At 46.4% G+C, this 71701-nt stretch overlaps 2 protein-coding genes across 3 annotated transcripts; one reads left to right on the top strand and one right to left on the bottom strand.

Annotated features, from left to right (window-relative positions):
- Positions 1 to 1407: 1407 nt before the first annotated feature.
- On the bottom strand, positions 1408 to 26649 carry C9H22orf23 (chromosome 9 C22orf23 homolog). Of its 2 annotated transcripts, XM_068252081.1 has the most exons (7): positions 26531 to 26647; positions 22135 to 22244; positions 18053 to 18115; positions 10727 to 10909; positions 1883 to 2014; positions 1705 to 1805; positions 1408 to 1589 (listed from the first exon to the last, which is right to left on the bottom strand). In XM_068252081.1, the coding sequence occupies exons 2-7, from the start codon at positions 22235 to 22237 to the stop codon at positions 1491 to 1493; spliced, it is 681 nt and encodes a 226-aa protein (XP_068108182.1). In that variant the 5' UTR covers positions 22238 to 22244; positions 26531 to 26647; the 3' UTR covers positions 1408 to 1490. The 2 variants fall into 2 exon arrangements, with proteins under 2 accessions (XP_068108182.1, XP_068108183.1); XM_068252082.1 differs by lacking the exon at positions 18053 to 18115 and having other exon boundaries at positions 26531 to 26649.
- A 25-nt stretch (positions 26650 to 26674) lies between these two features.
- On the top strand, positions 26675 to 39701 carry POLR2F (RNA polymerase II, I and III subunit F). The gene is made up of 5 exons (XM_068252083.1): positions 26675 to 26782; positions 31565 to 31634; positions 32695 to 32825; positions 35817 to 35888; positions 39515 to 39701. The coding sequence occupies exons 1-5, from the start codon at positions 26763 to 26765 to the stop codon at positions 39603 to 39605; spliced, it is 384 nt and encodes a 127-aa protein (XP_068108184.1). The 5' UTR covers positions 26675 to 26762; the 3' UTR covers positions 39606 to 39701.
- Positions 39702 to 71701: the final 32000 nt, after the last annotated feature.

A 71701-nucleotide genomic window follows, 5' to 3' on the forward strand; every position in this document is an offset into this window, starting at 1 on the left:
AGTAAGGAGGCTTTTTGGTCCATTGTACCCCTTACACACTGCTAGGAGTTCTGGTTCACCATGAGCTTGCTGGGTAATCTGTAACTCTGGATGTTTCAAGTCCTGCCCCATAGAGCCACATGAATCCATACCATGCACTGATGAGGATCAACCAATCCAAAACAGTCTGTATGCATGTCGGATTATTGTGGCTCTGTAAAACTAAGGGTGGCCACACACCATACAGTTTTTTAAAAAAAATCTGTTCAATTTAAGAATTGCAATCAATTTTTCTGACTGATTGTAACATTTCAAAAATATGACCAATGTAATCACACACCTGTGTTCAATTTTTCCCCAATTATGATAAAAATGATTGGAAACTTTGAGAAAATTGGTAGGGTGTGTATATTAATAAATTGACAATTTAACACACACCATACAATCTTTAGAAAGATTGAAGAAAAATATCTGGCATTCCGGATCAATAAAAATCAAAGAAAACGGGAAATCCGATCGGATTTTTCAGTCAAATGGAAAAAAAGCTTTCGATTTTTCGGGAGATCCAATCGTTTTTATCGAATTGCCGTAAAATCGGATCATTTTATTGTATGTTGTGTGGCCACCTTTACAAGCATGCATTTCAGGGGTTCTGGAGGTGTGGCAAGCATACAAGGACAACAAAGGATGATTTGCATATTCAGCAGTGATGCATTATGGGAGACCTCATATGCTCACTCCAACCTGAATTATCGCAAATACCTTCTGTTTTAATAAGGCAAACTTTATTTTTGCATAACATTTGAGTAAGAGGGCTTTTTGGTCCTTTGTAGCCTCTTACACACTGCTAGGAAATCTGGTTCACCATGTGCTTGCTGGGAAGTCTGAAATGCTTGCTTTCAGAATCAGGGCCGGATTTACCATAAGGCACTGTAGGCATGTGCCTACCGGCGCCAGATGATGGAAAGGCAGCTCACTCTGCTCCCCGAGCGCCTCCTCCCTCCTTCCCTATGCAGAGTCCTGAGCAAAGTGTAAATGAGGTTACTCACTCAACTCTTGGCATTTCACTGACAAGTTCTCCGTTTAGTCAGGGGCACCACTGGATAATTAATACTGAAAGTACCTCTGGCTACCTAATGCTAAGGGGCACCTGTAGCTACTTATGATGGGCATGGAAAGTAAGGGAGAAGTGACAGCTGGGGCGGCCAGTTTGGTGGGGGTCTGTAGGTACATGGAGGGTGAAGTCTAGGGTGCCGGGACATCTGTGCCTATAGGCTTCTGTGAGGTAAATCGGGCCTGCATGCATGGAGGGTGAAGTCTAGGGTGCCAGAACATTTGTGCCTATAGGCTTCTGTGAGGTAAATCCGGGTCTGCTCAGAATACAACCATACACACCAACCGATCTGACAAAAATAGAACAAAAACCAAACCATGACAAATAATTTAATATATTTGAGTGACTAAACTCAAAAGGGGGCAGTAAAGTTATTTTTTCCCAGTTGACGTTGGCATCATTGCGGTAAGTCAGCTGATTTTTTTTCAGACATTTGAAGTGCTTCCCTGAGTTCAGCGCTTCTTTTCTTGTCAATGATTTCCATTTCTCTCAGTTTCTGCAAGTGAAACAAAATACATACTGTATATACAAGGAGTTGTTTTTGTTAAATAATTTCCCAAAAAGCTTCAACAACCTCATCCTCCCCATCTATGTTCTCATTCTGAGGTTACCTGTGAAATTTCCGTGTTAATCATGTTCCGATATTGTTTTCCTCGGCCCAAAGCTTCCATCTCCTCCAGGAAATCCCACCTCTCCTGGATTTCCTCCACCACTGGAAGAAGAAGAAAAGAGTCAGCGGTTCGTAACCACAAGCTCAGCAGCTTCTCTCTGCTTCGCCAGAAAACGTACACTCGTCAAATCTGTCCCTCTCCTCAGCTTCTGGCTCCTCCTCTGCTGGTGGGCGTGTCCTCGGGATCTCGGGCAAATCCTTCCCAGTGGCCATGAGGTTCTGGAGACGATTTTTCTCCTTGTTTAAGTCTCCTGTGCGTATAAAAAGTAAAAATGTACACCTTTAGAATTTCAAGCATTTGGTAGAAAAAAAGTAATTCCTATATTTTTCGGACCATAAAACGCACTTTCTCCCCCAAAAGTGTGGAGAAAAAGGTCTTATGGACTGTAGAGGGAGTCCCCGACTTAAGAAGACCCTCCTATATAAACGGCTGCCGAATTATCACAGTTAACTGTCGGGGTTTCCCTGTCTGGTGCTCCCTTGGAGTGCAGAGCAATACGCAGGGAAGAAGCAGTGCATTTCACCTGCTCCGGGTGCCTCTAATGCAATCGCTCATTGGAGAAGTCTCTCATTGTGTGGAGGCATCTGCTGGTTCCCTGTGCATATACTCCACACAGGGCTGGAGGAGGGGGACACGAGGTACAAGCAGGATACAAATCGGCAGAAGATCCACAAGACGCCCTTGCACAATGGATACACCAGGTTTAGTATATGCTGTATTTTTCTGAATATAAGATGCGCACCCCCCCCCCCCCCCCCAAAAAAAAAAAGAAAATGGGGGGGGGGGGGGGAAGTCCCTGCATCTTACTGTATATTCCAAAGACTGAGTCCCTGACTTACTGTACAAACACCTGATGATCCGACCTGCCGCGATGTTGGGTACTTCCTGAATTGTCCCCCTCTCTGCCCTCCCGTGCCCCCCTCTGCTGCCCGTGTGTAGTTAAGTGCAGCGGCAATGTTTCTCACATCATCCAGCAGCAATCGCAGACCTCTCCGGCGCAGCTCCTCTAGTGCTGGCTGCTGCTGATTGCGTCATCAGAAGAAGCCGGAACTAGAGGAGCAGTGCAGGAGAGGAGAGATCTGAGATTGCTGTTGGAGCCAAAGGATGAGGTGAGACACACTGCCGCTGTACCTAACTATACATGGGCAGCGGAGTGGGGCACAAAGGGGGACACACGAGGCCAGAGAGGGGAACAAACGAGGCACATAGGACAGAAAAAGACACAGTGGTGCCAACTAGGGCAGGGAGGAGGACACAATAATTGGGGGGAGAATATCTACAAGACGCCCTGGACCATGGGCGCACCAGGTGTAGTGTCATTATTTTATTCCTTGGCTTCTGCCCTCTAAACCTAGTCGCGTTTTAAAGTCTGGAGCGTCTTATATTCCAAAAAAGGTTCTTTTTAATTGTGTTTTTTTTTGTCCTCTAAACATAGATGCAGCTTATAATAGTTATAATCAAAATACAGTAGGTGTGAAAAAAAGTTAGTAAAAACTGTGCTGTTTTTGCAAAAAGTAAAAAAAAAGGAATATCACTGCTCTTACAATGCAAGCACTGTGTGGCTCACAGTGATCAGGAAGTCATAAGCCAATGAAAACTGCTCCTGACCGATGTATGTAACTACTAGACAGCGGACAGCTCTGGAGCCACAAGCGTTCAAAGTACGCTGCATCAGGCTTAGGCAGCCACAAGTGCGGCTTAGTTTTAACTATCGGCCGTCCCAAGCTGGTTACTTTTATTTACCTCTCAGGAGATATTTTCACACCTCATCAATAAAATAAATCAATTAAAATTAATTTATGCAACCCCCAGTACTACTTACCTGGGGCTTCCTCCAGCCCCTGGCACCCGCTAGGTACCTCGTTGCAGCTCTGCTCTCGGCCGCTGGCTCCCGGTCCCCGACGTTGCAGAGGACGACCTCTAGCTCGTCCTCTACTGCGCCTGCACCGCTGTCAATCACCTCCATGTGTGCAGTACACTCCAGACCACATTGGAGTGATTGACAGCGGGACTCGGGCAGACGCAGTAGAGGATGACTTGGAGGTCGTCCTGCGCACCGTCGGGGAACGGAGGCCAGCGGAGCTGCGGCGAGGGACATAGCGGCTGCCAGGGGCTGGTGGAAGCCCTGGGTAAGTAGTACTGGGGGTAGCATAAATTAATTGATGACTCTTTTAAAGGGGAACTGAAGAGAGGTATATGGAGGCTGCCGTGTTTATTTCCTTTTAAGCAATACCAGTTGCCTTGCAGCCCTGCTGATCCTCTGCCTCTAATACTGTTAGCCATAGCCCCTGAACAAGCATGCAGCAGATCAGGTGTTTCTGACTTTGAAGTCAGATCTGACAAGACTAGCTGCATGCTTGTTTCTGGTGTTATTCAGATACTACTGCAGAGAAATAGACCAGCAGGGCTGCCAGGCAACTGGTATTGATTAAAAGGAAATAAATATGGCAGCCTCCGTATACCTCTTACTTCAGTTCCCCTTTAAGCCACCACCAAGCAAGAAAATTCTAAGTGCCCGTTCACACTGCACGCGTTTCCAGCCGCGTTTTGGAAACGCGTGCAGGAGGCCGACACGCATGACATCAGACAGTGCATAGAGTGCACTGTCTGACGTTCACACTGCATGCGTTCCGGACCTCTGCGGTCCGGGAACGCATGCTGCACGCAGATTTTGTAAAAACGCGTGGCTGTCCCATTCACTTTTCAGTGATGGGATCAGCCACGCAACGCACACAAACGCGGATGGCGTGCGTTCGTACGCGATGCGGTCCGCACGCGTTTCCGCACGCATGGCCATCTGCATTTGTGATCTGAACGGGCCCTTAGGGTAGGAACACACTAGGCAGAATCGCATGAGTTTTCCACATAGCACATAGTGGGAAACGCATATGCGATTCTGCCTAGTGTGTTTCTACCCTCAGAAAAGTTTGAGATTACTTTTTTTGCTTGTTTTATTTCTATTGCAAAGTGCTGAAAAATAACTGCAGTGAAGATGAAAAATAATCTGGTAGTAAAGGTAATTGCATATGAGCCTCTGTCTCACAGGAAATCCAAAATGGACAAATAATAAACCCCAAGAGAGGTCCTGTTTCCCACGGAGAAATACTGGAATGGCATAATAATCCTCTGTCTGAAATATGCACTGAGTTCTTCCAAAGGAAACCACATCCATTATTAAGCCGGTCTATCGTGTAATTTTGCAAGGCGCAGAGTCATGAGTCAGTCTCGGCATTAAGCTGCGTACACACTTTAGACTATAGACTTTGGAAACGGCTACAAAACGACTGATCCTTAGATAATTGTGTGCAGTAATTTTACAAATGATCGTTTAATGACTAAGGACAGACACTAGTGGCGCAAATGCCGATCTGTCTTGCCAGATCTGATTGAAAGATGGTTGTGTAGTTAGAACAGTGTGTATGCATATTGTTAGATAAAATCAGTCGTATATATGGTCATTCATGTAACAGATCGGCATTCCAGTCGGAGATCCCTCCTTAATCTGTTATTCCTAATGATCAGAAGTGTGTACATAGCTTTAGCTGGTTTCACATCAGCAACCAGTGTTTTAATTGTGACCATCGCACCGCAAGGCTAAAAACAGGCTTAGTAGATACCTGCGGTCAGGCCTGGATTTACAGGAGCCTATAGACACAGATGTCCTGGCACCTTAAACTTCACCCTCCATGTACCTATAAACCCCCCACCAAACTACACCACAAGGGTGCTGGCTGTCCCAGCTGTCACTTCTCCATTACTTCCCTTGCCCGTCATAGGTAGCTACAGGTGTCTCTTAGTTAGCATTAGGTAGCCTGAGGTACCCTCAGTACTTAAGGGAACCAGAGAGGATGAAGAAAAGCTATTATACATACCTGGGGCTTCTTTCAGCCCCATACGCCTGGATCGCTCCCACGCCGCCGTCCTCCGCTCCCTGGATCCGCCGCTACTGGGTCCCGTCATTGCCGCGCCCTCCATACAGGTACGCGTGTGGCTGCTTACTGCACAGCCGCATGCGTACGGGTATGGAGGGAGCCCCTGTGATGCGGACAATTGGCCGCGTCCGCCGGAAGTGACGGGCCCGGTACCGGCTGATCCAGGAAGCGGAGGATGGCGGCGTGGGAGCGATCCAGGCTTATGGGGCTGGAAGAAGCCCCAGGTATGTATAAAATCTTTTTCCTATTCTGGTTCCCTTTAACTAGTTAGTGGTACTCTTGGGCCCTGACTGAAGGGAGATCACCTCAGTGGAATGCTGAGAGCAGGGAGAGCAGCCTCTCATGTACACATGGCTCAAGACTCTGCATGGTGAAGGAGGGAGCCGCCTTTCTATCATCAGGTGCCTGTAGGCACATGCCTACATTGCCTTATGGTAAATCCGGCCCTGCCTGCGGTAATCATTCTTCCTGTAATTCTTGACAGCAATTCAAATGTTAAAGTTAGTGGGAACCATATTGTAAAAGAAAAAAGCCAGATACTTACCTATGGGAGGTTCTGGGTCGTATGGATCCTCCCCTCTTCTCTCTCAGTCCCCTCGTTGCGGCGGCAGCTCCTCCGCTGCGGGGGACTTGGGAAGTCTTCTGGAGCCGAGTGCTCCTGAAGACAGGAGGCTCCGTACTGCATGAGTGCGCGAGTGCTCAAGAGAGGGCGCTCGCGCCTGTGCAGTATGGAGCGGCCTGTCTTTAGGAGCACTCAGCTCCCAAAGACTTCTGAAGTCCCCCGCAGCGGCGGAGAGAGCAGCATTTGACCACATTGGTTGAATTCTGCTACCAGGGGAGGAAGGGGAAGGCTCTACAAGAACCAGAGCCTTACATCTCCTTAGTTAAGTATCTGCCTTTTTTAAAATATGGTTCCCATTGACTTTAAGTGATGCTCTCTGGCGCTCACTTCCTGTGGTGGAAATATGCATCGCAAGCAATTGTATTGACAAAACTTGCTAGTGCGCATGCGCACCGCAACGCGAACAAGATTAAAATACCTGCAACAGCAATGACTTACATGACTTCCGGTCAATGCGCATCGCTGCAGATGTTGACCCATAACGTGCTGTTGCGATACTTACAGTGCATCGCAGGTATGAAATGTCCTATAGACTTTCATTGCTTTACCGTTACCCAGCGGTAAACATGGGTAATGCAGCACAATGAAAACACTCTAGTGTGAAAGAGGCCTCAGGGATTACCTACACAATCTGTTGACAGTATTCAAAGTGAGTTGTCCCTACTGCATCGAAATGGTAAAATTGGCCAATCACAATTGGATGTGTGTACGCAGCCTAGGGCTAGTTTTGTGCTTAAAGGGGAACTGAAGAGAGAGGTATATGGAGGCTGTCATGGTTATTTCCTTTTAATCAATACCAGTTGCCTGGCAGCCCTGCTGGTCTATTTCTCTGCAGTAGTATCTGATTAAAACCAGAAACAAGCATGCAGCTAGTCTTGTCAGATCAGACTTATAAGTCTGAACCACTGAAACACCTGGTCTGCTGCATGCTTGTTCAGGGGCTATGGCTAATAGTATTAGAGGCAGAGGATCAGCAGGGCTGCCAGGCAACTGGTATTGTCTAAAAGGAAATAAACATGACAGCCTCCATATACCTCTCTCTTCAGTTCCCCTTTAAGTGAACAAGGAAGTATCCGCAAACCAGACAAAGGTTGAAGGAGAAGCTGGTATTCTTTATTGAAAACTCCACATGACAAGTGCAATAAAACCACAGGATCTGCAATAAAACCACAGGATAATAGATCCTGTGGTTTTATTGCACTTGTCATGTGTAGCAGTGGTGCTCAGCAAGATTTCGGATATCCGAACTACCCAGATAATCGGAACTTTTCCACTATCCAAACTTTGAATAGCAATTTTTAAAATCCGAACAGACTATCCGAGCAATCTCGGATTTCCCATCTGAAATCCGGGCGGATAGTTACTTCAGATATCTTAGCAGAAGCCAAAATCACCTTCAATGGCAAAAATCCGAGAGAGAGAGAGAGAGAGAGAGAGAGAGAGAGAGGGAGGGGGGGGGGGAGAGGGAGAGTAAGAGAGAGGGAGGGAGAGAGGGAGAGGAAGAGAGGGAGAGAGAGGGGGAGAGAGGGGGGGAGAGGGAGAGAGCGAGAGGGGGGGGGGGGAGAGGGAGAGAGAGGGGGGGGGGGAGAGGGAGAGGAAGAGAGAGGGAGGGAGAGAGCGAGAGGGAGAGGAAGAGAGGGAGAGAGAGGGGGAGAGGGAGAGAGAGAGAGGGGGGGGGGGGGGAGAGAGAGAGATACCTCCGAAAGGGTTTTTTTTGCCATTTGAAGAGACGTTTGGAAGCATTTGAAGCCATTCTGATCTGGATATCTGGGTATACGGGTTTTAAAAAGGGGTATCCGAGCACCCCTGATGTGGAGTTTCCAGTAAAGAATACCAGCTTTTCCTTCAACCTTTGTCTGGTTTGCGGATCCTTCCTTGTTCACTTAGGGCTGGTGCACACCGATCGGCTTTTTCAGCGTTTTTGCAGCCGCTTGCGGCTGCGGATACGCTTGGTCAATGTATCTCAATGGGGTGGTGCACACCAGAGTGGGAGGCGTTTTGCAGAAACGCATACTCCCGGGCTGCTGCAGATTTTGGATTGCGGGTGCGTTTCTGCCTCAATGTTAAGTATAGGAAAACCGCAAACCGCTCTGAAAAACGCCTGTTCAGAGCGGTTTTGCCGGCGTTTTTGTTACAGAAGCTGTTCAGTAACAGCTTTACTGTAACAATATATGAAATGTACTATATTGAAATCCGCTGCAGCAATCCGCAAAACGCTAGCAAAACGCCATAGAAAAATAAGAAAAAGCGTTTCAAAATCTGCTAGCATTTTGCGGATCTGCTAGCGGTTTTTGGTGTGCACCAGGCCTTAATGTGGATTGTTGGCCTGACTCACCAGATCCTGCACCGACTGGTATGATTTGAAGGAGGTTGAGAATACATGTACTTTTTTCTGCAAGTTCAGTGCTTAGTGCATTGTTCACAGTACTGCATTGTAACTGATTGCGTTTTTCTAACTGGCTGCATGCAGGCTTTGTGTTAAAGTCTATGGCCAGCAGGGGAGGACTGGCCAGGGGGGAAGGGGGGAGATTTCCCCCCAGGCTGCCTCTCATTTAATGATTTAGGGCTGGTACAGTGTCTGGTGCATTGATGTTTTTGTATAAGGCAATGTCAACCACTAGGCTGGCTGAGGCAAATAAATGCCCAATTACAGAGCAATTAGAGGGTGGGAAAGATGGTAAATATACATAGCATGATACAGAGCAGAGGCTTGCCTGCAGGGTCTGTGGGAACAAATCTATCTGGTCTCTCACCATTGTTAAAATGACTGCATGTGCACAGCTACATAAGGCATCAGGGCCGGGCCGAGGCATAGGCTGGAGAGGCTCCAGCCTCAGGGCGCAGTGTAGGAGGGGGCGCAAAATTCATTCAGCTGTCATTCCTAATTGTGTTTGAAGTAGAAAGAAATAAGAAAAGGGGATAAATGACAGTGACTGCAAGCCAGATAACTAGATATTAAGGTGTTGGGGGGGGCTGGGGGCCCTGTGGCCCTCTTAGTGTAATAGCAATCAGTGTGTGATGGCTGGGGTGGCAGGGATGGAGGGGCGCACTTTGGTGTCTCAGCCTTGGGTGCTGGGGGACCTTGTCCCGGCTCTGTAAGGCATTGTCTAGGTTGAAAAGTATTCGACAATCCCTAGACTCCAGAAGGGCTGCTGGCAGACAGTCCCTAGACTCCAGGACATCTGCTGGCAGACAGTGCCTAGACTCCAAATGGTCTGCTTTCAAGACTTGTGTGAGAGATTGGCAGGGACACGATTGATATTAAAGGCAAGTAGCCTCTGTGTGATTTGCCTGCAATACAGATAAGCTCTCTGATCCATCTCAGGCTATTCTCATCTCTCTCCCACTACTGGAATATAGCACATGGGGCACATGTGTGATGTCATTTGGGCTGGGGCTGCTGTAAAAATGGGCCTCTAATTTGTGTTTTCCCCCCAGGCAAAAAAGGTCCCAGTCCTCCCCTGATGGCCAGTCTACATTGCAGTTCACACACATTATAATGCGTGCATTATGCAACTGACCCCTGTGAGCCCAGCCTTATACTACATGGAAGAGGTAGATGTAGGCTACTTACACACCAGGACGTTGCGTTTAGGGGACGTTATAGGGCACATAACGTGCCCCTAACGCCACGCCTGGTGCTCTCTGGTGTGGACGTCAGAGTGAACCGCGTTGTGCAGCTCACTCTGGCGTCCGTGATGCGTACTCTTGGATGCATGCGGCATCACGTGGCCCCGCCCGGCCAATCGCCGCACAGAGCGGCCGCTCCAGGAAGTAAAGACTGCACGTCACTGAGTGCAGTGAATATTAATTAGCCATGTGCCTGGCCACTCTCCACTCCTCCCCAACACTACTGAGCATGTGCAAGCAGTCTAACGCGGCTTAGCCGCGCATAATGCACAGCATGCAGTACTCTCAACAATGTGCTGCGTTACAATGTAACGCAACGTGGGCACTGTGAACAGCCCATTGATTTTTCATTACTGTGCGGTGGGGCTGCGTTACAGGCTGCACTAACGTGCGCCTATATTGTCTTAATGTGAAAGCAGCCTTACAGTATAGTGGCTGGATTGTGTTCTGGTTAAGGGCTCTGCCTCTGACACAGGCGGGTTCCAATCTCAGCTCTGCCTGTTCAGTAAGCCAGCACCTATTCAGTAAGGAGTTCTTGGCCAAGACTCCCTAACACTACTACTGCCTACTGAGTGCGCTCTAGTGCCTCGCAAGTGCTTTGAGTCCAGCAGGAGAAAAGCGCTATACAAATACTGGAATTATTATAATTAGAACTTGCGCCAAGTGATTGGTCAATTATAATTGGATGTGTGAGGGAGCCTGCCATATTTATTTATTTTTTAAACAATGCAGATTGCCTGGCATAGAATAATATCCTGTGCATAGCTGCAGTACTCACGGGTGGGTCTGGGCTGGAATCTCTCTCTGCTGTAAGCATCCCCCGCGCGGCACTTCTCGGCAGGACGCAGGCTTGGTCTGGCGGTAATGATGGAGGTTTTCTTTGGCTTGGATGCGGAGGCTGGAGGCTTGTGCTGGGTACCGCTAGTGGTGGGATGACAATGGACTGGCAGTGTGTCCCCGCCTACAAAATGCAATAACACCATGATGTGCCAGATAGTTATAATAAACCTCAACTAGTGCGGCTTCCTGTAATCTTCCCTCTTATATGGTGACTGTCCGGGAATGCCGTAAATAAAACCGTTACAAAGCAAACCTCTTGTTATGTGGGTAAAGTGGAGCTGAACTCTTGCACAGGACAGAAGGAAAATATACAGAAATGCACCCTGCATGTATTTACAGAGTTTAGCCTGTCTAACTCCCCCCCCCCCCCCCAATCTGTGGCTAATCACAAGTGTAATTTGATCTCTCAGCTTTGTCAGCTGGCTGACTCAGCAGAGCAGCTAATTTGTAGACACAGGATGTTAACAATATGTCTGCTTCTATGAAAGCAGGAAGTAGACACACTGCAGGTTTATTGCAGGATTTGTATCAGCTGTAACAAAAATTATTTTTTTTCTGTAAAGGTTATTATGCTGTTGCTTATTTATTAGAAGACAATAACCAAGCAGCTCGGCGTGACCCAGAACAACTAGTAAAGTATAGGGGACTAAAAGAGACCTAAAAGCCCTCCTACTACAAAGCAATGCTTAGTGTGATTAGCTTTCTTAAAACAGAAGGTATTTGCAATAATTCAGCCTTAAAGGGGAACTGAAGTAAGAGGTATACGGAGGCTGCCATATTTATTTTCTTTTAATCAATACCAGTTGCCTGGCAGCCCTGCTGGTCTATTTCTCTGCAGTAGTATCTGAATAACACCAGAAACAAGCATGCAGCTAGTCTTGTCAGATCTGACTTTAAAGTCTGAAACACCTGATCTGCTGCATGCTTGTTCAGGGGCTATAGCTAATAGTATTAGAGGCAGAGGATCAGCAGGGCTGCCAGGCAACTGGTATTGCTTAAAAGGAAATAAACATGGCAGCCTTCATATACCTCTCTCTTCAGTTCCCCTTTAACCAGCTGAGCGGTCTGGACGAGCTCAGCTCGTCCAACACCGCCAGCGGCTGCCGCTCAGGCCCTGCTGGGCCGATTTTAACGAAATAAAAAGCAGCACACGCAGCCGGCACTTTGCCAGCCGCGTGTGCTGCCTGATCGCCGCCGCTCTGCGGCGATTCGCCGCGAGCAGCGGCGAAAGAGGGCCCCCCTAGCCGCCTGAGCCCAGCGTAGCCGGAACAAAAAGTTCCGGCCAGCGCTAAGGGCTGGATCGGAGGCGGCTGACGTCAGGACGTCGGCTGACGTCGATGACGTCACTCCGCTCGTCGCTATGGCGACGATATAAGCGAAACAAGGAAGGCCGCTCATTGCGGCCTTCCTTGTTTATTCTGGGCGCCGGAGGCGATCGGAAGATCGCCTCCGGAGCGCCCTCTAGTGGGCTTTCATGCAGCCAACTTTCAGTTGGCTGCATGAAATAGTTTTTTTTTAATTTAAAAAAAACCCTCCCGCAGCCACCCTGGCGATTTAATCAGAACGCCAGGGTGGTTAAGTGAGCATTGGTTACCCACAATGCACCACTACTGAATATGCAAATTCTCTTTATGCACCTGTAGACAGGCTTACATCCAGAACCGCTGGTGTATAGCAAGCCTATAGCTTTACATTTTACACAGCAAAATCAACCCAGCATGCAGACAGCCTGTTTTGGACAGTTGGTCCTCATTAGTGCATGGCAGGGATTGATACGGCTCTACAGTGCTTGGACCAGAACAACACAGTATCCCAGCAGTGATGTGGCTGTGTAAAATATAATGCTACAGGCTTTGTACACACCAGCGGTTCTGTATGCAAGCCTGACTTCAGGGTCATAAAGAGATAAATTGCATATTCAGTAGCGTTGCATAGTGGGGAACCACAGATGTTCACTTAAAGCTGAAATATGGCAAGTACCTTCTGTTTTAACAAGGCAAATCACACTTCTCTATTAGAGCAGAGAGGAAGTTCTGAGTTTAGGTCCGCTTTAAAGTAACATGCCTGTGTGTATAACGCAGCCTGGAGCGCGCACTGTATGCCGGAGGCGGGATTTTATTTGGAGCGGTCGCGGTGAATCGGATTCCGCTGCTTGTGGCCGTGTTTTCAGCCTGGGAGTGGAATATGAGCTAAGCAGCTTTTGGTTTTGGATAGAATGGGGACGGGTTGGAATCTGTCAGTTCCTTCTGCCAGTGACATTACAGGAAACCAGGGAACAGATCCAAGTCAGAGGCATGCAAGAATGAGCCTGACAAGGATGCTGATCATGCCTTACAGCACTAAAGAACAGCTTTGTCTGGCTCACACCGCCCCCTTGTGGGTGAAACCTGCATTTTATGCTGATGGTGACAGATGGGAAGCGACAGAACTCTCAGCAGGCTTTCTCAATCAGGGTTCCTTGAGTACTCTGCAGGGGGTTCCTTGGCGTTTCCCGCCATTGTGGGGGGAAGTATAATAGAGCACGTTATGATAGGAGTATCAGAATAATAATGAGCACATTAATAAATAGCACTAGGATAAGGAGACACTATAATGAGTGGCAGTGTAATAGGGAGTAGTGAAATAAACAGCCACACCTACTTTTAAAGACCACACCTACAGCAAAATACATGCAGGGGTTCCTCGAGATCCAAAAATTACTTGCAGGAGTTCCTTGAGATCCAAAAGTTATTTGCAGGGGTTCCTTCAGGGTAAAAAGGCTGAGAAAGGCTGCTCTACAGGGAATATAGGAGGCAACAAACACCTGAGAGGGAAAGTAACCCTTCTCTGACTGTAAATATCCAAGATCTAAAGCTAAAGAATGAACCCTGGTGTTCAATTTCCCCAGGATTTCTTAGCAAAAAATGGTACAGTTAATTTCAAGTATTTTTTTAAAAAAATTTGTACTTACTTTTTAAAAAAAAAATTGACTACAATACAAAAAAAAAAAAAAAAAGCGTTTTCTGCCAGATGTTGATGGTGCTGTGTGACCCTGGCATCATCAACCCCCATCGCCGGGTTAACATGTCATCGCTGGGGGGGAAGCAAATGGAAGAAGACACTGGGGAAACTATCAGAGGTACATGGCGAGGGATCAGCACACCAATGGCGAGTATAAGCCGACTCAAGTATAAGCCGACTCAAGTATAAGACCCCCCCACCCCATGTCTCCCCCATGTGCATAATGCAGGGTGCACATTGGAAGCTAAGCTTCCAATCAGGGCAGTTTCTAGGCTAAATTGGTCTTAGGGTGAGGGTATATAAAAAACTGCGACTCCCAACCCCAGTATAGGTAGCATGGCATAGTTGCCCCCAGTATAGGTGCTCTCCCCCCTGCAGAGATCCCCCAGCGCTGTGAAGCATGCGTTTACTCACCATGCCTCTCTCCAGCGCAGATTGCACCACCTCCGCCGCACACAGCTCTGGCCTACTGCCCACAGCACCGGGACTTAGCTTGATGACATCATGAAGCTGCGTCCTGGTGCTGTGGACAGTAGACCGGAGCTGTGCATGGCGGAGGTGGTGCATTCGACGCTGGAGAGTGGACCGGTGGGTGAGTAATACTCACACTTGCTGCAAGGCACCAGTGATAGGCAGGAAGGGTGGGAAGAAGGGAGGGAGAAAGGGGAAACCATGCACAAAACTGCACTGCTCCGCCAGCTCCATGTGGGCTTCCCCGGGACTGCTGACTGCAGGTTGGCACACTGTGGGTAGCACAGATCACCACCCACAGTGTGCTGACAGGCGTCCAGCAGTCCCAGGAAAGCCCACATGGAGCTGGCGGAGTTTTACATTATTTTATTTTACATGCATAAAGGGAATAAGAAGGAAAATAATTAAAAAAAAAAAACATTATTTCTCAATTTTCAACAATTATAGTTTTAAAATAAAATGTTTTTTCCTGGAATTGAAAAGTGCAAATGAAAATGACAGCAGGACATACATTACCTGATATCGATGAAAAAACTTGGGAAGAAGACCTAGATGACTTTATTAACCTCCCCAAAGACTGCCTAATCCAAGTAAAGTTCCTGCACAGGACATATTTCACTCCAGAAAGGCTGGAGGAAGCCCCAGGTAAGTATAAATACCCCCATGGTTGTACCTCAGGTTTCCTTTAACCTACTGGGGACTGCCGCAAGTAAATCCTACGCCGCACTTGTGGCTGCCTAACTGATGCGGCGTAGGATTTACGCTGCCTGCCATTTTGGCTCCTGACGCGATCGTGCGCACCCGAGAGGGGAGATTAAGCTGTCATATGACAGCTGACATCTCCCCTCAATGATCAGGAGCCATCGCGATTGGCTCCTGATCGCTATGATCGCCGGACGATCGTAGATCACACTGGCACCGACGGTCTGAGGGGAACAAGAGGACGGGGTCTCACCTTCCTGACATTCCCCTCCTCCACTCTGGCTGGCATCCCCGCTCATCAAGCCGCGACCTGGAACTTAACGGCAGTGTGAGCGAGGATGCCGGCCAGAGAGGAGGGGCTAGAGCTGCTCATCGCTGGAGCGTGGGAGGTGAGTAAAGGCTGCTGACTATACGGGGACACCGGGCTACACAGGGGACATCATGGCTAGCTACCTACACTGGCTGCCTGACCCCCCCAAAAGCGCCCCCCCCCCACATGTAAAATTCCCTGGTCTTTAATGGGGGTTAGGCAGCCAGTCCCCAGAGGGTTAAAGTGTACAGGAGGCGTATATAACTTCCAAAATCACATATTTACCTAAGGAGAGGGAAACCTCTGGATCCTGATGAGGATTCCCATGGTGTCGTGTTGCCGCCCACGGACCCTCCAGCTGATTGGGGCCGCGCTCCTCTTCTGGCATGAGTGTGGCTGTGCTGCACGGAACCACTCATGCATGAGCGGCTCTAGCTTACTGCGCAAGCGCGGCCACGCTCCTGCAGGCTCAGTACTCCCACGCTCATGCATGAAGAGTAGCGGGGCCCCAATCACATTACCAACAGCCCTTGTCATTAATCTTTGGAGGGTCAACGACGCAGCAGCAACAAGGGGACCGCATAACAGCGAGGGAGGCCTCATTAGGATTCAGCGACTTCCCTCTCCTTCGGTAAGCACAGGGCCGTATTTACCATAAGGCAGTGTAGACATGTGCCTACAGGCGCCTGATAATGGAAAGGAGGCTCACTTTCCTTCCCCAAGCGCCTCCCTCCCTCCCTCCTTCCCTATGCAGAGTCCAGATGAGAGTGCAAATGAGAGGTTACTCACCTACCTAATAATTGGAGGCACCTCTAGCTACTTAGTAATAGGTAGCCAGGTGTAACCTCAATATTAAGGGGCACCTGTAGCTACCTATGACGGGCAAGGGAAGTAAGGGAGAAGTGACAGCTGGGACAGCCAGCACGCTTGTGGCGCGGTTTGGTGGAGGTTTGAAGGTTCATGGAGGGCGGAGTCTAAGGTGCCTGGACATCTGTGCCTATAGGCTCCTGAGAGGTAAATCCGGGCCTGGGTAAGCATATGCTTTTTGAAGTTATTTACACCTCCGATACACTTTAAGGACGCCCATTTATTTGATTCTGTTTTCTCCCATCTGCTATGTTGGTCCTGAAGAGCGATAACAAAAAAATGCCAAGTCTGACAGGATATCCTGTATTGTTCATTGTCAGCGTAGGCCAATAAACATAGTCAAAGAGATACCGATCCCCTCAACTTGTAACGTAGGTGTCGGTTGGCACTGAGCCAATCCAGACTGGCAGGAAATGCACCTGACTAGCCTAATTCGAAGCTGCATATAATTTGCTTTAAATCCACATGCCAGCTGGCAGGGCAGTTTCTAGGCTAAAATGCACCCAGGGCAAGGGTGTAAAAATTGCGCCCCCTGCGGAGCCAGGTATAGGTGCCTGCAGTATAGGTCCCCCCAGTATAGGTAGCCAGGCATAGGTGCCCCAGTATAGGTAGCCAGTATAGTTGCCCCCCAATATAGGTTAGATAGGCAGGTGCCCCTGGTATAAGTTAGATAGGTAGGTGCCCCCAGTACAGGTTAGCTAGGTGGGTGCCTCTAATATAGGTAGCCAGAATAGTTGCCCCAAGCATAGGTTAGATAGGTAGGTGCCCCCAGTATAGGTTAGTTAGGTAGGTGCCTCCAATATAGGTAGCCAGTATAGTTGCCACCAGTATAGGCTAGCTAGGTAGGTAGGTGCCCCCAATACAGGTTAGATAAGTAGGTGCCCCCAGTATAGGTTAGATAGGTTGCTGCCCCCCAGTATAGGTTAGATTAGGTAGCTGCCCCCAGTACAGGTTACATTAGGTAGGTGCCCCCCAGTATAGGATAGATAGGTAGCTGCCCCCAGTACAGGTTACATTAGGTAGCTGCCCCCAGTATAGGTTAGATAGGTAGCTGCCCCCCAGTATAGGTTAGATTAGGTAGGTGCTCCCCAGTATAGGTTAGATAGGTAGCTGCCCCCCAGTATAGGTTAGATTAGGTAGCTGCCCCCCAGTATAGGTTAGATTAGGTAGCTGCCCCCCAGTATAGGTTAGATTAGGTAGCTGCCCCCCAGTATAGGTTAGATAGGTAGCTGTCCCCCAGTATAGGTAAGATTAGGTAGGTGCCCCCCCAAGTATAGGTTAGATTGGTAGCTGCCCCCAGTATAGGTTAGATAGGTAGCTGCCCCCCAGTATAGGTTAGATTAGGTAGCTGCCCCCCAGTATAGGTTAGATAGGTAGGTCCCCCCCCTCCCATAATGGAGGGGGGAGCCGCAGCTGCGGGGAGGGCAGTCCAACCTCTCCCTCCCTTCCTCTCCCCGGGCCGCCCTCCGTGCTCCCCCCGCAGATGCAGAGTGATTGCAGCAGGGAAGCGCTGTAAATAGTAACTCACCTCCCCGGTTCCAATCGCTGATCACTCACTTGCCGCCGGTCTCCTGCTCTGCATAGACGCTGATACACACGCTCTATGTCCTGCTAAACAGGAAGCAGCGCGTGTATACCCGGCTATGCAGAGAGGAGACCAGCAGCTAGTGAGTGATCGGCGATTGGAACCACGGAGGGTGGCCCGGGGAGAGGAAGGGAGGGAGAGGTTGGGCTGCCCTCCCCGCGGCTCCCCCTCCATTACAGCGCCCCCCTCCCAATAGCGCTCAGGGCGGCCGCACAGCTGCACGGCCCCTAGAAACGGGCCTGCCAGCTGGAATTATTGGCCTCTTGGTGACCAGCACAGCAGCTGGAGGGAGAAGAATGACGCTGAGGGCTGTAGGTGAATAGACTTACTCTGTAGCCGCTGTGTGATCTGACGCTGCTGGAAGTTGGTCAGCTTGGATTCCTGCATCATCACTGCAAGACAAAAATCTGTTACTACTACACAGTCAGGACTAGCTTCAGGCAAGCATACTCTCTCTCTCTTATGCCGGGCATACACGGCTCAATTTTGCCGCTCGATGCCGCGCCCGATCGTTTTCCGCACTCGATTCCGCAGGCGATTCTCTTCTCTTCTGCTCATTTTTCTTATCTTTTCCCACTGTCCTTTATGCAGCATCGAGCGGCGAAACGATCGGGCGGGAGATCGGACATGCCGGAAATTATCTATCGAGCCATCTAAATGGCTCAGAATCGAGCCGTGTATTCCAAGCCTTAGGACATCCTGGCAACTGACCACCATTTTACCATTTAAACCCAGATTAGCCTTGAAAGAGGAAAAATAAAAATAAAACATAACTTTTAATGAAAGTTCAAAGATAAAAAAGTAGTAGCACTGCTAACACATACTAGTTTGGTGACAAAACAGTGGAAGGTGAAACTAATGAATGGTAGGTAATACAGGTAGTCCTCGGTTAATGAACGAGATAGGGACTGTAGATTCATTCTTAACCTGAATCCGTTCTTAAGTCGGAACGCTGTGCTATCTCTGTCCGCTTTGCCTCCTATGTGCCCCCCCTTTGCCTCTAGTGTCCCCCTCTGTGCCTCTCTGTCTCCCTCTGTGCCTGTTTGTCCCCTTCAGTGCCTTTGTACTCTCTCTGTGCTCGTTTGTTCCCCCTCTGTGCCTCTCCATGTCCCCACCTGTTTGTACCCACTATTCCTTTTGTACCCCTTCTGTGCCTTTGTTTGTACCCCCATGCCCCTGTTTGTACCACATGTGTCTCTGTTTGTACCCCCGTGCCTCTGTACCATGTGTCTCTGTTTGTACCCCTGTGCCTCTGTACCATGTGCCTCTGTACCATGTGCCTCTGTACCATGTGCCTCTGTTTGTACCCCTGTGCCTCTGTACCATGTGCCTCTGTACCATGTGCCTCTGTTTGTACCCCTGTGCCTCTGTACCATGTGCCTCTGTACCATGTGCCTCTGTTTGTACCCCTGTGCCTCTGTACCATGTGCCTCTGTACCATGTGCCTCTGTTTGTACCCCTCTGCCTCTGTACCATGTGCCTCTGTACCATGTGCCTCTGTTTGTACCCCTGTGCCTCTGTACCATGTGCCTCTGTACCATGTGCCTCTGTTTGTACCTCGTGCCTCTGTTTGTACCATCTGAGCCTCCATTTCTACCCACTGTGCCTCCGTTTGTACCCTCTGTGCCTCCATTTCCACCCTCTGTGCCTCCGTTTGTACCCTCTGTGCCTCCATTTCCACCCTCTTTGCCTCTGTTTGTACCCTCTGTGCCTCCATTTCCACCCTCTGTGCCTCCGTTTGTACCCTCTGTGCCTCCGTTTCCACCCTCTGTGCCTCCGTTTGTACCCTCTGTGCCTCCATTTCCACCATCTGTGCCTCAGTTTGTACCCTCTGTGCCTCCATTTCCACCATCTGTGCCTCCGTTTGTACCCTCTGTGCCTCCATTTCCACCCTCTGTGCCTCCGTTTGTACCCTCTGTGCCTCCATTTCCACCCTCTGTGCCTCCGTTTGTACCCTCTGTGCCTCCGTTTCCACCCTCTGTGCCTCCGTTTGTACCCTCTGTGCCTCTGTTTGTACCCTCTGTGCCTCCATTTCCACCATCTGTGCCTCCGTTTGTACCCTCTGTGCCTCCATTTCCACCCTCTGTGCCTCCATTTCTACCCTCTGTGCCTCCATTTCTACCCTCTGTGCCTCCGTTTGTACCCTCTGTGCCTCCATTTCTATCCTCTGTGCCTCCATTTGTACCCTCTGTGCCTCCATTTGTACCCTATGTGCCTCCGTTTGTACCCTCTGTGCCTCCGTTTGTACCCTCTGTGCCTCCGTTTCTACCCTCTGTGCCTCCTTTCTACCCTCTGTGCCTCAGTTTGTACTGTACCCTCTGTGCCTCCATTTCTACCCTCTGTGCCTCCGTTTGTACCCCCCTGTGGATTTTTGTACCCCTGCGCCTTTGTCACCCCCCCCCCCCGCCTCCGTTTTTACCCCTTGTGCTTCTGTACTCTGTTTGCTCCCTGTGCCTAAATTTGTACCCCCCTGTGCCGCTCTCTGCTTTTACCCCCCCATGCCCCACTTTTTCCCCTCGCTCTCTGCCTATGGACTCACCTTCCAGCCCGGGTCCAACGCTGTCTGTCCTCCGCTCTTCGTCTCCTGCTCTCTATAGCTGTGTACAGCACCGCTAGTTGCAGCATTGCACCGCTTCCTGTATGTCATGTGACATACAGGAACCTGTACGTCACATGACATAGAGGAAGCGATGCAATGCTGCATCTAGCGGTGCTGTACACAGAGGACAGACAGCGTTGGACTCGGTTCGGAGGTGAGTCCACACTGCTGTCGGGACATGCGCCAGCACTCGGGGGACGTTTAAAGCAGCTTCTTCAAACTTCCCCGACGCTTAAATGACGCCATCGCGACAGGATCGGACCGTTCGTATCGGCGGGTCGTTCGTATGTCGGGCGTTAGTAAACCATGGACAACCTTTATCCTCAGCTTACATTGCAAGGGATAAATTCACTGTTCTCACTGCACTGATACATACAAAAATACACCCCCCTACATTAACAACCTGACATGTTTCGGTCTCTCTATAAATGGGGACCTTCCAAAGGGGAACAAAAAGTGCTATAAATGTACAAGGTGCTAAGTGCTAAAAACAGTACATTGTAATTTATTTAACAAGTTATAGTAACAAGTAACAGCTTAGACCAACTTGCTATCATTGTTACTTGTGATAAATTAAATTGTACTTCTGAGAGGAACTGACAGTGAGGTAAGTATGTAATATTCATTTGCAAGTACATCATGTGTTTATTTTAAATCGTTTTATTCGGTTCAGGTTCTCTTTGAGGCTAACTAGTTTAGCAACGATAGGAACCAAATGTAAACATTACAAGCAGAACTCAGAGGCTTTTGAGCAGAGCAGATTGTACAAATGATGGTGCTATTATTGAAGAAACGTTACCTACAGATGTACTTGGCTAGTTGGCTGGCATGCTTTAATCCTGACTTGCTATTAAGCTGCTCCTGTGTGGACAGATCACAGACAAATCATTCCAGCTGCCAGCCTGTGTCTGTGGACTCTACAAGCAAGGGGAGGGGGAAGAGGGAAAGAAACACTGTGTGTGTCATTCCTTATCTTAGTAGCTAAGCATTGCTGGAGACTAGACCTTGTATTTTATAGACAGGAAGTTTTGAATCAAGATAATACCATTTATTGGGTAATTTAATAGAAAAAACAGTAAGCTTTCAGCTGGTAAGCATTCTTCAGACTCTATTCCTGTTGACTGACAATGTTATGCTGGGAATAGACGGGTCGACCGGCGGCTCGATTAGCCGACGGATCGACCCCAGCCGCGTCCCCACTCGTCCGCGCATGCGTGCGGATCGATTACCGGATCGAGCGGGCGAGGGTCGAGTGGCTTGATCAGGCCAGCTGAATATTATCAGCTGGCCGGATCAGCTGGTCGATACACGGTACAGAAACGTACCGTGTATCCCCAGCATTAGAAGAATATACAATCAGAAGGCGGTAGAGTGATTTTTTGCAAATATAATGCCTAGTACACACCATACAATTTTCTGTTAGATTATTTTCTGTAAAGTACTGGTAGAGACTGGTCATTATCTCTGGTGCATTGTCTTCTGGTTATCTTCTGCGGCAGGTAAATCTAACAGAAATGTAACAGAAAATTGTATGGTGTGTAGCTTAGTGTCATCCAGATACATTACAAGGGATCTTGCAAGGATTGAGAGGTATTTATGGCAAATAGATATGACCCTTAATGCCTACATAGACTCAGGCTGACATGGAGAGTTTTTTACAGACCCTACCCTGTTCAGCGTAAGCTGCTGGAGCCTGGAAACAGTAAACTGTGTGTTACTTAGCAGGGGGGCACAGTGATTTCCAGGGGGGGGGGGGCGCCCCAGTGCAGAGCCACCACTGATCAGTGGATCATTGTATCTGCGTTGTATCACCTCTCAGCAGATCCTGGGTTTCCTTGCTGTACTGGGCAGGCTTGGGGCAGTTCCAGAAGCCCTCTCCCATCGGTACCTGGACGTTCCCATCTCGCACAGACATAGCGATGCTGTAAATCAGAACAAACACGTAATGAATGAAGAACCTGAAGTGAAATAATCTTACACGATAATTGTATGTGAAGTAGTCATGGAAAATATAACTTTCCTAGAGTCTCATATTCTTGTTTTCAGGCAAAGAGAGAGAATTTCTAATACTGTCAGTCTCGCTGGCTCCTGTTCATTTTCCAGCACTTACAGGAGGGCAGAGGGACCCCACAGAAAGACATTACAGGAGGACAGAAGGACCCCATAGAAGGACATTACAGGAGGACAGAGGGACCCCACAGAAAGACATTACAGGAGGACAGAAGGAGATCCATAGAAGGACATTACTGGAGGACAGAGGGGTCCCCATAGAAGGACATTACAGGAGGACAGAAGAAGATCCATAGAAGGACATTACTGGAGGACAGAGGGACCCCATAGAAGGACATTACAGGAGGACCCCATAGAAGGACATTACTGGAGGACAGAGGGACCCCATAGAAGGACATTACAGGAGGACCCCATAGAAGGACATTACAGGAGGACAGGGGGATCCCATAGAAGGACATTACAGGAGGACAGAGGGACCCCATAGAAGGACATTACAGGAGGACAGAGGGACCCCATAGAAGGAGATTACAGGAGGACAGGGGGATCCCATAGAAGGACATTACAGGAGGACAGAGGGGTCCCCATAGAAGGACATTACAGGAGGACAGAGGGACCCCATAGAAGGACATTACAGGAGGACAGGGGGATCCCATAGAAGACATTACAGGAGGACAGAGGGACCCCATAGAAGGACATTACAGGAGGACAGAGGGACCCCATAGAAGGAGATTACAGGAGGACAGGGGGATCCCATAGAAGGACATTCCAGGAGGACAGAGGGGTCCCCATAGAAGGACATTACAGGAGGACAGAGGGACCCCATAGAAGGACATTACAGGAGGACAGGGGGATCCCATAGAAGGACATTACAGGAGGACAGAGCGACCCCATAGAAGGACATTACAGGAGGAAAGAGGGACCCCATAGAAGGACATTACAGGAGGATAGAGGGACCCCATAGAAGGACATTACTGGAGGACAGAGGGACCCCATAGAAGGAGATTACAGGAGGACAGGGGGATCCCATAGAAGGACATTACAGGAGGACAGAGGGGTCCCCATAGAAGGACATTACAGGAGGACAGAGGGACCCCATAGAAGGACATTACAGGAGGACAGGGGGATCCCATAGAAGGACATTACAGGAGGACAGAGGGACACCAGAGAAGGACATTACAGGAGGAAAGAGGGACCCCATAGAAAGACACTGCAGGAGCACAGAGGAGCCCAATAGAAGGTCATTACAGGAGGCTAGAAGGACATTACAGGAGGACAGAGGGACCCCATAGAAGGACATTACAGGAGGACAGAGGGACCCCATACAAGGAGATTACAGGAGGACAGAGGGACCCCATAGAAGGACATTACTGGAGGACAGAGGGACCCCATAGAAGGAGATTACAGGAGGACAGAGGGACCTCATAGAAGGACATTACAGGAGGACAGAGGGACCCCATAGAAGGACATTACAGGAGGACAGAGGGACCCTATATAAGGAGATTACGGGAGGACAGAGGGACCTCATAGAAGGACATTACAGGAGGACAGAGGGACCTCATAGAAGGACATTACAGGAGGACAGAGGGGTCCCCATAGAAGGACATTACAGGAGGACAGAGGGACCCCATAGAAGGACATTACAGGAGGACAGGGGGATCCCATAGAAGGACATTACAGGAGGACAGAGGGACACCATAGAAGGACATTACAGGAGGAAAGAGGGACCCCATAGAAAGACACTGCAGGAGCACAGAGGAGCCCAATAGAAGGTCATTACAGGAGGCTAGAAGGACATTACAGGAGGACAGAGGGACCCCATAGAAGGACATTACAGGAGGACAGAGGGACCCCATACAAGGAGATTACAGGAGGACAGAGGGACCCCATAGAAGGACATTACTGGAGGACAGAGGGACCCCATAGAAGGAGATTACAGGAGGACAGAGGGACCTCATAGAAGGACATTACAGGAGGACAGAGGGACCCCATAGAAGGACATTACAGGAGGACAGAGGGACCCTATATAAGGAGATTACGGGAGGACAGAGGGACCTCATAGAAGGACATTACAGGAGGACAGAGGGACCTCATAGAAGGACATTACAGGAGGACAGAGGGACCCCATAGAAGGACATTACAGGAGGACAGGGGGATTCCATAGAAGACATTACAGGAGGACAGAGGGACCCCATAGAAGGACATTACAGGAGGACAGAGGGACCCCATAGAAGGAGATTACAGGAGGACAGGGGGATCCCATAGAAGGACATTCCAGGAGGACAGAGGGGTCCCCATAGAAGGACATTACAGGAGGACAGAGGGACCCCATAGAAGGACATTACAGGAGGACAGGGGGATCCCATAGAAGGACATTACAGGAGGACAGAGCGACCCCATAGAAGGACATTACAGGAGGAAAGAGGGACCCCATAGAAGGACATTACAGGAGGATAGAGGGACCCCATAGAAGGACATTACTGGAGGACAGAGGGACCCCATAGAAGGAGATTACAGGAGGACAGGGGGATCCCATAGAAGGACATTACAGGAGGACAGAGGGACCCCATAGAAGGACATTACAGGAGGACAGGGGGATCCCATAGAAGGACATTACAGGAGGACAAAGGGACACCATAGAAGGACATTACAGGAGGAAAGAGGGACCCCATAGAAAGACACTGCAGGAGCACAGAGGAGCCCAATAGAAGGTCATTACAGGAGGCTAGAAGGACATTACAGGAGGACAGAGGGACCCCATAGAAGGACATTACAGGAGGACAGAGGGACCCCATACAAGGAGATTACAGGAGGACAGAGGGACCCCATAGAAGGACATTACTGGAGGACAGAGGGACCCCATAGAAGGAGATTACAGGAGGACAGAGGGACCTCATAAAAGGACATTACAGGAGGACAGAGGGACCCCATAGAAGGACATTACAGGAGGACAGAGGGACCCTATATAAGGAGATTACGGGAGGACAGAGGGACCTCATAGAAGGACATTACAGGAGGACAGAGGGACCTCATAGAAGGACATTACAGGAGGACAGAGGGACCCCATAGAAGGAGATTACAGGAGGACATAGGGACCTCATAGAAGGACATTACAGGAGGACAGAGGGACCCCATAGAAGGACATTACAGGAGGACAGAGGGACCTCATAGAAGGACATTACAGGAGGACAGAGGGACCCCATAGAAGGAGATTACAGGAGGACATAGGGACCTCATAGAAGGACATTACAGGAGGACAGAGGGACCCCATAGAAAGACATTACAGGAGGACAGAGGGACCCCATAGAAGGAGATTACAGGAGGACAGAGGGACCCCATACAAGGAGATTACAGGAGGACAGAGGGACCCCATAGAAGGAGATTACAGGAGGACAGAGGGACCCCATAGAAGGAGATTACAGGAGGACAGAGGGACCCCATAGAAGGACATTACAGGAGGACAGAGGGACCCCATAGGAGGAGATTACAGGAGGATAGAGGGACCCCATAGAAGGACATTACTGGAGGACAGAGGGACCCCATAGAAGGACATTACAGGAGGACAGAGGGACCCTATATAAGGAGATTACGGGAGGACAGAGGGACCTCATGGAAGGACATTACAGGAGGACAGAGGGACCTCATAGAAGGACATTACAGGAGGACAGAGGGACCCCATAGAAGGAGATTACAGGAGGACATAGGGACCTCATAGAAGGACATTACAGGAGGACAGAGGGACCCCATAGAAGGACATTACAGGAGGACAGAGGGACCTCATAGAAGGACATTACAGGAGGACAGAGGGACCCCATAGAAGGAGATTACAGGAGGACATAGGGACCTCATAGAAGGACATTACAGGAGGACAGAGGGACCCCATAGAAAGACATTACAGGAGGACAGAGGGACCCCATAGAAGGAGATTACAGGAGGACAGAGGGACCCCATAGAAGGAGATTACAGGAGGACAGAGGGACCCCATAGAAGGAGATTACAGGAGGACAGAGGGACCCCATAGAAGGAGATTACAGGAGGACAGAGGGACCCCATAGGAGATTACAGGAGGACAGAGGGACCCCATAGAAGGAGATTACAGGAGGACAGAGGGACCTCATAGAAGGACATTATAGGAAGACAGAGGGGTCCCCATAGGACATTACAGGAGGACCCCATAGAAGCAGCGTCGGGGGATCTGTACCTGGGTGACGCGGTAATCTCGTTGCCATGCAGGAGAGCGGAGAGATGTTTTCTGTCTCCATGGCAACAAGTCTAGGAGGGGGCGGGTCTGTATCGCACACCAGGAGGCGGAGACGTGAAAAGCTCTTCAGAGCGGCCGTGGGCGTGGCTTCGCGGAGTCGGGAGGTGACGCGCTTCCTGTTCCGGTGCTCGTGTTGTGCGGCGCGGTGTGGTGAGAAAAGCGGAGCAGCGACATGTCTGACAACGAGGACAAGTAAGTAAGTGCGAGGCCCGCCTCTCCCGTGCCGCCGCCCCTCCATCTCCATGCGGCCGGGGACAGTGCGGGGAGGTGACACGTGTGGCGGCGGGGCGGGGCGGGGCGGGGGGTCAGCCTGTGCCCACCGGACACATTGCTGCGAAAGTGCGAATACCATGTCCTCACATTACCCTCCCCCAACATGTACACATCCCCCTCCCCCACATCTCCTTAGATCACTACCCCCCAACATATTCACATTAATCCTCAACTTATACACCCCCCCCCCCTCATATATACACACGACTGATCCCCCTATACCTACACCATCCACATATACACATACATCCCCTATTTACCCCACGTCCCCACCTATCCCCCATCTGTTACTGCCCCCCCTACATAGTCTTATATTTCCTACACCAGAGGTGCCCACACTTTTTTAGCTCGCAAGCTACTTCAAAATTCGCCGAGGCCGGGCGATCTACCAACATTTCAAATGCACGCCCCCTGTATAGGTAGTTAGGTATAGGTTCCTTCAGTATAGGTTAGCTGGGTATAGGTGCCTTCAGTATAGGTTAGCTAAGTACAGTGTTCTCCCCAGGCTCTTTTAGCCGGGCGCTCCACCCGGCTAGATTTGGTGACCACCCGGCTGTCATCGGCTCACCTCCTCGCCACCTCCTATGCTGTAAGCACAGTTGCCCTGCATTTTCATCTCTCCCCACCCGGCTACTTTTTCATGCCACCGGGCTACTATTTCATGCCACCCGGCTGGAAAAAAATTCTGGGGAGAACACTGAAGTATATGTGCCTTCAGTATAGGTTAGCTAGGTATAGGTGCCTGCAGTATAGGTTAGCTAGGTATATGTGCTTTCAGTATAGGTTAGCTAGGTATAGGTGCCTGCAGTATAGGTTAGCTAGGTATAGGTGCCTGCAGTATAGGTTAGCTACGTATAGGTGCCTTCAGTATAGGTTAGCTAGGTATAGGTGCCTTCAGTATAGGTTAGCTAGGTATAGGTGCCTTCAGTATAGGTTAGCTAGGTATAGGTGCCTTCAGTATAGGTTAGCTAGGTATAGGTTCCTTCAGTATAGGTTAGCTAGGTATAGGTGCCTTCAGTATAGGTTAGCCAGGTATAGGTGCCTTCAGTATAGGTTAGCCAGGTATAGGTGCCTTCAGTATAGGTTAGCTAGGTATAGGTGCCTTCAGTATAGGTTAGCTAGGTATAGGTGCCTTCAGTATAGGTTAGCTAGGTATAGGTGCCTTCAGTATAGGTTAGCTAGGTATAGGTGCCTTCAGTATAGGTTAGCTAGGTATAGGTGCCTTCAGTATAGGTTAGCTAGGTATAGGTGCCTTCAGTATAGGTTAGCTAGGTATAGGTGCCTTCAGTATAGGTTAGCTAGGTATAGGTGCCTTCAGTATAGCTTAGCTAGGTATAGGTGCCTTCAGTATAGCTTAGCTAGGTATAGGTGCCTTCAGTATAGGTTAGCTAGGTATAGGTGCCTTCAGTATAGGTTAGCTAGGTATAGGTGCCTTCAGTATAGGTTAGCTAGGTATATGTGCTTTCAGTATAGGTTAGCTAGGTATATGTGCTTTCAGTATAGGTTAGCTAGGTATATGTGCTTTCAGTATAGGTTAGCTAGGTATATGTGCCTGCAGTATAGGTTAGCTAGGTATATGTGCCTGCAGTATAGGCTAGCTAGGTATATGTGCCTGCAGTATAGGTTAGCTAGGTATATGTGCCTGCAGTATAGGTTAGCTAGGTATATGTGCCTGCAGTATAGGTTAGCTAGGTATATGTGCCTGCAGTATAGGTTAGCTAGGTATATGTGCTTTCAGTATAAGTTAGCTAGGTATATGTGCCTGCAGTATAGGTTAGCTAGGTATATGTGCTTTCAGTATAGGTTAGCTAGGTATATGTGCCTTTAGTATAGGTTAGCTAGGTATATGTGCTTTCAGTATAGGTTAGCTAGGTATAGGTAGTTAGGTATAGGTGCCTTCAGTATACGTAGTTAGGTATAGGTGCCTTCAGTATAGGTAGTTAGGTATAGGTGCCTTCAGTATAGGTTGGCTGTTGGTGTAATGGTTAAGGGCTCTGCCTCTGACACAGGAGACCAGGGTTCGAATCTCGGCTCTGCCTGTTCAGTAAGCCAGCACTAATACAGTAGGAGACCTTTGGCAAGTCTCCCTTACACTGCTACTGCCAATAGAGCGCGCCCTAGTGGCTGCTGCTCTGGCGCTTTGAGTCCGCAAGGAGAAAAGCGCAATCTAAATATTATTTGTCTTTTTGTCTTTGTCTAGGTGCCTTAGGTATAGGTGCCTTCAGTATAGGTAGTTAAGTATAGGTGCCTTCAGTATAGGTTAGCTAAGTATATGTGCCTTCAGTATAGGTTAGCTAGGTATATGTGCCTTCAGTATAGGTAGTTAGGTATATGTGCCTTCAGTATAGGTAGTTAGGTATAGGTGCCTTCAGTATAGGTAGTTAGGTATAGGTGCCTTCAGTATAGGTAGTTAGGTATAGGTGCCTTCAGTATAGGTAGTTAGGTATAGGTGCCTTCAGTATAGGTTACCTAGGTATATCTGCCTTCAGTATAGGCTAGCAAGGTACAAGTGCCTTTAGTTTAAGTAGTTAGGTATAGGTGTCTTCGGTATAGGTTACCTATGTGTATCTGCCTTCAGTATATAGGTAGTAGATCGCTACCTCAATCCGGCAGGTGAGGGTCCAGGAGGCATACATTTAAAATCGCCGCAGGATACAGCCGGTATATGGCTGATCCTGCTTCTGCACAAGTTCGGGCCGTGTTAATTACTATTCCCCCTCCAGGCCGCCATGGATAGTGGGGGAATGATATAATTCAGATTCCAGCGATTGCTGGAGGCCAAATTATTGTGTTTTTTTTAAGCAACTTCAGCTCAGTCTTCTGACGGTGCCGACGATACTCACTGAGCGCTGCAAAGGTGTGATTCCTATTAGTCTATGGTGGTGCCGGTTGCACCCAAATCTAGCTGCGCTGAAAAGCACTGCTCAGTCCTTGAGTACTCTGTAGGGCTTCCCTGGCAGTTTTCCCAATCGTTGGGGGAAGTATGATGGGGAGTACTTTAAAAAGCACTTAAATGGGGGTCAGAATAATAACTAAAAAAAGCACTAGAATAAGGAGTCTATTATAATGAAGAGCACATTAATAGGGGTAGTGACATACACAGCTACACCAGCTTATAAAGACCATGCCTCCTGCAAAATAAATGCAGGGGTTCCTTGAGATCCACAAAATACTTGCGGTGTTAAGCTAGGTACACACGGAGCGATGTTAGCGGGGAATCGAGCGGAAGATAAGCGGGGACGAGCGGGTATCGAATCCGACGCGCGCGGGGGTGCGGAAGAGGCGATCGCTCCGTCTAGATTAGGCTTTACGCCAGGGTAAAGAGGTTGAACAAGGCTGCTCTACACCCTCCAAATACACACATTACTGCATCAGCTACATATCACTGCATATTAATATCTCCTGTGTACCCTATGTGCTTTCATCTCTTCACATACACCCATTACTGAATCAGCTGCATGTCCTGATTGTGTCTATACTATATAATTATGTATTTATATACCAGTGATCACTTCTGAAGCACTTTACAGAGTACATAGTCATGTCACTGACTGTCCTCAGAGGAGCTCACACTCTAATCCCTACCATAGTCATAGTCTAATGTCCTACCATATTATTATGTATTTATATAGCACTGACATCTTCTGCAGCACATTACAGAGTACATAGTCATGTCACTGACTGTCCTCAGAGGAGCTCACAATCTAATCACCGTCATAGTCTAATGTCCTACCATATTATTATGTATTTATATAGCACTGACATCTCCTGCAGCACATTACAGAGTACATAGTCATGTCACTGACTGTCCTTAGAGGACCTCCTTCTAAGCCCTTCAGCACAGCAGTGAGGTTTTATTGTTGGTGGGAGGAGGTGTAACGTCCATAGCGTGATTTGGTCACATGAGAGCAGTGGGCTGAGGGTCTCCTGTGAGGCCGGTGTGCGTCATGGCGCCGTGTGAAGGGGAAGCAAGACCAAGCTTAATTGTAGGTGTAAATGAGGTTCCTAAGGAGAGAAATAATTCCGGTCATGCAATCCCACTATAAGCGAGCCTTCTTGGGAAGGTTTGTTCTAAGCTCTTGATGGGTCACTGACTACCTTCCTGCATCCTATATTGGAGATCATTGAAATGAGCTCTGCTGTACACATTGATTTGTGAAGGACATGTTGCACCAGCAGACTAAGCATGTAAAGGGATCACCGCACGAAAGGTTAAAATAAAGGGAGGTTTGTGAAGGGTGGGGGTTGTTGGGAGGTCAGTGAGAATTTAATTACCTTCAAGGGGCTGCCCCTGCTGGTAAGCAGCCCTCAATCTTGATTCTCCAGCTGCGGATACCACCGCTCAAACTGGCTGCAGTGATGCTGCCCTGGCCACCACAGTGCTTGCTGGGAGATGTAGTTTGTCAACGTGATTACATCTCTTGTCTGGGAGTGGTGTCCGGCTCCAGCGCTGGTGACTTTGGCATGAAAAGCTGGTTATCAGAATATCCGTTATGCAAGCTTTGATACTTATAGCGCCAAAGCTGAGGGCCACACCGTTTATGGTGCTCTAAAGAAGCCCTTGGTATGGCCGCCTTGTAAATTTTGAGTTAAGGTATCCATAAAGCATTTAAGTTTTTCCTGCAAATTAGATAGTTTCATGAAATAGCTGTAGCACTTTAGAACAACGTTTTTATTTATAATCTATTTCTCTCTCCCCAGTTTTGATGGTGATGACTTTGATGATGGAGAAGAAGATGAAGGGCTTGATGACTTGGACAACGCTGAGGAGGTCAGCAGCTCATTATGTTGTGTTATATGTAAAAGTAATGTCCAAATGCAAGAATGTATGAACCTTGTGCAGGTGAGGTGAGAGGTATATGGAGGCTGCCATGTGTTTTTCCTTTTAAAGCGGTATCGTTACCATAAAAATCAAATTTCAACAGCAACTGGTCTGAGTGTATTAAGTGATAAAGATGCTAATCCTGCATTCAAAACTTGCAAAACTTTTTCTGCTGTTATGGTTTGTAGTTATCACATACTTTAGGAGCACTGGCCCTAGTGCCAAACAGTGCCAAAGAGTTGAATGTTGGGAGTTCTTTTGAATGCTGGGAGTTCTTTTTATGTATAATATATTCCTCCTCTTCCATTTATTTCCCTGCCTAGCTTATCACTTGTGTTTACAAGCAAGGCTGAGGTGACTCAGTGATTGGAGGATAAGACAGTACAGTTCCTAGTATACACCTCAGTGGGAGTATCTGAAGACTCTGGGAGGAGGGCAGCTAATGAATACACAATGAGCAAGAGAAGGGAGGGGGGAAAACAAGAGTCAGGGAGGATATGATGTCAGCATTAGCTTGGCAAGATGGCCACTGCCTAGAATAGGATTTTCTGCTTTTCCTTTATAAAATTCACAGGAATCATTACGCGGATAGCACAATACATCTGTTATGTAAGTAGAAGTAGTATTTATCTACTTATATATGTGTTTTTTATTTCTAGGTTAGCATGGGTGTCGCTTGTTCTTTAAACATTACCAGTTGCCTGGCAGCCCTGCTGATCTCTTTTGCTGCAGTAGTATCTGAATCACACACCAGAAACAAATATGCAGCTAATCTTGTCAGATGTGACAATGTCAGAAATGCTGCATGCTTGTTCGGGCTCTATGGCTAAATGTATTAGAGGCAGAGGGTAAGAAAGATAGCCAGGCAACTGGTATTGTTTAAAAGGAAACCAATTTGACAGCTCCCATATCCCTCATGTTAGTTGTCCTTTGTCCCTGACTTCATTTGCAGAGGTTTATCTGCTTTGTCGTAGTCACTAAATTGCTTTTGTCAATTCTCGTTTTTTAGGAAGACCAAGAAAATGTGGCAATCTTGCCGGCTGGTGAAGGCCAGCAGGCCAACCAGAAACGCATCACAACCAACTACATGACCAAATACGAGAGGGCGCGTGTGCTGGGTACCAGAGCGCTGCAGATCGCGTAAGTGTGCCCGTCTGTGTAACGGCTGCTGCCCAATTCAGTAGAAAAGTGTATCTTTTTATTCTTTACACAAAGTATAAACATCAGCAGGTGCCAAATGTCTGCATTGCAACAGTAGTTCATTGTCCCCAAATCGCCCACCCACGTTTTCTTTATTTTCGAACTAATAGTCATACAGTACTTTATTTTTTTCATTAATACTAGGTACACACCATGCAATTTCCTGTCAGATCGACGGGTCGAAAAATTTTAACTCGTTGTTTGTAAGCAGTGAACTGCCTGTATACTCGGGTACAAGGAGCCAGTGCAACCAGTGTCCTTTCCCCAAAGTGCAGGCAGGATCCTCATTCTCTCTTCTCCACCAAGTGCAGCCCCCCCCCGGGTACAATATGCACAGTGGCCGCAGAGGAAGGAGTATTCCACCCCTCTCCTCAGTGCGCACGCCTCTCTCTTTCTCCAAGTGCAGAGTGGTTGCAGTGAAAGGAACATTGGCCTCAATTCACTAAGCTTATCTCCTGTCTTTAATAACGTTTCTAGAGTTGTTACCATGGTGATAAGGCATGTAGTATTCAGGAAACATTTTACCTCAGGCAAGCCTAAAGTTAACTCTTCTGTCTTTAAAGGGATACTGTAGGGGGGTCGGGAGAAAATGAGCTGAACACACCCGGGGCTTCTAATGGTCACCCGCAGACATCCTGTGTTGGCGCAGCCACTCGCCGATGCTCTGGCCCCGCCTCTGGTTCACTTCTGGAATTTCTGACTTTAAAGTCAGAAAACCACTGCGCCTGCATTGCCGTGTCCTCGATCCCGCTGATGTCATCAAGAGCGCACAGCGCAGGCCCAGTATGGTCTGTGTCTGCGCAGTACACTCCTGTTGACATCAGCGGGAGCGAGGACACGGCAACGCAGGCGCAGTGGTTTTCTGACTTTAAAGTCAGAAATTCCAGAAGTGAACTGGAGGCGGGGCCGGAGCATCGGTGACTGGCTGCACGGACACAGGATGTCTGCGGGGGACCATTAGAAGCCCGGGGTAAGTTCAGCTCATTTTCCCCTGACCCCCCTACAGTATCCCTTTAAGTTAACTCTTCAATCCTTAAAAAAAACTCCAGAGTTAATGATAGGCTGTTAATTAACTGCATGTGAAAATAACTACAGAGGAGGTAACTTAACTACAGAGGAGGTAACTTAACTACAGAGGAGGTAACTTAACTACAGAGGAGGTAACTTAACTACAGAGGAGGTAACTTAACTACAGAGGAGGTAACTTAACTACAGAGGAGGTAACTTAACTACAGAGGAGGTAACTTAACTACAGAGGAGGTAACTTAACTACAGAGGAGGTAACTTAACTACAGAGGAGGTAACTTAACTACAGAGGAGGTAACTTAACTACAGAGGAGGTAACTTAACTACAGAGGAGGTAACTTAACTACAGAGGAGGTAACTTAACTACAGAGGAGGTAACTTAACTACAGAGGAGGTAACTTAACTACAGAGGAGGTAACTTAACTACAGAGGAGGTAACTTAACTACAGAGGAGGTAACTTAACTACAGAGGCGGTAACTTAACTACAGAGGCGGTAACTTAACTACAGAGGCGGTAACTTAACTACAGAGGCGGTAACTTAACTACAGAGGAGGTAACTTAACTACAGAGGAGGTAACTTAAAGGGAACCTTAACTGAACGGGGGGTAAAGAGTTTCACTTACCTGGGGCTATTATCAGCCCCCTGCAGTAGTCCTGTGCCCTCGGCGCCGCTCTGGAATCCTCTGGTCCCCTGCTGTCACTTAGTTTCGTTTTTGACGACTCACCAGTCGCCGGCCGCCATGCGTATTATTGGACGCATTCACCAATGCAATTAGCGCTATTGCGGGCCGCAACGCGTACAAAAATACGCGTTGCCGCATTCCGCACGCGTAGATATGCGGCAATGCGTATTTTTGTACGCGTTGCGGTCCGCAATAGCGCTAATTGCATCGGTGAATGCGTCCAATAATACGCATGGCGGCCGGCGACTGGTGAGTCGTCAAAAACGAAACTAAGTGACAAGTGGGGGACCAGAGGATTCCAGAGCGGCTCCGAGGGCACAGGACTGCTGCAGGGGGCTGATAATAGCCCCAGGTAAGTGAAACTCTTTACCCCCCGTTCAGTTAAGGTTCCCTTTAAGGAATGAAGAGATAAGATAACTCTCTCACTGTGTGGAGGTAAGTTTTCTCTTGCCTTTATTATCTCCAGCACGATCTTAGTGAATTGAGGCCATTCTCTACCTATTCCCCTGCCGGGCATAAGCTCCTCTCATCTCCTCTTCCCTGTGGACAGGTCAGAGTGTACCAGTGTCCCTCCAAAGTCTTCCTATGTCATGTGACATGCATCCGGTACCTACAGGGGGCGCTGGTACACGCTAACCAGACCGCACGGAAGAAAAGATGGTGTCCGCCAGTGCAGGGTACATATGTTCTTTTGCTGCGGCTGCTCAGCATTCTGGGGGAAGAGAGAGGCGGGCGCACTTGGTAGATGGGTGAAATGTTCCTTTCCGCTGCAGCCACTCTGCATATAGTATTGGGGAAAAGAGGTTCTCTGACCCACGTCTAGACGAACGAGGTGCGCATATAAGGCGACACCGATACTTTACATTTGTGAATCGCACCTAAACTTCTTGACTTACAGCCAAGAATATACGGTTTACATTACTGTTTCTTGGTATGTAACCCCGACCCTCCCAGTGATGTTTGGCCTAGGCTGTGATGTCACGCAGCTTTCTGCCCCAGAGCACTCTGGGAAATTGGGGTATGTTTCTGTTCACCTTACAAATGTGAGGGGGAAACAATTCCACAGTGCTTCACCTTGCCAGCAGTAAAGATGTCGGCATCGCTAATAAATTTCAGAATGTAAATCTGATTTAGGTGAGATTTTACAATAGACAAAGACTAATTTATGACTTAAAAAAGAACGTATTCATTGGGTTTCATTTGACTTTTCTTCTTCCCCAGAATGTGTGCTCCGGTTATGGTGGAGTTGGAAGGCGAGACGGACCCTCTGCTGATCGCCATGAAGGAACTCAAGTAAGTCTGAAGACTCCTTCCTGTGTACTGACACTAGGGGGGGCCATTGAGCTACAAATGATTCTAAGCTGATCCAATTTTATCCTAATCATGCAAATGTATGCAGCCTGAGAATGGGCCAGCCAGTGTTGCATTTGATTGGTTTATTTGCAAGCTGCATGCAATTTTGCATTAACTCGTTGTCCATCCCTAAATGTCAGTAGAACAGCTTTACAAAATGTGCGTTGTCAGTCATTGATGTACCAACGGCAAGCAGAAAAGGACCCTGAGCAGTGGCCTAAATTGAAAATCTGAGGCTTCCTCCAGCCCTCCCGACCCCCCCCTTCCCCGTAACCCACGATGTCCCCCGGCTTCCTATTTCTCCCTTCCATGGTCCCGCTGGCGGCTCCAGTAATCCAGAAAGTTCTGCTGAAGTCGTGCGTGCCATCATGCCGGTCACCATAAGCGCCCTGCGAATGCGTGGTACAGTCTTTAGAGAACTGCGCATTCACAGGGCGCTTACGGCGACCGGCATGATGGCACGCACGACTTTAGCTGAAGTCGCCAGATTAACAGAGTTGCCAGCGGGACCATGGAAGGGGGCAGGAGGAGGAAGACCACACCAGAAACAAGCATGCAGCTAATAATGTCAGAAACGCCTGATCTGCTGCATGCTTGTTCAGGGGCTATGGCTAAAAGTATTGTAGGCAGAGAATCAGTAGGACAGCCAGGTAACTGGTAATGCTTAAAAGAAAATATGGAAGCCGCTGTATCCCTCTTGTTACAGGTGTTGCACAAAACAAGTTTGCCTTCTTAAAACAGAAAAACAGAAACAAACAATAGATATTTATTTTGGGGGCTTGGAACTCCATTATGGAATAAAACAAGAGTTTGCCTTTTTAAAACTGAAGGTATTTGCAATTATTCAGGTTGGAGTGAGGTTATGATGTCTCCCACAATACATGACTGCTGAATATGCAAATCATCCTTTTTTGCCCCGTAAGCTAACCACACCTCCAGAACCACTAATGCAATGATGTGTCAGCTTGTTAATTGTACAGAGCCACAATAATACAACATGCATGCAGACTCATCAGTGCGTGGCATGCTGTATGTGGTGGGACATATTCAGTGGTGATGCATTGTGGGAAACCTCAGATCTCACTCCAACCTTCTGTTTTAAGAAGGCAGACTTTTGTTTGACAGGAAAATTCAATTTCCAGCCTGAAGAAAGTGCCGGCAATATCTGTTGGCGGTACACATAGCAGACCCCTGCAGCAGGTCGGGTACCCGCGGGTCACCTGAATTACGGGTCGGGTTCGGGTACCCGTTTTGATTCAAATTGGGTTGCGGGTAGTGAAAGCAAGCATGAGCTAATTTAGTAGTCAAAAGTAAAACAAAAATCTTTAACACTTCTTTGGCTTTGGTTTGTGTATAAAAATAGGTTTCACTAACTTTACAGTATTCCAGGGAGACTACCAATGTATATTTTTTAATGGAAAAAGCGAGTCGGGTTTTGGGTCTGGGTTTTGTCGGGTCGGGTGTGGATCTGAAAAATTTACCTGGGTACTTCTGCGCAGTATAGGTGACTAAGCATAAGAATGCATTCTTCTGTGAACTAAAACCCTGGCTTTTAACTTAGCTGTAGGGATAACAGTTGTGCCTGGATGAGTAAATCTGCGAATGCATTTGTTTGAACATTTGCATGTGAGAGTGTGAAGGGTTAATAGATTTTTGCTGTTTTCTAGCCACACCTCCTTCAGCACCCACCTTTCCTTAATAATTTATTTAATGTCCTAACTAGAGGCGATGTGCCGGGATATATGTATTTTGTTCTGAAAAATTAGGCCCGTGCAAGCCTCTAACACAGTGGTCCTCAAACTAAGGCCCACGGGCCGCTTGCGGCCCCCCTGAGGCTTTTTCACTGGCACCCAAACTCAAAATGTATGGCCTTGTTCAGAGTATACGTGCTGTTGTGCGCATTTTGGCAGCGTGTATAGAGTGCGACACGCAAGAACGGTAGAAGGGCATAGACAGCCCTTCCACTGTTCCCATCATATGCGCTGCACAGCAGTGCGATTTTCTGGGAATTGCAGCGCAGATCCCATTCACTGTAGTTTAAATATTGGTGCACCGCATATAGAATAGCAGTGCTGGCATCACCCATCCATATACTGTAGAAGCCAGTGTGCAGTCATTGGCTGGCTTCCAGTTCTGCATCAGGTGACACTGCTGTCCAATTGGACGACAGGTTGTCACCTGGGTATGCTTCACTGTCTGGTGCAAAAAGACGTTCTTCATGCGCCGCATGACTGAATGGCTGCTGCTGGGAGGTCTCCTCCAGGCATGATTGGGGGGAATCAATACCTAGATTTAGTGTAATTTTTTTTAGCAATCCTTTTATGTATGTTCCGGTCCCCCAGCAGTCTGAATTATGTTGACCCGGCCCTTGACTGAAAAAGTTTGGGGACCCCTGCTCTAACACGTAGCAGCTCATAGTGAAACAAGCCTCCTCCCTAGCCAGACCTTCTCCCTAGCCAGAGTGTCAGACAGGTTGCAGCACCTATGCCACTGCTTAAAGGGAACCTGAAGTGAGAGGTATATGGATGCTGCCATATTTATTTCCTTTTAAATAATACCAGTTGCCTGGCAGCCCTGCTGATCTATTTGGCTGTAGTAGTGTCTGAATAACACCAGAAACAAGCGTGCAGCTAATCTTGTCATATCTGACAATGTCAGAAACACCTGATCTGCTGCATGCTTGTTCAGGGTCTATAGCTGAAAGTATTAGAGGCAGGGGGTCAGCAGGAGAGCCAGGCAACTGGTATTGCTTAAAAGTAAATAAACATGGAAGCCTACGTATCCCTTCAATTCAGGTTCCCTTTAACCACTTAACGACCGCCTAACGCTCATAGGCGGCGGCAGGTCGTAAGTGGTTTTACATGGAAACTTTTCATGTCAGTTCAGAGGGTGTCTCCGTGAACAGCCTGCGAGCCTCCGATCGCGGCTCGCAGGCTAAATGTAAACACGCGGGGAAGAAATCCCCGGTGTTTATGTCGCACGGCGCTGCTGCGCAGCAGCGCCGTAAAGGAGATCGGCGATCCTCGGCCTCTGGTCGGGGATCGCCGGCATTTGATAGGCTGAAGCCTGTCAGAGGCGGCACAGGACGGATCGCCGCCTTGTGCCGCCCATGGGAAGGAGGGGGAGGGAGGGTGGAAATCGCTATACGCAGATAGCCGGCGGTGATCAGACCCCCCCCCCAGCAGGACATCCCCCTAGTGGGGAAAAAAAGGGGGGGGGGAGTCTGATCGCCCTGCCTGCCTGCTGATCTGTGCTGTGGGCTGGAGAGCCCACGCAGCACAGATCAGCTGAACATAGCCTGGTCCTTATGTGGTTAATGTGCATTATAGGGAAGGATCTGGTAAGCCGCTTAGCTCCTCATACAAATAGACAACCACTTTTCTGAAAACCTTTGACAAGTCTAATTGATCAGGCCAATTAACTTTATTGCATGTTTATACTGGACAATGGAAAAGTGTTGTTTTATGTCTGAAATGATGGTTCATTTTGTAAGGAACGGCCTGTATGCAGTTTTATAAATCTGTGTGTGTGTGTGTATCCTTCACACTTATTTTTTCTTCAAATAGAGCCAGGAAGATCCCAATTATCATCAGACGATATCTTCCCGATGGCAGTTATGAAGATTGGGGTGTGGACGAACTCATCATTACCGACTGAACCCGCTGGACTTTCCTCTTCCTCCTTCCCCCCCCCCCACTGTTGTACATAAAGATATTTTAATATGTAAATATTTAATTAAAATAATTAACGCCACTCGCGCCTCCTGTTTTCTATCCCCGCGAGCTAAGACGCCGGCGTCGGCAGAGTCTCCACAAATATTTGGATAGTAGGTAAAGAGGTGTACGACGCTTGTATCTTTCAGCTCGCCTGATGCTCGTAAAGCGTTTTTTGTTTCATAATCTGTTCCTGTTGCAATAAACGTGTCGTACAACTCGTGGGTTCCTGCTCTGGCTGTGAAGAATCCTCGCAAAAAAAATAAAAAAAAATTAAAAAATATTCTGGGTGTGAAGAATCCTCGCAAAAAAATATTTCCAGTTCTGACTCGCTCCGAAATTCCTCCTTGACCTTGCTGGTTTTTATGATGCCTCTTAATAGGATTCTGGATGGGAGTTCAAAAATTCCTGCACTTGGCAAGTGCGACTCCTTTTGGCTCCCCTGGAGGGGAAAAGAAAAAAAGGCAAACAGCGCTTTGGGTTCCAGAATGTGAGCGGTCCCCCACCCCCCTCCCATCCACTACCTGTACCGACGAGAACAGAGCAGCCATTGTGCGCCTCTACCTCTGCACCTGTTGCTATGGAAATCCTCAAGGTGGGGACGCATTTCTCAGGAGTATCGGGAGGCTGGATGAATCCTGCTCTTTGTTCCGGCCGGGCCCGTGGTCTGTTTCGCCCGCGTTCCTGTCACACCTGGGAGACAGGTTAGCTCTGATTCCAGCGCTGCATTCACATGTTGTCAACACGGCAGTAGATTAAAATGCCAGACCGCTGCTAAACCCTCCCTGTCAGCAGCAGCAAGGCCGATCGACCAGCACTAACAAACAATAGATATTTATTTTGGGGGCTTGGAACTCCATTATGGAATAAAACAAAAGTTTGCCTTTTTAAAACAAAAGGTATTTGCAATAATTCAGGTTGCAGTGAGCTCTGAGATGTCTCCCACAATGCACCACTGCTGAATATGCAAATCATCCTTTGTTCCAGTTTGGTAACCACACCTCCAGAACCCCTGGAATGCAATGATGTGTCAGCTTGTTAATATTACAGAGCCACAATAATCCGACATGCATACAGACTGTTTCGGGTTGGTTGATCCTCATCAGTGCATGGCATGGATTAATGTGGCTCTATGCAGTAGGACTTGAAACACCCAGAGTTATAGACTGCCCAGCAAGCTCATGGTGAACCAGAACTACTAGGAGTGTGTAAGGGGCTACAAAGGACCAAACAGCCTCCTTACTAAACTTTTGGTCTAGTTCAGCCCCTTACACGCTCCTAGGAGTTTTTTGGTTCACCATGAGCTTGCCGGGTGATCTGTAACTCTGGGAGAGGAGCAAAGACATAGCTGTAATATGTGTGAAGGAAAAGGTGTGACGTCTGTGTAACAGTTGGAGCACCCCACCCCCTCTTTTAATTGAATAGGTAAGGGTTAGAATGGCTTCTTTTTGAGGGGGGGGCTGCTTAAAAAGAAGTTTGACTTGCATGGAAAGTTAGTGTACCCGAGGCAGTATTAAAGTGGACCTGAAGATTCCCTAAAAACAAAGTTTCACTTACCTGGGGCTTCTGCCAGTCCCTTGCAGCCGTCCTGTCCTACATCGGTTCTTCACGATCCTCCGTTCTCCCGCCACGGTGCAGTTTAGTTACCGTCGACTTGTAAGTCGATGGCAACTGTGCCTGTGCAGACCTTGGAATATGCATATCCTTCGGTTCCCCTCTGCAACAGCGTCCTGCGGGACAGGAACGCAAAAAGATACGAGCGGCCAGGGCTGCGCAGTTGCCGTCGACTTGCAAGTCGATGGTAACTAAACTGCACTGCGAAGGGAGAACAGAGGATCATTGAGGACCAGCGGGGGATAGGGCGGCTGCGAGGGGTTGGCAGAAGCCCCAGGTAAGTGAAACACTTTGTTTTTAGGGAATCTTCAGTTCCTCTTAAGGCTAGGTCCATACTAGGGGCTTGATCTAAACCGTGATAACTCATATCAGAAAAATGAGTTTCTGGAAAAACTGGGGGAGAAAAAAAAAAGTTTAGAAAAACGGATCCGTTTGAAAGCGATCCTGAATGGACCAGTGTGGACCTAGCTTTAAAGAAAATTAAAAAAAAAATTAGATACTTTCCTAAGAAAAAGGAAGCCTCTGCATTCTGCAGTCCTCTGGTTCCCACCGGTGCCTTGCGTGGATCCTGGAGCATGTGTTTCATGGCAGCGCTCGTGCATGAAGAGCTGTATGGGTGTAACCTTTAAGAGTGTACCCAGCAGCTGTGGTGGTCTGGAGGAACGATGTGGGAAAACCCTGGGGGATGCAGAGCCTTCCCTCTTGGGTATCCCCCCCCCCCCCTTCTTTTTTTTTTTTTTTTTTTTTTTTATTGCCACCTCGGGTATACTTTAAAGAGACTCCGTAACAAAAATTGCATCCTGTTTTTTATCATCCTACAAGTTCCAAAAGCTATTCTAATGTGTTCTGGCTTACTGCAGCACGTTTTACTATCACCATCTCTGTAATAAATCAACTTATCTCTCTCTTGTCAGACTTGTCAGCCTGTGTCTGGAAGGCTGCCAAGTTCTTCAGTGTTCTGGTTCTGTGATGCATCTCCCCCCTTCAGGCCCCTCTGCACACTGCCTGTGTATTATTTAGATTAGGACAGCTTCTCTCTTCTCTCATGTTTTACAAGCTGGATAAATCCTCCTCTGAGCTGGCTGGGCTTTCACATACTGACATACAGGCAGAGCTGTCTGCACTCTGCAGGAAGAAACAGCCTGACACTTCAGTGGAAGATAGCTGCAGGGGGAAAGAAACACACAAATGATCTCTTGAGATTCAAAAGGAAGGCTGTATACAGCCTGCTTGTGTATGGATGTATTTTCTATGTGTGGACATACTGTACATCAACCTACTTCCTGTTTTGGTGACCATTTTGTTTGTTTATAAACAAACTTTTTAAAACTCTTTTTAACCACTTTTAATGCGGCGAGGAGCGGCAAAATTGTGACAGAGGGTAATAGGAGATGTCCTCTAACGCACTGGTATGTTTACTTTTGTGCGATTTTAACAATACAGATTCTCTTTAACCACTTTTTTACCCCTTGACCACCAGAGCATTTTTCACCTTTCAGCGCTCCTTCCATTCATTCGTCTATAACTTTATCATTACTTATCACAATGAAATGAACTATATCTTGTTTTTTTTGCCACCAATTAGGCTTTCTTTAGGTAGGACATTATGCCAATAATTAGTTTATTCTAAATGTGTTTTAATGGGAAAATGTGGGAAAAAATGTAGTATTTTTCAGTTTTCGGCTTTTATAGTTTTCAAATAATGCATGCTACTGTAATTAAAACCCATGAAATGTATTTGCCCATTTCTCCCGGTTATAAAACCGTTTAAATTATGTCCCTATCACAATGTTTGGTGCCAATATTTTAATTGGAAATAAAGGTGCATGTTTTTCAGTTTTGCGTCCATCCCTAATTACAAGCCCATAGTTTATAAAGTAACAGTGTTATACCCTCTTGACATAAATATTTAAAAAGTTCAGTCCCTAAGGTAACTATTTATGTATTTTTTTTTTTAATTACAAAAAATAAATAAATTGGGGAGTGTGGGAAGTAAGGAGGTAATTTTTAGTGTAAAACTAATTTATTTGTATGTAAAAAATGCTTTAGGGTGTAGTTTTACTATTTGGCCACAAGATGGCAACAGTAACTTTTTGTTTAATGCAAGCGTCTGGAAGTAGTAGGAGGCTGAGAGTTTTTTTTTCTCACAATGATCGCGCTGCTTAGCGGAGAAGCAGCGGATCATTGCGGGGCTTAGATCAAGGAACGGGAATGGATTTTCCGGTTCATTGATCTCCGGGCGAGTGGCGGGCGCCGTTTTTACGAGCGGGAGTGCGAGCGGGAGCGCGGGCAGCGGCGGGAGTGTGGAAAGTACGGATTCCTCCGTCCCTGGGGGTGAATGGATGGAAAAAGGGACGGAGAAATTCGTACGCATGGGGGTAAAGTGGCTAAGGCCTAGAATCCGCTAGCAGAGCCTTTCTTGTGATTTGTAAATCTCTTGCTAGTGAATTGCACAAAATAAAATGCAATAGCAAGTATGGCCCCCTACCTTAGCTATGGTTAGTGCAGCACCTGAACTAGGGATGATCAATGAGAGGCAAATAATTTCTCCTAACATTCAAATTTCATGTAAATAGTAATCAACTTGGACCAATAGAAACTGACAGGAAGTGATTTTGATTGGTCCAAGCTCATGCTGCATACAATTTCCATGAAATTTGAATGTTAGGAGAAATTATATGCATCTCGTGGATCTTTTATCAATTGTATTTATAAAGCGCCTACATATTATGCAGCACTGGATCATCCCCAGTACCAACACCCTGTGGATTGTTTACGCCTTGCTCACATACGAAATTGCAAGCACTGAGCGCTTTTGTGTGCCCTTTACCATCGCTTTCTGAGCGATTTTTAGACACGCGTTTCTAAGGATTTTTGTTAGTCTATTTGCGTTTTTTGAAGAAACGATCAGGAAGTGAACTCTGACATGGAACTAAATAACTTTAATATACTTTGTGAGGAAAAACGCTTACAAAATCGGTTTCTCCAGACGCCCAGCAAATTCCCTATACCTTTTTATTGAAGCGCAAACGCTCAGGAAATAGTGCGGGAGCTGCTTTTGCGATTGGAAAGAAAACTCATCACTCATGTGAGAATACTCGCATAGGAAATCATTGCACAAGTGCTTAAAAATCGCCAGTGCTTAAAAAAGGAAGGCGCTCTAAGGGCCTGTACACACTGCTGCTCTTTTCAAATCGCATGCGCTTTTTAATCGCAAGGTCTTTTGAAAAATCATGAAGACCTGTACACACTGGTGTGAGGCGCTTTTTCTATTCTCAAGAAGGCTTCGCGTTTTAAAAATCGCATGCGATTTTAAAAAACGCAGCGCAAGCGCAGCAGTGTGTACAGGCCCATACGTCTACATATTACACACAAGCAAGTTGATGTAGTGTATTGCGCTGCGGTGTATAGAGCAGGTCTGATGGGATCGCCGTCTTCTTAGCAGTCTTGGGGTTCATTTGCGTACCTCTATACTTTGCGTTACACCCCTAGTCACGCCTATCACAAAGAATTCAAAAGCAAAACATGCCAATGTATCACTCAAACCAGGCTGGTCCTTTCTAACAATCAGGTTTATTTCATAATAACATTTAAAAGTCAGAAATATATTAATTTCAAGGATGAGAATAAAATTTAGAATCCATTTAAAACCTATTTTAGGAGAAAAATATTTGTTTATATAGATCTGTACATCAGTCCTGAAAGAGGGACTTTTCCCTTCTGAAAATGGACAGCTGGGAGGAGGGACGATCCATGCGATTAAAATATTTCCCAGTTCATGCAGATTTATGCAAATATATGCAGCTTGAAAATGGACACCGGTATACATTGATTTGTCCATTTTTAACCACTTGAGGACCGCAGTGTTAAACCCCCCTAAAGACCAGGCCAGTTTTTGTTAAATTGGACACTGCAGCTTTAAAGAGACACTGAATCGAAAAAAATATGATGATATGATTTGTATGTGTAGTACAGCTAAGACATAAAACATTAAGATCAGATACATCAGTCTAATTGTTTCCAGTACAGGAAGAGTTAAGAAACTCCAGTTGTTATCTCTATGCAAAAAAGCCATTCTCATCAAAGTCGTGGAGAGGGCTGTTATCTGACTTTTATTATCTCAACTGTAAGTGAACTAATTACTTTTTCTCTGCCAGAGGAGAGGTCATTAGTTCACAGACTGCTCTGAAAGAATCATTTTGAATGCTGAGTGTTGTGTAATCTGCACATATTAGAGAATGATGCAATGTTAGAAAAAACACTGTATACCTGAAAATAAAAATGAAGATATTTTCTTTGCTGCTAATCTTCTAGTAATTATTCATAGTACACAACCAATTCACTATATCATATATTTTTTTTTTCGCTTCAGTGTCTCTTTAAGGCCTAGCTGCAGGGCTGCACAACACAGCACACAAGTGATCCCCCCCCCCCCCTTCCTTTTCTCCCCACCAACAGAGCTCTCTGTTGGTGGGGTCTGATCGCTCCCCCTGTTTTTTTTGTTGTGTGTTATTTACTTTATTATTTTCTATAATACATTTTACTATTTTTTTGTGTATTTACACCCCGCTCCCCCTTTCCCCCGCCAGCCAATCAGTGTAATCGGCTGTAGGCTTCAGCCTATGACAGCGGATCACTTCCGCATCACCAGAGGGGACAGCCGTGTCACACGGCTGTCACCAGTACAGCGCTGCTGCAGATCGCATCAGCATAATTAGAAGGCGGTTTCGCCATCTAACAGTCTCCGAGCGGCGCTGGCCACTGGGAGACTGAATCCGCCTTCCAAGCAGGAGATGCGCGCGCAATCTCCTGCTAGCCCCATAGAGAGCCGTTTACGATAATCGGCGTGGATTGGTCCTGGGGCTGCCGCTGCGTTCAGGCTAACTGGTGTGGAGCGGTCGGCTTGTAGTTAAGCTGTATATATTTGCATAAAAGCTTTTATTTTATTTGTTATTATATAGCACCGACCTATTACGCAGCGCTGTACAGAGTATAATGTCTTGTCACAGAACTGTCCCCAATCTAGTCCCTACCATAGTCCTATGTCTACTTATGTATTGTGTAGTGCATGTATCAAAGTCTAGGGCCAATTTTAGGGGAAGCCATTTGAGGCTCTATTCACACCAGCATTTTCAAAACGCCGGCAATGTTTTGCAGAAGTGATTTTTTCTTCATGCGGAAAAAAAATCACTGAGCTGTGCAGCGATTTTAGCGCGATCGCGTTTTGCGCTTCTATAGCACTAAAACGCGATCACCTGGAAATCGCATGAAAATGGTGCAGGCTACACTTTGCGTTTGGTGGTTTACTTGGCAAATCGCCCAAGTAAGAACGGGCCCATAGAGTTTCATTACGCTAGCGCTAGCATTTGAGCATTTTGCTGAAATCGCGGCAAAATGCTCAAGTGTGAATGGGACCTAAAGGGACTCCGAGCACCTCTCATGGGCATGCCTTTAAGACTCAGACCAGTACTGCAAAGTACCCTTCTGTAGCTTGTGCTCTACTCTGTCATTTGATAACTGAATCACCGTTCTACACCAAATAGTTTTCATTTGATTTCAATTTTAAAATCGCGCCTGCCATCTTGGCTATGTAATCACTTCCGGGTCACCCCTGTCTTCTCTGTTAGAGAAGTGCATCACTGAATGAAGCAGGAAGAGGAAGTGACACCCATGGCCATTGCAAGAGGCTCCTCCAGAGGGGTCATAGCACGACTTTGGCTTAAAGAAAACTGTATCGAGAAAAATCTCCCCTGGAAAGTACTCACTCACCTCGGGTGGGGAAGCCCCCGGAATCCTATTGAGGCTTCCCCCGTCCTCCCTGGTCCCACGGCAGCGGCGAAAAAGCTCCTCGAGCAGCGGGTATGTAAATATTTACCTCCCGGGCTCCAGTGCAGGCGCAGTATCGGCTCTCCGCCTCTTCCCGGAGGACACGGGAAGACCATACAAACTCCATACAGATGTTGACCTGACTGGGATTCAAACCGGGGACCCAGCGCTGCAAGGCGAGAGCGCTAACCCCTACTCCACCATGCTTACATAAATCTGCATAAACTTGGAAATATTTGCATCTCATTGATCATCCCAAGTTGGCAGCATTTTAAACATGGCTTTGGCATTTTGGTTCACAAAAGAATTAAATTGTTAAAAAAAAGTTTCTTTTTGTAATTATGAAGGGTGAGGGTTGGGATGTCATTAAAGGAAGTTGATATGCATAATATTTAGGAAGCATATCATGTTGCCCGGGCATTAGATAATGGCTTGTATACGGCAGTATTTGCAGCATCACTAAGCCTGTGGAGTTGACTGCAGCGAGCCTTGCATGTAACGGGTTAATTGTACTCGGTCATCTGACTGACTTATTGGAAGGACACAGACAATTTACTTATTATGGTCTTGTCATATGACTGGTACACATAACGACAGTAACCTCCGCTATGTGAGTATGAAGACCTCCCTGTCCTTCAATGTTTGTTTACAGAGGCATTTATCTAACCAGGGCGTATTACCACTTCTGCTAGGAATGATAAAACAGAAGGCTTAGAGAAGTAATAATATTCTAAGTAAGTAATAACACACACAAAACCGAAAACAGTAAAATTATCTACATAGTATTGTGTTCCCCCCTTTGTGCCACCAAAACATCTCTCACCGTGATGCGCAAATCTCTGCTACATTATTGTTTCTGGCACAAATATTTGGCCTGACGAAGTGTGTTAAGCCCACGAAACTGGTCAACATTGTCTAATAAAATCTGTGTGTAATCTACCACCTTTCTTGTGTAACGTAAAAAAAAAACCACACACCTGATTTACGATAGGAACAACACTAAATATCCTTATTCGGAGATTTGTTAATGTTATTTAAAAAGTAACTTTTAATATAGTCGGATTAAAATAGATAAATCGTACAAATTTTACGAACTTTGGTTACCCCTGACGAAGTTTCCAATTAGGGAAATGAAACATGTAGGGTTTTTGTGGGGTTGTTAATATACATGCTTTGAGAGTTTGGCGGATAGTCCTTCAAACCATTATCGCCAACCCAATGTATCACTTTTTGCATTAAGGGGTAGTAAAATTTATAGGTTTTATCTATTTTAATCCGACTATATTAAAAGTTACGTTTTAAATAACTTTAACAAATCTCCGAATAAGGTTATTTAGTGTTGTTCCTTGTGTAACGTAAGCCGCTTCCTCATTTTTCTTTCTTTTGCCTTAACCTAGTTTTATTCATCTCCTAGGTTAGGAGTCCTAACCCCAATTTACGTGAAGGTTGAAGCCGCTTCTGGTTTTCCTAACAGTGCCCACTTAAAGAAGATTCAACCACCACTACCTGAATGGAGACGGGCTTATAATCTCCATACGTTGGCTTGGTTGGTTGCCTTCAATAGCAACCCCTTTTTTATGTGTACCCTTTCTGGACCTCATCCTATTGTACTAAGAACAGGGTGGGGGAGATACCAAGGTATGATACAACTATGTTAAGTACAGGTAACACTGAAGAAAATGAAGTGGCTTACCTCACTGAAGACAAATTCATATAATAAATGATGAATTTCAGTTTTGTGGATCTTTGTCCACTTCCTCAGGCCAAATAAAGTGCCAAAGGGTGCTGTGAGCCTCTTCTGCTAAGGATTTTAAACCATTCAGGCTCCTTGTGTCTCTGGGCCAGATTTATCAAACCTTACCAACAGTTTTTTCTTCTTAAACTGTTCTAGCCAGCAGGGGGACTGTTTTGCATGATAATAAGAAACTTCTTAAATTCTACTTAATAGCGGCGAGGATTTCTAGAGATTCACTGCAGTTAAGAAAAGTGCAAATCCATCCTTAAACTTGCGCAGATTAAGAAGTGCTTAATAGCAGTTCTACAGATAGTGCAGCAGTGCAGGCTAGACATGATTTGTGAAAGGCTCCTCCCCCTGCTGAGTCTTGTAAAGCTGTTCTGTGCTTAACCCTTCCAGTGCTAGACTTTGATGCAATACAACAAATGTATTGGTAACCTCAGCAACAGCAACTCCCCTCACACTCTGCACTGTCTGAGAGACCTTAACTCCTCCTATTTTACAACAGCTTTAGAAGGACACCGCACTAGTTATTTCTTAAGATGTCTGAGACAGTTCTTCATGAATTTCTAAAAAGCTACCAATATTTTGTCTCAGGCACTCTTGATAAATGTCCCCCTCTGTGTTTTGTTTCTCAACATCCTCTCATCTTCCTGTGAAGGTGTCCTGTGGTGTCAGGCACCAAGATGCTAGCAGTAGATACTGTATTGTGTGAAGCTTGGTACACAGGTACAAAGACAGGGATCTGAACTCGATCCCTCAGGTGACAGTGAGTGTCTGAGGCTGTATAGCATCAAAGCTAGCAATCTGCACCTGCAACGCATATAAAGATACATGTTACCACCCGCGATAGTGTCATGCACCAGCGGGAACACGTGCAAAGGTACGTGTTGGGGGCCGCCGACTCCGAGTCGGCAAAAGCGAAATTAGCTGACAGTGAGGGACCGGAGGAGACGTGACTGACGTCGAGGGCACAGGATGGCTGCAGGGGGCTGGTAGATGCCCCAGGTAAGTGAAACTCATTTTTTTCCCCAGAGTTAAGGTTTAAAGAGGAACTTAAAACAAGCATTAAACTTCATCCTAATCAGTAGCTGATACCCCCTTTCCCATGAGAAATCTTTACCTTTTCTCAAATAGATCATCAGGGTGGTCTCTATGGCTGATAATGGGGTGAAACCCCTACCACAGTTTGATGTCATGACCATGGTCCTGACAGTTTCCTGTCTGTGAGCCTCGTTGCATTGTGGGAAATAACGGCTTTTTCCAACTGCCAAGCAAGCAGCATCTCCCTCTGTGCATAGAACTCTCAGTAAGGCCCCGTTCACACTTGCGTTTTGGCAAGTAAACGGACCAGATCCTGATCGGATCAGGACCTGATCCTGATCAGAACCGTACGGTTCCGATCCGGACCGTTTGTATCAGGCATGCATCAGGCTGCCATCCGGATCCGTGGGCAAAAAATAGTGAAATTTAAATAAAAAAATGTTGGGGTCAGCAGAAGGTGTACCTGGTGCACCTGTAGAATCAGGTTCCTCCGCTGTAGGCCTCACCTCCACCTCCGACATTCTGCCAAACAGCTCCAGCACGTCTGTCACTGCTGCTCCACTCCAGACATGCTTGGCCCATGTGTCCCCATCCGAAATGGCGCTTGGATACGCATAGGAAGTGGGGTAGAACGTCAGGTGTTTGTAGGCAGTGTATTCTGTGCCTTCCGTTTCCCATTGGTTTCTGTGTTCCGGATGGTGCTGTCAGGCTCAGGTCCGGCTCCGGGTGCGTGGGCTGGAGAGCCGGACCCAAAAAATAGCGCATGTTGGAAAAGTGTCCGGAGTCCGGATCCGGTCCGGCTCCGTACTGTACGGAACGGACACGTGTGAACGTCCGCATAGACTTTGCATTGCTATGCGGAATGTACGTTCTATTTGTACAGTATACGGTCCGGATCAGATCAGGAAAACCCGGACAGGGAACGCTAATGTGAACCGGGCCTAACAAACATTCCGTAGAGATCACCTGGCAGAACTAAAGATGTCACCACCAGTGATACATTTCAGAAGGTAATTCAGGGAGAGGAAAGATTTTACAATAAAGAAACGCTGACTAAATGATCTATAAGTTAATATTGTAAAAAAAATAAAAGCAATTGTATTCATTCTTATTTTCACTGCAGTTCCTCTCCAAGTTTCGAGGTGGGGCTTCCACGTATCTGATCCATTTTTCCAGGATGTTGTCTGAAGGTCCCCACTGATGATACAATCTTTAGGGCTCTTTCACATTAGGGCAGATTTTCTGCGTTTCAACGCAACGGGTAAAGTTTGCGTTACCCAAGGGGAAATGAAAGTCCATAGACTTTCCTTTTAGCTTTCACATATAACGCAGCCCTCTTGTGCGTTGCGTTACACTGCACCCAGGCGCAGTTTTTCGGCCGACGCTAGCTTTATGCGTTACAATGTCAATGCGCGTTTTTAATCCGTTAACGCAGGCAATCAGTCCCAGAATGCAACAGAGGAACAATGTAGAAAGTTGAAAACTAAAAGAAAAAAAAATTACCTGCGTTTTTCTATGTGCTGTAACGCATTGAAAACGGATTAAAAACGCACACTCACTGCAGTGCAACGCATATTGAAACGCATACAACAAAACGTATGCTTTGAGCGTTCTCCAACGCAAGCTCTGATGTGAAAGAGCCCTTATTGTACAATCTTATCACTTACACATAACATTCAACTCAGTTTACCCTTCAAGATAAGAAGAAGATCCAGGATTGTATCATGCATGGACCTTACTGGACCACACCCGCACTTGCACAGTACCATACCGCTGGTAAATGGACACGAAGTAAAACCATTCCTGGCCAGCAGTGGTGGGCTCACTGAAGACCTGGGATGTCTCTGGAGCATCCTGGGGCTTCCCGCTACTTAGGTAAGTATCTTATCTTTTAAACCTGTTTGCCTCACAGGTTTGTTTTAAAGGATACTGTAACACAAAAAAAACCCATCCCCTGGGGGGTACTTACTTCAGGAGGCGGAATTTTCTGGATCCTAATGAGGGTTCTAATGCCTCTAATACTTTTATCTATAGACCCTGAACAAGCATGTAGCAGATCAGGTGTTTCTGACATTATGTCAGATCTGACAAGATTAGCTGCATGCTTGTTTCTGGTGTTACTCAGCCACTACTGCAGCCAAGTAGATCAGCAGGGCTGCCTGGCAACTGGTATTGCTTAATAGGAAATTAATATGGCAGCCTCCATATCAATCTCCCCTCGGGTTCACTTTAAAGCTGCAGAGCCCTGGATTGTAAAAAATAGCCTGGTCACTAGGGGGGTGTAAGCCCTAGGTCCTGGAGTGGTTAAAGGATAACTGAAGCGAGAGGTATATGGAGGCTGACATATTTATTTCCTTTTAACCACTTGCCGACCAGGGGTGATTTGCCTGATCTGTGCTGCGTGGGCTCTCCAGCCCGCAGCACAGATCAGTATTATGCCAGGGCGATCAGACTTCCCCCCTTTTTTCCCCACTAGGGGGATGTCCTGCTGGGGGGGTCTGATCGCCGCCGGCTTGCTGCGCTTTGCGGGGGGCTCTTCAAAGCCCCCCTCCGCAGCGTTCTCGGCGCTTCGTCCCTCTCCCTCCCTTCCCCTCTGAGCTGCGCAAGACGGATATCCGTCCTGCGCATTGAAGAATAGGCTTCAGCCTATCATATGCCGGCGATCCCCGGCCAATCAGAGGCCGGGGATCGCCGATCTGCCTTACGGCGCTGCTGCGCAGCAGCGCCGTATGATGTAAACAGCGGGGATTTCTTCCCCGCCTGTTTACATTTTGCCGGCGAGCCACGATCGGCGGCTCTCCGGCTGTTCACGGAGACACCCTCCGTGAACGGACATGGAAAGGCCGTTTCCATGGAAACCCGCAGACGACCAGTTTACGCCAATCGGCGTTAGCTGGTCGTCAAGAGGTTAAGCAATACCAGTTGCCTGGCAGTCCTGCTGATCATGTGTCTCTCTAATATTTTTAGCCATAGCCCCTGAACAAGCATGCAGCAGATCAGGTGTTTCTGACATGATTGTCAGATCTGATTAGCTGCATGCTTGTTTCTGGTGTTATTCAGACACTACTGCAGCCAAATAGATCAGCAGGGCTGCCAGGGAACTGATATTGTTTTAGAAGGAAATCCTTTGTCCTTTTAAAAAAAATAAAGGATACAGGTACTGTTTAATTTAAAAACAAGTTGAAGTTATTTGCGCCAATCTTTCTGTGCTGCTTAATGCAGGACTGTGCAGGGAGAGATGGACTGTTGTCTATGGCAGGCGTGGCAGCAGCACATGATGGCCAGGAGGGGGGGGGGGGGGGGGGGCTGCTAGATAACGGCAGGGAGGATGACACAAAAACAGCTCGATGGGCACAAAAAGCTAAAGATGCCATCCTGGCTGTTGCCAATGGTTAATTTTGTTCCAGTGCATAAACTGACAGCTTCCATTGTCTGCCAAGCTATGCGCTGCTATTCCTGTTGTCACACCCAGGCATATGATCATCTGACACAATCAGCCACGGTCATCTGACACAGATTCCGCGGTCATCTGACAGGAGCCGCCAAACACTGTCATATGATTGTGTGAATTCCCATCATCTGACAGAGCACAGAGCTCATCTCCTGCAATCTGCGTCCATCGCTTGTCCTCAAACCGTCCGCCGCCTGGGACACGATACTGAAGGCCTTCTGTGCACCGGATAACTCCAACCTTCGCTTTAAAGCAAACCTGGACTGGAAAAATACCCGATAAATATGATATAATGAATTGTGAAGTACGGCTAACGAAGAGAACATTAGTAGCAAAGAAAAGAATCTCATGTTTTTAGTTATATAGCTTTTTTTTTTTTTTTTATAACATTGCACCTTTCTGTCACATTTGCAGTTTGAAAACCACACTCTGTCTTTTAAGCTATAAAACAATGCAGGAATAATGACCCACCGGACTTTCCTGCAGTAAAACCTTATCTCAAGCTGTCTCTCACTGTTTCTTGGCTGTTTAAAGAGACTCTGAAGCGAACAAAAATTGCTATGTTTACCTTCTAGTTCGCTTCAGTACTCTCATTAGATGTAATCCGCCGCATCCCAGCCGCAAAACGAGGGCTTTAGACCCCCCAAATCCCCGGGGAGCAATCCGGCCTGCCTCTTCTGATGTCAATCGCTGCAGATCGCCACCTCTCCAGAAATGGGCGGGGAGAGGCAGAGATCCGCACGGCTATTGACATCAGAAGAGGCAGAGCTACAGCAGAAAGCTCTGCCTCCCCGGGCAGCACAATCTTGCCCCGGGATTTGGGGGGTCTAAAGCCCTCGTTTTGCCGCGGGGATGCGGCGGTTTACATCTAATGAGACTACTGAAGCGAACTAGCAGTTAAAAATAGCAATTTTTGTTCGCTTCAGAGTCTCTTTAAGTGCGCCAGAAAACAGGACTGTATTCCACCAACGGACTATCTTCAACCCATGTTGGGTTGAAAAGCTCAGAGAAGCTCTTTTGCATAAATAACTGAACTTCATAGGACAACGGAAGTGAGAAGTGTATGGAAGCTGCCATATTTATTTCCTTTAAAGCAATACCAGTTGCCTGGCAGCCCTGCTGATCCTCTGCCTCTAATACTATAAAGCTGAGTACACACGTACGATAACGATCGTTCGAAAACGAACGATAACGACAATCGGACCGATAATCGTGCGTTCCAAATTTTCCAACGATCGTTTTTTTGGACGATAACGACCGTTATCGTTCAATCCGACCGATCCAACCCGGCGGATTTTTTCGAAAGATAATCGTTCAATCGTTGCAGTGTGTACAAAGATCGTCCGATAATGATTATCTGTGGAGTAGTACGCATGTTCTTATTGCCTGTCATAACGTCACTTCCGTTTGCGCACGCATTTTTTTATCGTTCGTCGTTCAGTACTTTATACTTATATCGTTCATGTGTGTACACAATCGTTCATTAAGAACGATCTTTTCGGTCTAATTTGAATATCGTGTAAACGTCACGAATCGTTCGTAACGAACGATCTTTATCGGACGTGTATACGAACCTTTAGCCATAGCCTGTGAACAAGCATGCAGCAGATCAGGTGTTTGTGACATTATTGCCAGATCCGACAAGATTAGCTGCATGCTTGTTTCAGATGTTATTCAAACGCTACTGCAGCCAAATAGATCAGCAGGGCTGCCCGGCAACTGGTATGGTTTAAAAGGAAAAGAAATATGGCAGCTTCCATGTACCTCTCACTTCAGTTGTCCTTTAACTCTTCCTGCACTGGAAAACAACACAAGACTCTTTTCTTTGCTGCTAATGTTCTATTTCTTAGCTGTACTACACATACAATTTATTATCTCATACGTTTATTTTCGCTACAGGTTTGCTTTCATTCACCAGCAAAAAACCTTCAGCCTGGTACACACCTACAATTTTGATTGGCCAATTTTACTAGCTCTGTGTAGTATGAGGGCCAGCAGATAATGATACTGTGAGTAAATTGTGTAAACTCTCGTACTGAATAGAGAGGAGGTAAAATTGGTCAGTGATTGGCCAATCACTCAAAGTCAATGTTGCTTGGCCAATTGGCCAATCACTTCAATCAAAGTTGAAGGTGTGTGCTAGGCTTTATCCAACCGTATATTTTCTGAGCCTAAGGGTGCATACACACATCCAATTTTCATTGGCCAATTTCACCACTTCCATATATTGTATGAGAACGTTCCTACACAATCTATTCATAGTATTCAAAACCTGTTGGCCCTCATACTATACTGAGACGGTAAAACTGGCCAGTCATTGACCAATAAAAATTGCATGTGTGTATGGTGCTTTAGTGACCTGTCATGAGAGGGCTCTACAGCTGATTTCTGAGAATGCCATCTGCCTGGCCAGTAGTGTGCGGCCTCTAGTGGTAATACTATCCGAACCACTTGTTGGAAGAAGTACGCGGAATAGGCATGTCACCAATCCTGATTTGCATGACTTGTTCCAGCTGAGAGATTTAAAGAGAACCCGAACCGGTTATAGAAATAAAACAAAGCATACTACCTAATCCAGGAGGGTGGCTGATCAGGTAGTGTCCATGCTGCTCCTATCGTCAGTTTCCTTCTAGTTTCGCTTTGGTGACCCCTGTGATCACGACCAGGGGCGTAACAATAGACCCTGCAAGGGATGCAGCCGTAGGGGGCCCAGAAGCTGCAAGGGGCCCCATGGGGGGAGGAGTTTCTTTTCCCTGTCCTGAGAGACTGACAACTAAGGGGCACAGAGAAAGAGAACACTTTTTTGCTGTCTGCACAATTGTACTAATGACTGCATCTGCTCAGTCAGCATGATAAGGAATCATACAACATTTTGTAGACAGTCTCTATTCAGTGTACAGCTCGGTCTAGTGTACAATGCCCATTTGATAGAGAAAATGCCTGCTGTTTTTACCTGCATGGGGAAAACACATTTAAGTGTTCACTAGCCAACTGAATAACATTGGTTCTCAGTTTATCCGTGCAGAAAGCAAGGGGGGAGGAGGGGGCCCCATCCAAAGTTTCACAGGGGAACCCTGAGATCTCTGGTTGCGCTCTTGGTCTGCCACTTTGAGCCTTAACTTGAACTGAACTGAGCCGGTGGTCTTCCATTTCCTCAATATGTTCCTAACTGTGGAAGCAGACAGCTGAAATCTCTGATACAGCTTTCTGTATCCTTCCCCTAAACCATGATGGTGAACAATCTTTGTCTTCAGGTCATTTGAGAGTTGTTTTGAGACTCCCATGCTGTTACTTTTAAGAGAAAATTAAAAGAGGAGGGAAACTTACAATGGACCCCCTTAAAGAGACTCTGAAGCGAGAATAAATCTCGCTTCAGAGCTCATAGTTAGCAGGGGCATGCGTACCCCTGCTAAACCGCCGCTATTGCGCCGCTAAACGGTGGTCCCTTCACCCCCAAACCCACCCCCGCAAACCTTGGTCGCAAATTGGTCGTGTATTTTTTCTTCCTGGAGGCAGGGCTAACGGCTGCAGCCCTGCCTCCAGTCGCGTCTATCAGCGGCGCATCGCCGCCTCTCCCCCGCCCCTCTCAGTGAAGGAAAACTGAGAGGGGCGAGGGAGAGGCGGAGATACGCGCTGACAGACGCGCGTGGGGTAGGGCTGCGGCGGTTAGCCCTGTCCCAATGCGGAAGCGCTCCCCGGCTGTACGGAGGGGATTTGGGGGTGAAGGGACCCCCGTTTAGCGGCGCGATAGCGGCGGTTTAGCAGGGGCACACATGCCCCTGCTATCTATGAGGTCTGAAGCGAGATTTATTCTCGCTTCAGACTCTCTTTAAATACTGTTTCTAATAATTGGATTCATCTGTGTATGTAGGTCAGGGGTCACTGAGCTTACGGGGGGGGGGATCCAAAGTTTCGCAGGGGGGCCCTGTGATTTCTGGTTACGCCCCTGGTCACGACACTGCAAATGCAGCTATGTGCTCTCCTCCTAGAGCGGTGATTGATGTGAAAGGGGCGGGGGTAAGGTGGGGAACAGTCAGAGACAGCCATTGAGACGCTCTCAGAGGCAGGGTAGGGGCGTTATGCAGGAGTTCATCTCCTACAAAGGACGCTCCATCCTCATTAGTCTGTTGACAAGCTCCTTGCCGACATATTCGAGGGGCTTGGGGGGATGGGCTAGCATGGCATGGAGGGGGGGCTGTCAGTGGAGCGGAGGGCACACAGAGGCATGTGCTTTAGATAGGAACGTGCCTCTGTGTCCCTTTTTTATATTACAAACCGCATCAGGTGCACTTTAAGGCCCTTTCACTGCTGCAAAACGTTGCACTGCACATTTGGTGGGACTATATGGTGAAGCACGCAGTACAATGTGAGTATGCTTCCCTGCCACTGGAAATGCACCCATTACCCGATTAATGTACAGCATGCTGTGCCTTATGCTGAGTATGCTATTTCCCATAAGATGGACGGGTAATCTGATAGGAAGTTGCATCGTGTGTACTGTTCCCGGTCGATAATGGGATCGATTTTCCCATGGTACTTTGTAAGTAGTATGAGGGTTTACCTACACAATCTGCTTATAGTATACATTGTTGACTCCCCCCCCCCCCCCCCCCACTACATGGAGGTGGTGAAATTGGTCAGTAATTGGCCAATCTTAATTGAAGGTGTGTACCAGGCTTAAAGAGAAACTCCAGTGAAAATAATGTAATAAAAAAAGTGCTTCAGTTTTACAATAATTATGTATAAATTATTTAGTCAGTGTTTGCCCATTGTAAAATCTTTCCTCTACTTGATTTACACTCTGACATCTATCACATGGTGAAATGTTTACTGCTGGCAGGTGATGTCACTGGAAGTAGCTGCTGCTTGCCTTTTTGGCAGTTGGAAACAGCTGTAAACCGCTATTTCCCACAATGCAACAAGGTTCACAGACAGGAAACTGCCAAGACCATGGTCCTCACAGTTTCCTGTGGGAGGGGTTTCACCACAATATCAGCCATACAGCGCCCCCTAATGATCCGTTTGTGAAAAGGAATAGATTTCTTATGTAAATGGGTTATCAGCTACTGATTGGGATGAAGTTCAATTCTTGGTCACGGTTTCTCTTTAAAGGCTCATACATACGCTCAACAAAAAGTCTTTCAAATGCACAATTATCAACACAATTTGAAGAAGTTTGACAACATTTTTCAAGGCGTTATCGCTGATAAGAGGCGACCAACAGCTGATAAGACGTAGCTCAAGTCAATCCAACTGTTGGATTGACTTGACAAATGACTAAGAGAAGTTGTGTCCAACGTAGCGATGTGTACAGAAGTCTGCTATGACTTTTCGATGACTTACATTACTAACTAGAACATTTTAGTCATTCACCAGTTGAGTAACAATATGTAAATTTGTAGTTGTCCGTCAAGTTGTTCTGTGTGTATAATAGTTGTTTGCATACCAAGACGTATCTTTCCAACTTTTTAATTGTAGTTGTTTGTAAAGTTGTTTATAGTAAAAGACTTTTGTTGAGCGTGTGTATTGTGGAAGAGTTGGACAGCAGTGAACAAAGCTTAAAGAGAACCTGAACTGAAAATAAAAATATCCATACACAGGTCATACTTACCTCCTGTGTAGTCTACTCATCAATCTCTTTCTCCTCTACTGCGTCCCATTTGTCCACTATGATCAATGGAATTCTCCGTCCTCCATTTTAAAAATGGCCATTACCCCATAACAGCTTCCTGGTCAGCACACTGTTACACTGCCATATCACCCACTTGAACCATAGGAAAACATGGACATTACCTTGCACATTCAGTTGTAACTGACAGCTGCTGATATATAACTGACAGCAACTGGTATATTTCAGTTCTGACAAAATATTGTCAGAACTGGAAGGGATCACTGTAAGAAAAAAATGGTGAGCCTCTGAGAGGAACTGATGGTGAGGTTAGTATGTAATATTCATTTGCAGCTACGTCATGAGTTTATTTTAAATAATTTTTCTTGCTTCGGGTTCTCTTTAAGTGGCTACAAGTGGTTTAGGCCAGGTTCACAGGGGGAGTTCCGTTGCGTTCAATGTAACAGCAGGAATAGGAAAGCAGCGCTGCGCGTTATCTGTGCATTGTGTTGCATACTGACCCATATCCATACCTCCCAACATTTTGGTAAAAGGAAACTGGGACACTTAGGTCACACCCCTAACCACACCCCCAACACACCCCTAGTCCCGCATGCCATAAAGATTGTTTACGAAAACATTTTTTGAAAAAAAATGATTGAGGCGCCAGCCGCCGATATGAGATGCGGGATGCCGGCAATCACATACATTCATACATTCCTCCCTCCCTCCGAATGTGCCCCGCAGTGTCCCACTGTATGCAGAGTAAAGTGTGCAGCGAAGCGGCTTTCATCCTCGCATACCGGCATCTGGCTCTTCATTGATTCCTGCTTCCTGTGACGTCACAGGAAGCAGAATGAAGCCAGATGCCGGTTTGCGAGGATGGACGGTAAGATGAAAGCCGCTCCGGCTGGCGCCTCAATCATTTTTTTCCCCCTCTCTGCCCATTGCCACCCGGGACACAAGGGGCCATACCGGGATAGCGGGAGAGCCCCCCAAATCGGGACAGTCCCGCAGAATTCGGGACTGTTGGGGGGCATGCCCATATCTGTCCTCACTGTCTCCGCCCCTCTACCCTGTAGATTGTAAGCTCACCAAGGGCAGGGACCTCCTCCTAGTTATTGTGCTGTAATTTATCATATGAACATCCACCAATATTGGAGATGTCTTGAACCACACATCAATTGTATTTATGTGTATTTCTGGATGTCCTGATTGTACAGTGTCTTTAACTTCCCATGTTTATATGTTCCCCACTATTTGTTTTGTACTATGTACATCGCTACGGAAGAGGTTGGTGCTATATAAATAAAAAACTAATAATAATAATATAGTAAATGAAAAGTATGCCTCACTTTCACTTTTAGGCCTTGTTCACAATACAAATCGCCAGCGTTATCGCAAGCGCTGAGCGATTTGGTTAGTGATTTTAAAAGCTCTTTTCCCTGCGTTTGCGCTTACAAAAGTGCTTTTCTAAGCGCTTTTGTGGAGCGATGATTTTTTACACTTCCTGACGTCAGTCAGGAAGTGAACTCTTTGACCTGGAAATGAATAAATACATTAGGCTTGATTCACAAAGCGGTGCTAACCCAGTTAGCGACTTTAAGCATGATAACCATTGCACCACGCTGGTGAAAAGCCAGTTTAGGCATGATAAGTTTAGGCGTGATAAGTTTAGGTGTGATAAGTTTAGGAGTGATAAGTTTAGGAGTGATAAGTTTAGATAAGTTTAGATCGCGCGCAAAGTCCCGCACACAAAGCAGCGCCATTAAACTCTATGCGTAGTGCACCAGACTTTGCTAGCGCAAAACTTTTGATCAGCTGTGCACTGCGGTGCTAACACAGTTGGTGCCATAGTTATCACGCCTAAACTTATCACACCTAAACTTATCATGCCTAAACTTATCACGCCTAAACTGAGTTTAGGCGTGATAAGGGGCTTTTCACCAGGGTGCTAACTGTTAGCACCGCTTTGTGAATCAAGCCTAATGTATTTATTCAGAAAAGCGCTCGGGAAATCGCTATACAAATAACTTTTTCAAGCACTTTGCGATTTCTCTATACTTTATATTGAATCGCAAATGCTCAGAAAATGGTACAGGAGCCGCGTTTGCAATTCAATAGAAAGCGGAGTGCTCAAGCATGAACACTCTCATAGGAAATCATTGCACAAGCGCTTTTAGAGCGATTTCAAAAACCGCCAGCACTTAAAAAAAAAAAGAAAAACGCTCATAGTGTGAACAGGCCCTTAATGTGCACGTTTTGCGGTAATGCAGTGCGCTGTGCTGCAGCGCACGGTTATACCGCTACGCACACGCCGCACTGTGAACGTTTTCCTAGGTGGTGCACTGCAGTAAGCAGCCATTACACATCATGCTTCAATTGTTCCTCTGACGGTCCCCATATTTGAACCTAAAGGGGCCCATACACTGGTCGATTTCAGCCATCAATCGATTGGTTCTATAGAATAAATCGATCAGAAATCGATTCATTTAAATCTATTGATCGATCGATTTGTGGCCGACTTGGATGGATTTGATCTATCTGATAGGATGGAAAATCTAGGTGGATCTGCTGCTGGCAACATATCGATGGCCCATTGAGTTGCATTGGATCTAATGGTCAAATAATGCATTTAGATCGATTTCAAATAGATGTCATTCTGAAATGTATTGGAAATCTGTTCCTAGTGTGTGGCACACATCAGATAGATTCCTGGCAGATTCCAACTTGACAGGCATCTGACAGAAATCTATCTGATGGTCGAATCTGCTGCAAATCTATCAGTGTATGGGCACCTTATTTCCCTTATTGCTCTTAATTTGCCCCCCTATCTTTGTATAGGCCCATATAAATTCATGTATTTAACTGTTACAAGTGTTTGTATTTTAGATTGTACTCACAGCCTCGGAGGCCCTGATTCCAGTCTCAGCCGGGACACTATTTTCACAGAGTTTGCATGCCCTCCCCCCCCCCCCCCCTTGTTTGTGTGTGTTTCCTCCAGGCATTTCAGTTTCTTCCCACTTCCCAAACACATTCTGATTAGTTTATTGGATTCCCCTAAATTGGCCTTAAAGAGTAACTGGTAAACAAGTAATAAGGATGCTAACCAGGCAATTCCTAAATTGGCCCTAGACTAGGATGCATACACTACACGATAGATACACAGACATATGACAGTGGTAGGGATTAGATTGTGAGCCCCTCTGAGGGACAGTTAAAGCGGATCCGAGATGAAAAACTAACTTTAACAAGTAACTTGTCTCTATGGGCTTGATTCACAAAGCGGTGCTAACAGTTAGCACGCTGGTGAAAAGCCCTTTATCATGCCTAAACTCAGTTTAGGCATGATAAGTTTAGGAGTGATAAGTTTAGGTGTGATAAGTTTAGGCATGATAAGTTTAGGTGTGATAAGTTTAGGCATGCTAAGTTTAAGCGCCAACTGCGTTAGCACCGCAGTGCACAGCTGATCAAAAGTTTTACGCTAGCAAAGACTGGTGCACTTTGTATAAAGTTTAATGGCGCTGCTTTGCGTGCGGGACTATGCAAGCGATCTAAACTTATCTAAACTTAGCATGCCTAAACTTATCACACCTAAACTTATCACACCTAAACTTATCACGCCTAAACTGGCTTTTCACCAGCATGGTGCAATGGTTATCATGCCTAAAGTCTTTTAGGCATGCTAACTGGGTTAGCACCGCTTTGTGAATCGAGCCCAATATATCTTATCTAAAGTTTAGATAGTTTACACAGCATATCTAGCTGCAAACAGCTTCAAAAGTGTATGATTATTTCTTCCTGTGATACAATGAGGGCAGCCATGTTCTGTTTGTCACAGGCTGAGGGCTGGAGATGCTATCAGCTTGCCTGTGTGTAAATTCACTCCCCTCTCCTCCTCCCTCCTCCCCTCTGCCTCTGAAATCAATGGCTAGTAACCTCCTCCTCCTGCCCAGACTGAGCTCCCATAAGCCCTTGCTACAGTGCCAAGGCACTCTGGAGAAACTGTGGGCGAGGCTTGTTTAGTTTATAGGGAATTAGAATATTAAAACAAAACAAAAAAAGTATTTGGCTTGATCTATAAACTATATGAAAGGAATACAATTATGCAATGAGTAAAAGTTTATCTCGGATCCACTATAAGTGATAAGACAATATATACTCTGTACAGTGCTGTGGAAGATGTTGCGCTATATATAAATACTAAACAATAATAATCTGGCGTAGGAGGACAGTGAAAAGTTGTTGACTTGCTGAATAGCAAAAGCAAGTAAACACTGGTAACTGCGGGTTAAACTCCTCCAAACAGGGTTAATGAGCTAATCAGGCCAGCGTCCCGCATCAGAATCCCTTAATCACATTGGGGATGTGAAATTTCATCTGCAGTGGCGGCTTTGTGTGTAAATCTGCAGAAGCAGTCCTGGCTTTTCCGGGGTCAAATTCTCAAGGGTTCCATTAAATGGGGCCTTTGTTTTCCGAGGAGGTATGATATGATCATGAGGAACTGGAGACTGCTTGGTTGGCTCCCAGGGAGGGGCTGAGATGGGGAGGGAGCGCAGAGGACGCCATATTTAACCCGTTACAATTCAGGCAAACCTCATCTCTTATCTTCCATTTTATCTGCTTTCTTTGAACGCTCGCTTCTTAGATGCCCATACATCAGGCGATTTTGTGGCCCAATCGACCATCGGATTTGATCATTTTATCAAATCGGATGAAAATTGGAACTGTCAAAAGCACACACAATTGATGATTTGACCGATTTTACATTTTTAGGGCAGTGGAGGCGGCGGCACTAAGCTGATATCGGATACATTTAATGCTGGAATCTATCGGAAATCGGTCTGCAGTGTATGGGCAACCAACAGGTCTCTCTCCAATTAGATTTGACCTTAATCTTCCATTTTATTTGCTTTCCATAACGGACCACTCCAACAAAAAAGCGAAGTAAGCAGTTAAAATCTGACATAACCGTCAGGTTTTGGACTAGTTAATCTCCTCATGAGGAATCCTCATAGTTACATAGTTATTTGGGTTGAAAAAAGACATACGTCTATCAAGTTCTCAGGGTTTTCTTTTTTTTCAACAGCATTTCCTGAACAGCAGTTGCTAAGTCTAACTGCCAAAATAGTGTGCAAGTGAGTAGGGAGGCTGGCTGGTATCCTACTATTTTGGCAGTTAGACTTAGCAACTGCCGTTCAGGAAATGCTTTTGAAAACTAAAAAAACCCAGAGAATCCCCCCATGAGCAGATGGACTAGGCCAAAACCTGTCGATTCTCTCAGATTTGAACTGCTTACTTTTTCCGCTGGGATGGTCCTTTAAACTTTTGCCTTCAGTGTATCCATATGGTACAAAAGTTTTAAAAAACTTTACTGCGGTTTCTTACCTGCTTCTGTTCTAGCGGTAGCGACGCACTGCCGCGGGATTGGCCCACGGTAGTGAAGAATGAAATGCGACATCTTTGGCAAGCCTTTAAGATGTGTATTTCCATAGTCCGCAAAGATGACAGACTCAATGCAGATAGGTTTAAAAAAAATAGGCAGTGTATGGAAATAGACTTCCTATTCTCCGCAGACGCTTTGAACAGCGGAGAAGCAATGACCTCGTACAGGGTGATGGGAATTTTGGGAAGTCCTGTACACCAAACAGTGCATTGTTTCCCTGGCTGCCCGTAAAATCCATTGAGAATTGCATGGCATTTGTAGTAAATAGTAGCAGGTTGCAGACTAAAAAGGAAAGGTTATTTGTAACAACATTTAGTAACAAAACTGTCTGCATAGTAATCATACACATCTCTTTCTCAAGGGGCACTATGGCGAAAAATTGTAAAATTTTAAATATGTGCAAACACAGACAAATAAGAAGTACATTTTTTCCAGAGTAAAATGAGCCATAAATTACTTCTCTCCTATGTTGCTGTCACTTACAGTAGGTAGTAGAAATCTGACAGAAGCGACAGGTTTTGGACTAGTCCATCTCTTCATGGGGGATTCTCAGCATGGCTTTTATTCTTTATAAAGATATTCCCTAAAAAGGATTTAAACAATGATGCTGGCCAGCTTCTCTGCTCGCTACACAGTTTTTTGGCAGTTAAACAGAGCAACTGCCATTCACTAAGTGCTTTTGAAAATAAAAAAATCCCTGAGAATCCCCTATGAAGAGATGGACCAGTCCAAAACCTGTTACTTCTGTCAGATTTCTACAACCTACTGTAAGTGACAGCAACATAGGAGAAAAGTCATTTATGGCTCATTTTACTCTGGAAAAAATGTACTTCTTATTTGTCTATGTTTGCACATATTTTACATTTTACAATTTTTCGCCATAGTGCCCCTTTAGTAGAATAAATATGAATTGCTGGCAATGCAGTGCCGGTAGCCATACAACAGCGGCTTGCACTCAGAATGCTTCTGCTGTTATAAGTTAGTTGTGCAGAAGTAGCGGAGTGTGAAATGATCTTCCCTCTTCCCTGTTGTGAGTGTACCTTCTCATCATTATTCATTTTAGTCACCTCCCCTCTCCATGTGCAGTGCTAATACATTGTACATGTGACTCCACGAGTGTGTAAATAGGTCCAGGCCAAAGGAGAGCAGAGAAACTATGGTTTGCTTCTCTCTGCTGTCGTTGTTTACAGCTATGAGCCAAGATGATAATGGAGTTCAGAGATGAATTTGGCAGGACAGGGAGAGCAAACAGTGTGAGAGAAATGCTGGCTGTGTGTGATGTATGCATATGGATGGAGTAGGTGTGTTTGCATTTGGTGTGCTCTATACAGTATGTACAGATGGCTGTGCTGTTTTTGGATCTGAGGGATCATGAACACTAAGGGCCCATTTACACTTAATCAGTTGGCACGCGTTAGTGTGCGTTAGTACGCGTAGGTGTGTGTTTTTTTCCATAGCAGTGCAAAAAGATTTCAGTTAAAACGCGTTAAGTGTGAAAGGTGCCATAGGAAAACATGGGCATTACTTTGAAAATCAGTTTTCTTTCAGTTATAACTGAGAGCAACTGATTAAAGGATACCCGAAGTGACATGTGACATGATGAGATAGACATGTGTATGTACAGTTCCTAGCACACTAATAACTATGCTGTGTTCCTTTTTTTCTTTCTCTGCCTGAAAGAGTTAAATATCAGGTATGTAAGTGGCTGACTCAGTCCTGACTCAAACAGGAAGTGACTGTGTGACCCTCACTGATAAGAAATCCCAACTATAAAACACTTTCCTCTCAGAAAATAGCTTCAGAGAGCAAGAAAGAGATAAAAATGGGAATTTCTTATCAGTGAGGGTCACGCTGTAGTCACTTCCTGTCTGAGTCAGGACTGAGTCAGCCACTTACAGACCTGATATTTAACTCTTTCAGGCAGAGAAAGAAAAAAAAGGAACACAGCCTAGTTATTTGTGTGCTAGGCACTGTACATACACATGTCTATCTCATCATGTCACATGTCACTTCGGGTATCCTTTAAGTGTAAAAGGGCCCTTATAATGCATATGCCAACGGATTGTCCCTCAGGTTTTTTTGTGACTCTCAATGTGGCTTTCTACTCTTGAAAATGACCTCATTTTCAGTTGCAAACAGCCCCAAAACACAAGAGATGAGTGTGTCATCTGTCATGTGGTAATGCAGAGGATAGAAATGCATGTTAATATGAAAGCTTGCTATGTCCATGCTCATCACTGAGCATGCAAAGTCCACCAAAGCTGGCTGGTGTCTGCAGATTGGGATTTGCCATGAGAGGGGCCCCAGTAGGTTTTCCCAGAAGGTGGCCCAGAAAAGGTGGCCCTGATCACGTGACCTGGATAGATGATACTTCTCATAGCAGTGTGAGTGTAATGTGCTTTTAACACACACCATACAAAGCAATGCATCCATCCATACATTTCACCAGTCATCCAAACAACATCCGACAATCCTGCAACTGTCACCAGGGTCAGATTTATGCTACTCTCGTGTAGCCCCCACTCTAGGGGCGACCCCCCTCCCCCACCACATGCAACAGGATTCCTGTGATTTGCACCAACCCCTCCCTGCCACTCCATGTATGTTCCTCTACCATGTGCAACATGTGTGTTTTTGGCCACCCCCACTTCCATGTTTAGCAATCCCCCCTCCCCCCAAGTTAAAGGGGCACTATGGCGAAAAATTGGAATTGTAAAATTTTAAATATGTGCAAACATAGACAAAAAAGTACATTTTTTCCAGAGTAAAATGAGCCATAAATTACTTTTCTCCTATGTTGCTGTCACTTACAGTAGGTAGAAGAAATCTTACAGAAGTGACAGGTTTTGGACTAGTCCATCTCTTCATAGGGGATTCTCAGCAAGGCTTTTATTCAAGCTGGCCACTAACGGTCCAATTTCTAGCGAAAAATCGTTTGAGCGATCAGAAATTCTGATCGGATTGGTTGTAAATAATCTCCATTGGTGGACACAATCGATTATGAACGAGTGAAAAAAATGTCGCCCGAATGAACGAAAATTTGGATTTTCTTGGTGGTCGTGATAGATAGGAAGCAATGATTAGCTAGTTGATGGTGTAGTGAACGATTTTTCGTCCGATCAGAATTTCTGATCGCTCGAACGATTTTTCACTAGAAATTTGACCGTTTGTGGCCAGCTTAATATTCCCTAAATTGGATTTAAACAATGATGCTGGCCAGCTTCCCTGCTCGCTACACAGTTTTTTTTTTTTTTTTTGACAGTTGGACAGAGCAACTGCCATTCACTGCTTTTGAAAATAAATAAATCCCTGAGAATCCCCCATGAAGAGATGGACTAGTCCAAAACCTGTCACTTTTGTCACATTTCTACTGCCTACTATAAGTGACAGCAACATAGGAGAAAAGTAATTTATGGCTCATTTTACTCTGGGAGAAACGTACTTCTTATTTGTATATGTTTGCACATACTTTACATTTTAAAATTTTTCGCCATAATGTCCCTTTAAGTTTCCCTGATTGGCAAATTGCCCTAGGCCCTTGCCTGTGTGGCCTTTGCAGAAATCTGGCCCTGCTTGCTGCACGCACCACCTAGTGGTTCTGTCACTTATACTGTACTCTGCTTGGAATAAATCTGGACTATAAAATAATTGATTTTAACAAATATTTCTTTAGTAGGTTTTGACGCCTCATCTTGACTACCTGATCCCTGAATTCTAGCGATTTGTTTTATAATGTTTATTGAAGTCATTTATAGCACTTCCAGGGGCTGAGACGCCGTAGTGTCCCTATATTTTCTATACGCAGAGATGTAAAGATTCAGGAAAAGCGCTGTGTGAAAAGACTACTCCAGCAAAAAAAGTAAGCAGTTAAAATCTGACAGAACAGACAGGTTTTGAACTAGTCCATCTCCTCATGGGGGGATTCTCAGTGTTTTCTTTGTTTTCAAAAGCATTTCCTGAATGGCAGTTGCTAAGTCTAACTGCCAAAATAGTAAGATACAGCCAGCCTCCCTAACGGCAGTTAGACCTAGCAACTGCCATTCAGGAAATGCCTATAAAAAAAAGGAAACCCTGTGAATCCCCATGAGGAGATTGACTAGTCCAAAACCTGTCGGTTCTGTCAGACTTTTTTTCGCTGGAGTGGTCCTTTAAATCTACATCCATTTTCATGACAATGTACAATTGTGTGAAAACGCGAGTACATTTTTGCTGTTTAAAATCTGAGTTAAAGGATACCCCAACTGAAATGTGACATAATGAGATAGACATGTGTATATACAGTGCCTTGCACACAAATAACTATGCTGTGTTCCTTTTTTTCTTTCTCTGCCTGAAAGAGTTAAATATCAGGTATGCAAGTGGCTGACTCAGTCCTGACTCAGACAGGAAGTGACTACAGTGTGACCCTCACTGATAAGAAATTCCAACTATAAAACACTTTCCTAGCAGAAAATGGCTTCTGAGAGCAAGAAAGAGGTAAAAAAGGGGAATTTCTTATCAGTGAGGGTCACACTGTAGTCACTTCCGGTCTGAGTCAGGACTGAGTCAGCCACTTACACACCTGATATTTAACTCTTTCAGGCAGAGAAAGAAAAAAAGGAACACAGCATAGTTATCTGTGTGCTAGGCACTGTACATACACATGTCTATCTCATTATGTCACATTTCAGTTGGGGTATCCTTTAAAAAATGTGTGCTCTTGAAGTATCCATGTCCAGTGAGAAACGTTCAGTGCTTTAAAGAGACTCCGTAACAAAAATTGCATCCTGTTTTTTATCATCCTACAAGTTCCAAAAGCTATTCTAATGTGTTCTGGCTAACTGCAACACTTTCTGCTATCACAGTCTCTGTAATAAATCAATGTATCTTTCCCCTGTCAGACTTGTCGGCCAGTGTCTGGAAGGCTGCCAAGTTCTTCAGTGTCGTGGTTCTGCTATGAACTCCCCCTTTCAGGCCCCTCTCTGCACACTGCCTGTGTGATATTTAGATTAGTGCAGCTTCTCTCTGCTCTAGTATCTTTTACAAGCTGGATAAAGTGTCCTCTGAGCTGGCTGGGCTTTCACATACTGAGGAAATTCAGACAAGGGCAAAGCTGTTTGCAGGAAGAAAAGAGCAGCCTCAAACTTCAGTGCATGAGAGATGCAGGGGGAAAGAAACAAACAAATGATCTCTTGAGATTCAAAAGGAAGGGTGTATACAGCCTGCTTGTGTATGGATGTATTTTGTATGTGTGGACATACTGTACATCAACCTACTTCCTGCTTTGGTGGCCATTTTGTTTGTTTATAAACAAACTTTTTAAAACTGTTTTTAACCACTTTTAATGCGGCGGGGAGTGGCGAAATTGTGACAGAGGGTAATAGGAGATGTCCCCTAACGCACTGGTATGTTTACTTTTGTGCGATTTTAACAATACAGATTCTCTTTAAAGGGAACCCGCAGCAATACGGATATGGAGGCTGACATATTGATTTAATTTTAAATGATACCAAAGGACATACATATGGCTGGCAGCCTCCATATCCCTCTCACTGTAGGCTTCCTTTAAAGTTAAAATGTCAGCTCTGCCCTAAAAGATTAAACACAGCATAAGAACTTGTACAAAAAAAATAAAATAAAAAAATGATGGTCTGGAAGGGTCAATAACTCAAAGTTTCACTTCACTCAGAAGCAAATTGATAACAGTTCCTTTGCCATATAAAATGATCAGATTGTCTTATATTTACTATTTATAGAAGCTTCCGTGCCTAACTTCCTGGAAGTTTTTATGCCGTGTTTATTTTTTAACAGCAGAGATGACATTTTGAGTTTTATACCACTTTACTACTACCATACGTAGGATTTCTGTTTTTGCATGAATTCCAAAAGTAGACAAGACAAAGAACATTTATATAGAGATTTTCTCTTGGCGGACTCAAAGCACCAGAGTCGCAGCCACTAGGGTGCGCTCTATAGGCAGTGGCAGTGTAAGGGAGTCTTGCCCAAGGTCTCCTCACTAAAGAGGTGCTGGCTCACTGAACAGCAAGAGCCAAGGTCTCTTGAGTCAGGCAGAACCCTTAACCAGTACACTATCCTGCCACAGGTACCTGCAGACAAGCTTGTCACACATCCAGGCAATACAGGACTAAGGCCCAGTTCACATTAGAAATATTGAGCCAAACAGATCCGGTGAGCGGATCCGGTCTCCGCTTCACCGGATCTGGATGGCTCTGTGCACATTGGCAAACGGATTGTGAAAACTGATCTGATCACCGATGGATCGGTTTTCACTCCGTTTGCCAGCAAATACATACCTAATAGCAGCAGCAGAGGCTTCCTCTTCTTGCGCTGTGATTACACAGTGCGTCATGTGACTAGTCAAATGACGCGTCATGTAGTCACATGACGCGGAAGAAGACGGAAGCCTTTACCGCTGGCCTTTAGGTATGTATTTCACCCGTCTTCACCCTCGCTCACCCACCCGCCCAGCTGCTGCACCCTCTCTCACACTCCCGCCGTTCAGGTTCCCACATCCCCCTTGGAACGGTTCGTTTCTCACTAGTGTGAAGAAATGTTCTGTTTCCCATTGCCCCAATGCAGCAGCATTTTTTGTCCGGTTCCGTTCCACTGGGCAGAACGGAAAATTATTGCCTGCTGCATTTTTTTGGTCCGGGAAACGGAACGTATGGAACGTATCCATACCAATGGACGCATGTGAACGGTCCAATAGGTTAACATTGGATCCTTTCACATCAGTTCCTTTTGTACAGTATACGTTCCGGTTATGTTACGTAAAAAACGCAGATGTGAACCCGGGCCTGACATGTTAAGAGACAAAATACTTAATCTCAGGCTACTTGAACTGAAAACTGGGTGCCAGTCCATAGATATAGAATGTAAAGTAAAATACAAGTTTGGAAGTTTCTTGCGAATGTTTCCCCCACACCGTGCCCCTCTCTGCTCCTGTGTCTCTCTGTCGGTCATTAGTGGTCAGTGTTGGTGTTCGAATTTTAATTGGAATTCAGAAACCCAAATCTGCTCATCACCCCACTTCAGCACTGTGGACAGGGTCATTGGGGTCCACTTGCGGTATTTGTGCTTCACAGGAGTTATGTGAAAAGCAAAAAAAGTGAACTCCCCCTGACCCCGCTCTTTTCTCTGAATGCTGAAATGGGGCGGCAAGCGGATTCGGGTTTCCGAATTTCGATAATCCAAATTTAACCACAAACTCTATTAGTGAGATGGGCAGGGGCATCACTACTAGGGGAACACTCCCTCAAGCTGCATGAGGACCTGGAGTTGAGGAGGGCCCTAACCTCTTACCTGTCCTTCCTCTG

The sequence above is a fragment of the Hyperolius riggenbachi genome, chromosome 9, assembly GCF_040937935.1.
Source record: "Hyperolius riggenbachi isolate aHypRig1 chromosome 9, aHypRig1.pri, whole genome shotgun sequence".
NCBI classification, from domain to species: domain Eukaryota; kingdom Metazoa; phylum Chordata; class Amphibia; order Anura; family Hyperoliidae; genus Hyperolius; species Hyperolius riggenbachi.

Excerpts from the sequence above, each read along its gene's own strand:
- C9H22orf23 (XM_068252081.1), bottom strand. The coding sequence starts at position 22,237 with ATGTCTGTGCGAGATGGGAACGTCCAGGTACCGATGGGAGAGGGCTTC. Across the intron at positions 18,116-22,134 it reads AACCCAGGATCTGCTGAGAG|TGATGATGCAGGAATCCAAG; the intron begins GTGATACAACGC and ends TTTGTCTTGCAG. Across the intron at positions 1,806-1,882 it reads GAGGGACAGATTTGACGAGT|TGGTGGAGGAAATCCAGGAG; the intron begins GTACGTTTTCTG and ends TTCTTCTTCCAG.
- POLR2F (XM_068252083.1), top strand. The coding sequence starts at position 26,763 with ATGTCTGACAACGAGGACAA. Across the intron at positions 32,826-35,816 it reads ACCAGAGCGCTGCAGATCGC|AATGTGTGCTCCGGTTATGG; the intron begins GTAAGTGTGCCC and ends CTTCTTCCCCAG. Across the intron at positions 35,889-39,514 it reads ATCGCCATGAAGGAACTCAA|AGCCAGGAAGATCCCAATTA; the intron begins GTAAGTCTGAAG and ends TTCTTCAAATAG.